At 31.5% G+C, this 72089-nt stretch overlaps 3 protein-coding genes across 3 annotated transcripts; all 3 read left to right on the plus strand.

The window, feature by feature from the left end:
• Window positions 1-15928: 15928 nt before the first annotated feature.
• On the plus strand, window positions 15929-16901 carry LOC143049717 (uncharacterized). The gene is made up of 2 exons (XM_076223395.1): window positions 15929-16205; window positions 16475-16901. The coding sequence occupies exons 1-2, from the start codon at window positions 15990-15992 to the stop codon at window positions 16748-16750; spliced, it is 492 nt and encodes a 163-aa protein (XP_076079510.1). The 5' UTR covers window positions 15929-15989; the 3' UTR covers window positions 16751-16901.
• A 16191-nt stretch (window positions 16902-33092) lies between these two features.
• On the plus strand, window positions 33093-34649 carry LOC143049722 (uncharacterized). Its single transcript, XM_076223411.1, has 3 exons — window positions 33093-33363; window positions 33633-34036; window positions 34426-34649. Exons 1-2 carry the CDS (start codon window positions 33145-33147, stop codon window positions 33906-33908), a joined length of 495 nt encoding a protein of 164 aa, XP_076079526.1. The 5' UTR covers window positions 33093-33144; the 3' UTR covers window positions 33909-34036; window positions 34426-34649.
• An 8624-nt stretch (window positions 34650-43273) lies between these two features.
• Window positions 43274-46080, plus strand: LOC143053778 (uncharacterized). Its single transcript, XM_076226590.1, has 2 exons — window positions 43274-43539; window positions 45077-46080. Exons 1-2 carry the CDS (start codon window positions 43306-43308, stop codon window positions 45425-45427), a joined length of 585 nt encoding a protein of 194 aa, XP_076082705.1. The 5' UTR covers window positions 43274-43305; the 3' UTR covers window positions 45428-46080.
• Window positions 46081-72089: the final 26009 nt, after the last annotated feature.

The raw sequence follows: 72089 nt of genomic DNA on the forward strand, positions 1-72089 counted from the left end.
AGGACGGCACAGACATTAAAGAGTATGATGCATGAAAACACTTTTGTCTCCCGGACACGGACGATTCTGATTATGTATGTATAAACACTGTGGGCTGAAATCAACCACTCAACATACAAGTTGGATGAAAAGCAAGGAAAAAATGCATTGAGTTTTAACCATGTGAAATGAGCGGCAACACATTTTCTGGTTCGATGTTTTTTGTTCTACATCTTAGTAAGTATAATCACTTGAAGAAACTTAATGTTTTGACATTATAAAATTCACATTATCAGGATTATAATTTGTACGCAAGATTCGCGTTTGGTCAAAAAAAGATTCATCAGATACCGAAAGACAAAACCTATATAAATTATTTGAATAAAACTTGTTCGACAAAGGAGATTGATTTATTGGTAAATATATTATAGATATGAACATACTTTATCTTATGACTTCACCGCAACTTAACATATGACGTATGAAATAAAATGCATGTAAGTTTTGTGTTGATTCCTTTTTAAACTGAAACAATGTACAGAGAAGTAAACGTTTTTCATTTATATTAAACATGATTATTTCTTTTTCAGAACATTGCAATACAAGAATTGATGCACAAGTCATGGATACAGAATGTGGGAAAACTTAGTATGGACTCGGTGATATGAATAAGAAGTGACAAAATGGCAACCGTTTTCTATGTGCAGTCCTAGATTGTATTGCTGTTATCATTGACAATCTAAGTTGTTACATGTACACACAATTATTGCTGTAGTACAAATAAAGTTGAATTTCAATCACTCATTTATCTTATTTAATGAATGCCACTTATTCTTATAGTTTGAGAAGAACATAATATCGGATAACAATCTGTTATTGAAAGACTTCCGGAAATATACAAAAGGGATATACAAACATAAAAAAAGAAGTATGACTGTCAACACCATGGTAAAAAACGAAAAACGAACAAAAGACATATAACGTATTATATGTTGCTTTATGATCAGTTTTACTTGAAAATTAAATATATTTCCTAGTAAATCTATAAATAAAGATATAAGTAGTATACCGCTATTCGAAAGCCATAAATCGTTTGAGAGAAAATAAATCCGGGTTTTAAACTAAAACCGAGGTAAACACATCAACTATAAGAGAAAAACAACAAAACAACAGAAACACTTAAGTGCAACTAAATACAAACGACAATGCAACAGACACAGAAACGAACTATAACATATCACTTGTACATTAAAAAAAGGCAAATAACTCTTACCACAAAAAATATCTCTCAAAATATACTTGTAAAACTGGCAAGGCGGGGTAAATAATAAATCTACCAGTAAACGTAAAACATAAGTGACATACTGTATACTTTCCTTGCTACGTCTGATCCTGTTATGGCATCGACGAATTGCATTAATTTCAGTTGTGCTGTCCCATACGTGTCGGGATATATAATGCAATTACTACAACTATGTAAACTATCTTTTACTTTGTATATAAAAGTTACGTCAACTCTTTATTCTAATTCCTATTAACAGAATGAAAGTAAAATAAACATTTTTTTTTATTCTTATGGTTATTACCTTATATTTGTACTTTACTACAATACGATAGGAAACATGAGTACCATTTTTGCAATACTATACTTGATTGATTATGATCATTACATCTAAGTTGTACTGATGTTTTATTTCTATAGACTCCTTGTTAAGTAAAGTGAAAACAAACACATACAGGACACGAAAACAAGGGGCGTTTATATATACCGATTACTCATGTGTTATGTACACAAGAAAGAAAGGTGTAAAATGTGTTAAAACATGCGTCTACAGGTTGATGAAATGAAGTTCAACAGTATCAATCATTAATAGTTTATGTTACTGCATTGACATTGGAGTAGTGTAAGTCGTAGAGTTTAATATTAGCAATGTATTCTATACAACAATACAAGCTCCGTCCCTTTGCTTTACTATTGTCACGTTTGTGTCTTTACTTGGTGCATCATATCTGAAATAAAATATAATGTCAGTCCTTATATCTATGACGTTGATACGAAGCTGCTTAACTCGTTAATAAATATTTACATATGTATATGAAATCATGTATGCAAATTCTTTGTTATATGTTATATCTATAGTGATGCAGAAAACAGATTATTCGGAAATTCGAGACTAAAGACAGAGATGTTTAAATAAAGCCGGAAGGGATTACAAACGAGACACTCATAAGACCGAATTGAAGCAGATCATTAATTTGTAATTATTTCTGTCATTGCATTGTCCTTTAAACAGTATTTATATTTTCAAGTCAATTACGGAGGTACGTTGTCTCTTTGAGGGAAAGCTTAATATCTGTTCCAAAATATTTAAATATTTCTAATCTAAAGTTCGTGTCGAAGAATAGCAAAACGTTGGGGAACACTATATTAAGGTGAATATTATAGGTGAATATCAGAAGGAGATATGATTTTGTTGCCAATCATACAATAATTTAAAACAAAAAGTAAAATCACAAACATAATATTTTTTTCTTTTTTAACATTTTGAAATAAAAATCAGTATTTTCATGTCAGCATCCAAGTTCTGGAATAATGAGCAGTTGATGTTAAATTTCAAGCAAACTGTGTGTCTAAATGTAACAATGAACTGTTGTCAATTTCAGAGAAGACAATGTAAAAGAACTATTGTTAATAATTAAAATCGTTCAAGTAAACTTTACGTTTAAAATGTTCATAGTTTGCTGCATTGAAAATACTTACCACACTCAATTCAAGTAAATTTATTTTGCAAAAAGTGGAAAAAAAAATCATGCCAAATGTCGATTTATAGATAAATAGATTTACCAACCACAAAAAATACTAGTAATCAATCTTTATAGGACATCTTATGATAACTAAGTTCGCTTAAGAAACAAAATGAAAGGTGTCAAAATGCTTTATTGAACTCTGGTAGAGTTTGGTCTCATTGGTAATCAAACCAAATTTCCCTATTTGCATATGTACTTATATATTTAATTTTGATAAACCAAATAAATTTTGGAGATATGATGCACAACTTATACAATACCATTTTCTAACAATATAACACAATTTTGAATAGTTATTACTTGACCACAAACAAATATACATATATCATAATCCAAAAATTGCAAGAGTCGTATGAGAACAACACTACAAGGAAAAGATATCAATTAATATAAAACAACCCACTTTACTTAAAGTGAGAAATACTACGAGATATTTAATAATTCATAGTTCTTTGCTCATGTATGCATATTAAGGACAAGAAAAATTAAAACTTATTTTTTTTTAGGTTTTTTAACTATTTCAGCTAAAATTAACCTTTGATGTATTTTGCTGTTTATTTTAGCTTTCATTTGGGCACAAAGCTCTTAATGCCTTTGTGTATTTATACATCATTGGCTTCCACATGTGTATACCTCCGCTCGTAAGCAGAAGTGTATATGTTTTACTCATGTCGTTCAATCTATCCGATCGTGTGTTGGAACGTATATATATCAGTGTGTCCCATACGTGAAATTGTTCATGAATGTAAGTTATACTGAAGTCAATGTACATACAATTTAGTTTATATTTCAAATTTGAAATGCCTTACTTTTCGCTTTTATGAATATAAACTGAATGTGAACTGAACATTTCGCTATTCAAAATAATATGTGATGATGAGGGTGGTTTTAACGACCTTGGCTTTCGATAAAGGTGGTGTACGGTCGGTTGTAACGAAACAATTTACGAAAATATTTAAACAAAGAACATAAAAAAACAGCAAACAATTGGTATTATGGTAAGAAGGCGTTGGCCCTCGTTAACCCAAAGGTGTCAAGTGAAATAATTGTTTCCTTATACATATACATCAAACGTTAAAGAATAATAAGCCTTAACGTATGAAGTAAATCACTTATCAAAATTATGGAAGCAAGGAAAACATTATGCCCGTATTATTCAAGGTAATATGGAATCCATTCATAACAGATGAAAATGCCTTTAGTAAATATATTTCACCTTATTGTAATTGTAAGCAAGTTATTGCGATGCTAATTATATTAAAACGCTAAAGCAGGGAAAGGCTAACGTATAAATTCAAAGATGGGAAATGTGAGTAAAGCCAGTTGAGATGAAATCCCTAAACATTAAAGACATAATTTCTTATAAAAATGACGGTTCCCTTAAATGACTATAACGGGTAATGTACAGACAAAACACTATAAGTTCATTAATCATAACTAAAATAACTAAAAATGTATGTATTTTTCAATTCATACTTTTATTCCTTAAGGTTCAAGAAATCAAGCCGTTAGTTTTCTTTTGCTTTTTCATATTGTTCATTTTTGTCATACCTCTTATAGCTTACTATACCCCAGTAGTTTTGCTGATTTTAAAAGGTCACACATTGCCTTATAATTGTTGAAAGTATCGTCTTATGTCTCTTTTGGACAGTAATTTCATTTGCAATCATACCTACAGGCTTACAAAAATGTTTACCAAAAGAAATGAATTAAAAAAGGTTAAGTCTTTTTCCATTTTATAATTCCAAAGAAATCAATGATACTTAAACCATTGATACACATAAGATGTACTTTATACTATAATTAGAAAGCAAACCAGAGTGTAAAATATTTTGAATTTTTTATAACAGTAGACTATTGTTTGTATCATTTGCATCTAACCTGTACCGATATTTTCTGTCAACTGATTTCCTTGTAGTATAAAGTACAGAGAAATAATCAATATCATATGTGACAAGGGCGTTTGGTATAGCACATTACTCATTCAGTAACTGATTGGAGGAATAATTGCTTCTTGCACTAAGATAAAACCTTTGTCCTTATGATTTTTTGCTTAACTCAACACTCAAAATTAATTTTTATTCGGGTAAAGGCAATAATACCAATGAGATTTTGATACATACCTAATTGCTAAAGAAATAAAGACAACAGTAGTTAACGATTAAGCAAAAACAAATCCGGGTAACAAACTAAAACTGAGGGAAACACAACTAGAAAAGGAAAATACCGAAACAACAGAAATATTGAACTGCAACAAAAGCAAACAACAACATACATAAGGAACGCTTACGATATTGTAATTAATGTGACTTTATGTATACATATGTAATGCCATAACCTAAGGATGACCTACCAAGGCAAAATAGTATTTCCAATGGGTCCTAAAATTTAGAATATTAAATCTATATACCTTATAAAAGAGGGGTGAACTATACCAGAGGGACAGTCAAACTCATAAACTGACAACGCCATGGTGAAAAAATAAACAAACAGACAAATAATAGTACACAAGACACAACATAGAAAACTAAAGACTAAGCAACACGAACCCCACCAAAAACTAAACGAAATGACAAATTTTGGATACCAGCATTTTATAATAAAACAGTAAAGCTCAACAGTAAAAAGCATAAATAATATTTTGAATCCCTGTCTTAACAAAACCAATATTAATTAAATGCATGCCTTGTGTTAGCGAAGGGTGGTATATTCTATGACAATAATTATATTATTGAACAAAAACACATTGCACAAAATCATAATATAGTTATGTCATTCTAATGAATTTTTGATATTTCTGAGGAAATGTAGTGGTTCTAATCCAAAGATCGTGGCTCGAATATAGACCACATGTTATTGTAACAATAATAATAAAATTAAACGATCTATGATATCCTTGATAGTAAACCATTCCTTCAAAACATAAAAAATAAGTCTATAAACCACATTTACACCTTCTACGGAAAGAATAAAACGAACAAATGTTGTCGTGTTAGGAACTTCTATCGCAGATAGTTACAAATCTGTTACAATGTTTAGATAATTTTTGCCCTAAAAACAGGACTAAGTCTTGTGTTCATTATTTTACACATGTAGCTCATTATTCTGGGGAATTCCGCGTTACAAGGACATATTTAATTAAACTGTCAGACATGTATAGATATTCAGCATATTCTGTAAGCGAACACTTTTTTTAGAATGTAGAAACGTCAAATTTTTTACTACAAATAAGAGGAAAGAGACATAGATTGAATGTACTCTATCAGATCTTTTTATTTTACTTTGTTGTATTCTGCAATGTCACGTTAATATGCTATATATCACATTTACTGGTTGTGTATAATTAGAAGCTACTTGAAAGATACTTGTAACTATATAACATGCTTAAGTGAATCTTGCGTGCGTTTTGCAGCCTAAATCTTTTAACAATAATTCAGATCAACTTACTAAAAGTGACATTGCATAAAATGTAGAATTATGAACAGAAAAACAAGTCTTATTTTCAGTGTGGAAGTTATGTAATAATTGTAAAAGAATTGTGACTTCCTGCGTGATGATTTCTGACATGACAACATATGCCTTCCTGTAGGAAGTAAGAATTTTGTTTATAGAATAATTTTATAGTATTACTTTTGTCATTCCTGTTCAGATGCACGTTCATGTTTTATGTGTTTTGTTTTTGGAACAAGTGCTGTGTGTAATGAAATAAATATAGCATATATAATAAAAAAAAAAGCAGAACTTGATACATATATATTTATGACCTTTACTTCATACAAATTAAGATAGATTATAGTTTTTTTTAGAAATAGCTGTTGTTGTTTGTAAACATGGTAAATACGTCAAATCATATATATAACCCAGTGCAATAAAAACATAACATGCTTTCTGGCTTTGTCAAATGAAAGAGAGCCTTAATGATGAGGGCGAGAATAAACAAAAGTTAGGTGTTATTATCATTATTTCCCAGGAAACAAATCTAGGTCAAAGGTCATTTTCAAAAACGCCTTATTTTCCAGGAAAAAAACTATTGAAAATCGATTTCAAATATTTTATGAAATTTATTTCATTGTTTGCACGATAAACCAAATCAGATTTTTCAACACTCCTAATATAGAAATACTAAGAACTAAATGATGACAGCTAGAACAAAAAAAGAGACTGAATACCATTATTCAGAGTTGATAGAATTTACAATAAATGGATTAAGAAATTGATAATGTGCATTTTTTTTTTGTTGACCAGATATAAATAATAAATGAGCTTAAATTTAGATTCGGCATAGTATACAAATAGTGACATAACATAACATCTAATGAGCTTTAAAAAAAGTAAAATCACAAAAATACTGAACTAAGAGGAAAATCAATTCGGAAAGTCCATAATCACATGGCAAAATCAAATAACAAAACGCATCAAAAACGAATGGACAAGAACTGTCATATTCCTGACTTGGTACAGGCATTTTCAAATGTAGAAAATGGTGGATTGAACCTGGTTTTATAGCTAGCTAAACCTCTCACTTGTATGACAGTTGCATCAAATTCCATTATATAGTCACCGATGCGTGAACAAAACAAACAGACATAATAGGTAAAAATGTCAAAAATAGGGGTACAGCAGTCAACATTGTGTTATCATCTTAATCACTATAAAAACAACAAATGTAACGAAGAAGCACAAAAAGGCATACATCAAATTAACATCCTCATTTTGATTATATTATACGATTATATTTGTCTATGTAAAATGCACCCATCAAGGAAGGAGGGTATGGGTACTGGTGTAAAATTGCGCGTTTGAAATTCGCACAGGTAGACATGAAATAATTTTGTCGTTCAAAGTATGTCGGGATGCATAAATACAGTCACGCAAAATAGATATAACAAACACTGACTTAGCAGTTAAAGTAATAATAATAGATAAAATAATAGTGTGGTTCAAAGTATGACGTGATACATAAGTACAGAGTCATGTAAAATGTATATCACAAAAAAAGTTGGTTAACAGTAAAAGTAATATTAATGAATAAAATAATTTTGTCATTCAAAGTATGACAAGATACATAGGTACAGAGTCACATCATAAAATAATTTTGTCATTTAAAGTATGACAAGATACATAGGTACAGAGTCACATCATAAAATAATTTTGTCGTTCAAAGTATGATGGGATACATAAGCACAGAGTTACGTCAAAAGGATATACGACATAGTTCTATCTCTTTCACACACATATACTGGTAGCTTCATTTTAACTGGCACTGAAATCAAAATTACTAATGAAATTCAACAAGGACGTCAGTCTAACAACTGAAAGTTTTGCCCTTATGTAAATAATTGGTATGAATCACATAATTTTGCCCAGAAAATAGGACTAAGTCTTGTGTTTCTTATTTTACACATGTGGCTCATTGGTCTTAGGGGATTGCGCGTTACAAGAACACATTTAATTTAAGTATCAGACATGTATATATGTGCAATGAATTTTGTAGACGAACACCTTTTTTATGATAAGAATTTGCATGTCTTAGTCTTAAAATGGACATATTCGTTATTGAAAATATTTATGATATAGCTGTAATAGGGAGGCGAAGGATACCAAAAGGATATTCAATCTCATAAGACGAAATCAAACTGACAAGTCCATGGCATAAAATGAAAAGACGAAAGACAAACAACAAAAAATAACCCAACAAAAGTCCCAGGTGCTCAGGAATAATCAGCAGATCCTGCTCATATTGTGGCACCGTCGCGTTGCTTATGTAAGTACAAACCCGGTAATAGTCTTTTTGGTATGTCACATTCGATGAGTAGTTGACTTGGGTTGTGATTACAACAATTGGAACGTATCCGTCGCCATTTGTGGAACAGACATTCAATGACAGTCAAGCAACTCGTCATGGAGTCGCAAAAATTTTCGAAAAATTATCTCAACTTTAATGGTCTTTAATCAAGCAGTTTGATATTGAAGATTTATATCACTTTAAAAAAATTAAGATTGATGTTTTATAAAGTACGATTTATCCCTCCCTAAGAACATATACTTGTATTTACATTTACCATTGTTATTTATGAAACAAAGCAGGACGAATTATTTCAATATGTCTTCAAGTTTGGAATAGGGAACATTACAGTAAAGGGTAGAGGAAAGTAACCTAGATTGAATGTACCCTTATCGATCTGTCGAATTTTCTTTGTTGTCTTCTGCAATTTCACTTTACATGTTGTGTATCATATGTTGCTGATTGTGTATAATTAGAAGCTACTTGTAAGATACTTGTATAGTAACTATATAACTTGCTTAATCTTTTAACAATAATTTAGATCATCTAACTAAAGTGACATTGCAAAATATGTAGAACGATAAAAACAAAAAGACTTATCCTACTTTCAGTGTGGAAATAATGTAATAATTGTAAAAGAATTGTGACTTCCTACGTGAGGTTCCTGACATGATAACATATATCTTCCTGTAAGAAGTAAGAATGTGGTTTACAGAATAATTTTGTAGTATTACTTTTGTCATTCCTGTTTAGATGCATTTTCATGTTTTATGTGTTTTGCTTTTAGAACATGTGCCATGTATAATGAAATAAGTATAACATGATATAAAAAACCGAAACTTGATACATATATACTAATGGCCTTAACATACAAAATAGAATGGTGTTGTTTGTAAATAGGTTATATCATATTTATAACCCAGTGCAATAAAATACAAAAAATATTTATGGTTTTTTTTTTCAAATGGAAGACAGTCTTAATGTAGAGAGCTAGAACAAACAATCATGATTTTATATTAGAAACTAAACAGCATTAATAAGAGGTGATAGAATTACAATACATAATAATGTGCATTCTTTCCATTGACTAATTATAAATAATAAATAAGCTTTATTTAAGACGGCATAGTATACAAATAAGTCAAAAAATAAGCTCTAATGAGCTTTTAATCAAAACAGTTCAACCCATCATTTTTCTTAAAATTTCCTGCACTAAATTGTTATAAAATAGCCTGTTTCTATGTATATTGTCGTTTGTTTTGGTTGCATTTTAGTGTTTAGGTTGTTACGTTGCTTTCCTCTTATAGTTGGTGTGTTCACTCAGTTTATAATCCGGATCTGTTTTTTTCTCTCAATCAATTTATGACTTTTGAAAAGTGGTATACAACTGTCGCCTTTATGTCTTTTTAAAAATACAGACTCGCAGTTTCATTTTGACAGGTATTAACAACAAGAATTGATTATGGAGTTCAACAAGGAGGTAAGTCTATCAGCTGAAAGTTTTGCCATAATGTAAACTATTGGTATCATATAATCACCTATATGCCTACTGTTTTGGTTTGTTTAATTGTCAATGTAATTGCCTATAATTAATAATAACAAATTATACATATATACAAGTTACTAATCACTTAATACATCACAATATAATCATATTCGGTATTCATGTTTCTGTCCCATAACTATGTTTAAGTCGTTTATTCATCTTCTTGGTTCGAAAATTATTACGCTACGATGAGAATAAATACCACGTTTTTTATTTTTTTATTTGTTTTTGCGAATGAACTTTCGTTTTTATTTGAATGTGTGAATTTGAACATTTATTTGAAATATAGCTCGAAGAAGCAAATTGTCAGAGCATGAATTATTTGACAATGGGCATCTGGAAAACCGCAACCAATCATGTTCCGCATCAAAAAGGTGTTATAAAATTGATTCCAGGATATTGAAGTCAGGTTTGCATGATTATCATTATTTGTAGGAAAACAAATTTAGGTCAAAAGTCATTTTCAAAAACGCCGAATTTTCCAGGAACAAAACTTCAGTACATCGACTTCATAAATTTTGCAAATATGTTTTAATTCCTTGTATAATAACCAAGCAAGATTTTTAAACACACCGAATTTAAAAATGCCAAATGAAAACGTTTGATTTTATTCTAATCTTTGCCAAAAATAAAATGCAATGCAATGCTAAATTGTGTATACATGCTAAAGGAGATAACCTCTTTCTAGCATCTTGAAATTGCATTAGCATAACCGAATGCTTAAGCTTTGGCATGATTTTGAGAGAACATTGGAGAGAACATTGGAGTTTAAAAAAAAAAGTTTAAGAATTCATTAAGCACATCAATCAGCATTTGTCTTCTTAGTCATATGCCTTGAACAATTTATGATAAGTATACAAGAAAAATAATATACCAAGCTTTTCAATACAATTAAATATTCTTTCAGTATGTACTGAATTCACCTTAAGGGTTTTTGGAATTGAAAACCCCGTATCATCCCTGAATGTATATAGTACAATTACTTAGGTATATTGTTGAGGTGTCAATAAAACTAAAGTAACAGATTTCTTTTAATAATAACGTACTTCGAACTTTGGGATACACCAAATCCAATAAAATAATATCCAAGTAAATCATATAAGCGAATTATATGAAGGACCTTAAGCAATGGACCTAACTGATACATAGAAGGCGTTAATGAATGTATCAAATGAAACAATTTATGATATATATTATTTACAAAATAAAAAAAAATTGACACTTGTATGTTATACCTATACATCCACGTGTCAAGAATAGAATGGACATTTGTTCAATACATATCATTTATTTATGAAATCAATTAAGAAAGAATCAATTATCAATAGCCCAATTAAAGCAAATGGAGGACCATTTAATTGGGTACAGGATCATAAGGTACAAATTCATTACTGGCAAAAGTCATGTGTAATAAAACGCTGTTCGTATTTCCCGGATGTTTTGGCATGAACGCCGTTGTTGCAACTCTGTAAATTAAAAAGAAAGTATAAAACTATACTTTAATTCTAAAAGTCAAGAAATGTGTCATTTGACATTCTCATCCTGCTACATGTAACTTTAAACATACATTTATCTCTAAGTGCTGCAGAATATACCCCAGTGCCCTAGGTGTATGATATTGAATTTGATTGTAGAAAATCCTTTTTTGAAATCGGGGGCAAGTCCAAGATTGATTTATCTTGTACAACACTTTAGTATAAATTATCTTTGTGGTTTTCAATATGAATAAATGGAGAAGTTGGGGTATACATCAATGACACAGTTACACAACAAAAAAACCTCAAAAACATCTAGAGGGCTTCATGAATAATCAGATGTATATACAACTGTCAAGTTCTAAATCGTCCCGCGAGTGTATAAAAGAGAATAAATCTAAGATGAAACAATATGAAACAATTAAAGATTTGCCATTAAGATCAATTTTCAAAATATCTAAAAACAAATATCTAAAAATCTTATATTTGAGGAATATGAATAGAAAAACATACAATGCCTCTCCAAAATGTTTAAAATCGAACTGGTGTTAATTTCGCAAAATTACATCCTCATAAGTTCTTAGTTTTTCTCCCTTAGCTAGCAACTTATCTTTATGTTTTTTTTCCTGCTGTGTTTCATATATAAGAATAGTACTTATTACCAGCGAAATGAATCCTTCAATACAACACGCACCTGACAATAATTAAATTTGATTGAGAATCATTATTCATTTTATTGCTAATGCATATTTCATGGATTGATTGTTGGCTGCTTTACATCCAGTGGCAAATAGTTCTTGCATGTTCAGGACTATATTTTTCGTGGATACATTTCTTCTATTAGAAATGCATGTATTTTTTATAAAGCACAATTAATTCATATGGCGTTATAGAACCTTTGAACAATACATGCTAACTATCAAGAAAGATCACATAATTTGTGAAATAATAAAATAAATCAGAAAACATATGTACTACACCGTACCTTTTAACCATTTTATCAAATCGTGTTGGAAATGAAGCGTATTCTGAATTCCAATTACGTTAACAAATGACCTGTCATGTGTTAATGAAATACAATAATAAGAAAAAAGATATGAAAATGCATAATTATTGCAAAGCTTTTAAGAATATCATCGTCCAAAAATTACGAAGTACTGGTCATACATGCATGGAATCAACAATCATTTGAAACGTCAGCAATTTGTACGTTGGGCATATCGTTTAAGTGGAAATAATTTCAAAATATCACCCAATAAATATATGTAATCACAATATTTACTGAAAGAAATTGGCCAGTATGAAAATATACACTTGACTTGAATAATAGGATTATGAAACACAAAAGTAGGCTTACCACCAAGTCTATAGTTGCAAACCGCTTCATACCAGTTTGGTCTGGTATATAAGACATATATAATTGGTGTCTATTTTATTTTGTACATAGGGTAGCAATGCCTTTTTTCTTTTCGAATCGAAAAATCAAGCGTTTCTGATTATGGTAAAAACAGAAAAGCGCAGCAGTATGTTCTATAAAAACTGGTAAAAAAAATCGAATCGCAGATTATTTTCAGTTCAGCTTCAAAATCGTATTACAAATGTTTATCAAGATTTTTTTGGGTATGGTATTTAGGTTTTAATTAGTTAACTGTCCAGTCCCTTTTTTGTTATGTTTGTTTATGTTTTGTTATTTGAAAACTGACTTTATGTTTGTTTTAATGCAAGTTGGAGTCTGTTTTCGATATTGTAACGTTTAAGAATGACGAAATCATATAAAAACTGATAAATGAACTATGCATTAGAACTTTAGCATTCATTGAAGCCATTGTTTGAAAGCAATTAAAAATCTTCAAAGGTTAAATAAAAACAAAATGCACAAAGCATCTAGTTTCATATGCGAATCTAGGATTTTTAAGATATAAGACTGAAGATCTAAGATTGTCATTTGTTTTTGTGAAAAGATGCCAAGGCCTGCTTTTTACAAAAAATCTTACGACAAAAATTGATTGCAAGTATATTGAATAGTTCATGACTTGCGAGCGAGTATATTTTGTATTAAAACATTTTGTGAAACGAAAAAAATGTTCTATAGTTGAGGATCTGTAGAACGATTATCGAATTTCGCAGAGTTAAGAATTACCATAAATGATAATAACATTTTTCGAAACAAATTCCTCAGGTGCCAGCTGTAACATCAATTCACAAACTTACAGTACGTTATAAAGCTGGTCTAGCTTAGATCATGAGGTAGAATAAAAATCAGGAGACGCATTCGCGTAAATCAACCTGTTATCGTAATGCATTTGAATTGCAATAAACTTGGCTGGAAATTATATATCCATGATTGCACCTATCAAAAATACAAAGTTAGTAGTTGTATGTTTTTAATGAAATACGTACGAAATCAAAATGTTGACGTAGATAGAAAAATACAAATTTCAAAAGTGCATTGAAGTTGAACTAATCTGTAACACTTCAAAGTTCAAGTAAGGGAAATTGTGTTGACAAGTACAGTTCAAATGGATTCTTCTTTTGGTCAAGTCAAACAATTACATTATGCCTTAAATCATTACACACGTCAGATCATTTCATGTATACAATATCATTTATTTTCGTTTTCAGTTTATGTGAAAAGATTTTTTTTTTTTATTATTGTCTATTTTTCTATGACAAAATATTATATATATACAATGTTCAAACATACTCATTAGAAGCTACTTCTACGACCATAGCAAGAGATGTGAAGAAGATGTGTTGGATAAGACAGCAACTCAACAACATCATTTTAACTAAAGAGCACCTCTTTTTGTACTGTTTTTGTTCTTATTGTTAAAAACGAATTGAATACTCAAAACACAAAATTAAAATTAAAATAAAAAGAATCGTACCGAAGTTTAAACTATTTTTGCAAATATTTATTTTCGTGTAAGTATAGTCATTTGATAGCAGTTTTTCTTGGGACACTTTTGATATATGCAAATATCACAGTGAATACAGACGATATGAGAGCGGGTGAGATAAGGTGTGTTGGAAGGGTCAGCATTGCTAATCCTGATTGCACTGACTATCAATTATGCCCATCCAAATTGATTTGGGGACAGGGAAAATGGAAAGGAAAGCAATGTGTGCATGAAAGAGAGAACAAATAGTCCCATAATGTATACAATCAGTAAGCTGATGCTTACATTTTTTCAACATGGTTTCAGTAGAGATCGTGTTACTCAGACTTTAGGTTTATATGTAATGTTTTGTTATTTTCGTCATCTTTGTTGTTTGTTTAGATATTGTCTTGTTTTCGACTTTTAAGTTCCGATTTTCAGTGTGGCATCTTCGCCGTTTTTCTTTGGTTCATATTTGATTTTTGTCATATAGAATCATATTCAAAACAGTGTGGCTGTGGCCATTGATTGACGACCTAAATTATCCCATTGACTGGGACATATTAGGTGAACGTTTGTCTGTAACGACCACTGCTCACTACTTACTTATTATAGAATTTAAACTGTGGGGTCACCAAAGGATCTTAACGCCTTTAATATTAAAATAATTCGAAAAATTAATCAGGAATAACATTATGTTTTGATTTATATTATTGATATAAATAATAACATCGTGTTATTCCTGATTATTTTTTCTACTTACTTTATTTAGGTGTTGAGAACCTTTTGTGACCCCACAGTTTAAGTGTCTTTTACAAGTACATAGTGAACAGTGGTCGTTACAGACAAACGTTCACATAATCTGTCCCAGTCAATGGGATAATTTAGGTCGTCAATCAATGACCACAGCCACACTGTTTTGAATATGATTCTATTTTCAGCCTCCACCATTGAGATTATCTGCTTCTTTGATGAATGCTTTAATAAAGTCCTTTTTTCTGCATATCTTCTGTTGTATATATAAACGAGCAAATCTTCTTATTACCTTGAAAGATCTTTTCTACAGCAGAACCTCGGCAAAAAATAGCAAATAATAATAATAATAAAAAAAAAAAAAACCCCAAAAAAAACGGTTTTTAAGTATAATAGCTGGTTATCAACTTCAACTGAAAATGAAATTGAAACCTTTGCTTTATATGGGTTTATTTCTATCAAAACTATGAGAAAATGATCTAAATTTACATTTATTTATAAACAAGATTTCATGCCATACTTAACATAATAATTTCAAAAAAATTAGTAATGTTTCATAATCAAACTCATTTGAATTTTAAATCGTAAAGTATTACTAAGCGTGTCTACTTTTAGCCTACATCATGCCTTTATTTTTACCTGTTCAGTTACAACCAATCACAGCTGTGGTCCTGTTTGGTATAAAATGTTCTTTAAAGCTACTATAACTTCAGTGATTATATTATTATCAAAAGTGTATCAAACATTTACTTGTGAATTTAAATATGGTTTTGGAGGCGAATTCTACAAACAAACAGACAACAACATCTGTTGATAAGTATGAAAAAGAGGTGGACCTTCAGAATAAATGCAGAACATTTTACCTTAATCGTGTAAAAGCAACTGAAACCCTGAAGCAAAAGTTGGAGAATAAAAACGGAGCATGTGAACCAAAGAAGACTACAATGTCTATGGCTATGGATAGATTACGACTTGAAATGGTAGGTAGTGGTTTAACTTACTCATCAGTTATATTACTCAATATCATGTACTTTTAAATATGTATACATATATTGCTACTTTAAAATTGATTAGGTTTAAGGCCATGTTTTCTTCTTTCGAAAATACATTAAATTGATATAGTCAAGAAAACCACATTAAATGAAAAAAAACAAAAAAAAAAACAATTATGTACTAGAACCTTAGGCATTAAATACATATTAATTATTTAACATATTATTATAATTATAAAACTTGTTTTCCTTTACAGACCTCACTTGTCGACCAAGATCTGTCCCTAATGAGACAGTTACTGACGCTGAATGAAACAATCGAGGAGATGAAAAACAAGAGGCTGTATGGTGTCAGTAAAGATTCTTTAGATGACAGTGAAGACTATCTAAAGGGCAGCACGTGTCATCTGAGTAAAAGCGTGTCCAGTATGTCACTTGGCAGTGACTATTCTTGTGAATGTAGTGGATCCGAAGATGACACCGACCTGACGAAAAAAGATCTAGATTCCGAAGACTCTGGCTATGGCAAATGATTCAATACTAAACAACTGTAACACTATATCTGAATATTCTAGTCATATTCTGTGAAGGCATGTGTTCCCTCGTTACAACAAGGGCAGCACGTTTCAGATGAGGAAGGGTATGTCAACAATGTCACTCAGCAGTTAAACAGTTAAACCTCTAATGAATGTAGCAGTTCATTTATGCCAGAGGACGACACAGACATTAAATAGTATGATGCATGAAAACACTTATGTCTCCAGGACTCGGAAGATTCTGGCTTTGAATGCATACACATTGTGGGCTTAAATCAACCACTCAACATATAAGTTCGATGAGAAGCAAGGAAAAAATGCACGGAGTTTAAACCCTGTAAAATGATGCAACACATTTTTTGGTTCGATGTTTTTGTTCTACATCCTAGTAAGTATAATTACTTGAACAAACTAAAGTGAGTGCAGTTTTGTCATTATAAAATGCACATTATGATCATACAAATTTGAGAAATAATCAATAAACTCACCATACATACCAGGTTTATATTTTGTACGCGTTTCGTCTACAAAAGATTTATCAGAAACAAAAAGAGAAAGCCTTACTTGATATCAATAACATTTAAATAATGTTTATTCAACCAAGGAGATAGATTTACAGGTTAAGATGTTGTAAATGTGTAAATACTTTATTTTATGACTTCACCGCAACCTATCTATATGACGGATGCTATCAAATGCATGTAATTTTTGTGTTGCTTCCTTTAAAATTAAAATGATATACGTTTTTCCTTTATTTTAAAACATACATTATTTCTTTTTCAGAATATAGTAATCCAAGAATTGATGTACAGGTAATGGATGCCAAATGCGGGAAAACACAGCATGGACTCGACATTATGAATAGCAAATCACAAAATGGCAACCGTGTTTTATGTGCAGTCTTAGATTCTTTTGCTGTTTCCATTGAAAATTTTAGATGTTACATGTACAAACAATTATTGATGTAGTTCAAATAAAGTTGTATTACTATCACTCATTCAACTTATTAACTGAATGCCATTCTATCCTTAAGTTTATAAAGCACACAGTATTTGATAACAATCTTTTAACAACCTTTAATTGAAAGACTAACAAAAAGATACCAAAGGGATATTCAAGCTATAAGCCTAACTTTCAACGCCATGCCCAAAAAATAAACAAACACAATCAACGTAGAATCTGTTGCTTAATGACCACAATTAAGAATATTATAATAGTGCCTCATATATATATATATATATAAATATATAACATACCACTAATACAATAAAAAAAGACAAATAACTACTACTACAAACAATGTATTACAACTACTTTACAATTTCATATACTTGCAATATCGCCAAGAAGAGGTAAATAAATAACAAATCTACCACTAAACTTAAAAGATTGATAAGTGATATACTACTGTATACTTTCCTTACTACGTCTGATCTTAAAAAAAACTGTCAAGGCATCGCCGAATTGTATCAATGTAAATTGTGCTGCTTCTTACGTGTCGGGATATATTATGCAATTACTTCATCTATATAAACTATCTTTTTCTTTGTATATTAAATTTACGTCAACTCTTTGTTCTAATTCCTATTAACAGAATGAAAGTACAATACACATTTTTTTACTATGATGGCTAATACCTTATATTTGTAATTTACTACAATACAATAGAAAACATAAGGGTACCTTTTTTGCAATAATTCACTTGATTGACTATGATCATTACATCTAAGTTGTACTGATGTTATATTTCTATAGACTCAATGTTAAGTAAAGTGAAAAACAAACACATACAGGACATGAAACAAGAGGTGTTTATAATATACCGATTACTCATGTGTTATATACACCAGATAGAAATGTGTAGTCTACAGGTTGATGAAATGAATTTCAACAGTATCAATCATTAGTTTATGTTTCTGTATTGAAGTATTGGAGTAGTATAAGTCATAGAGTTTAATACAAGCAATGTATTCCAAACATCATCAATCTACGTCCCTTTTCTTTAAGTATGTCATAACTTGATGCAAAAATACATGTATTTGGTTTAAAAAAAAAACAACCTGCTCAACTCAATTGTAGATACTTACTTATATGAAATCATATATACATATTCTTTGCAACAACACATGTTATCATCTATAGTGATGCAGAGAGGAAAATATTTGGCAACTCGAGACTAAAATCAAAAGTGATTAAAATTCGAAGTGATTTAAAAACGAGACATCCCCTAAGATGGAATTGAAGCGGATCCTCACTATATGAATATTTCTGTCATTGCATTATCCTTTAAATAGAATTTATATTTTCAAGTCAATAATTGAGGTACTTTGAGGAAAATCTTAATGTATATATCAAAAACTGTAAATATTTCTAATCTAAAGATTATGTCGAAGAAGACCAAATAGTTATCAAAGGTACCAGGATTATAATTTAGTACGCCAGACGCGCGTTTCGTCTACATTAGACTCATCAGTGACGCTCAGATCAAAATAAGTTATTAAGCTAAACAAGTACAAAGTTGAAGAGCATTGAGGACCAAAAATTCCTAACAGTTGTGTCGAATACGGCTAAGGTAATCTATTCCTAGGATAAGAAAATCCTCAGTTTTTTTCAAAAAGTACAAAGTTTTGTAACAGGAAATTTATAAAAATGACCATATAATTGATATTGATGTCAACATCGAAGTGCTGACTACTGGGCTGGTGATACCCTCTGGGACAAGACGTTCACCAGCAGTGGCATCGACTCAGTTGTGTAAAGATTTATCAAAGCTACCAGGACTATAATTTAGGACGCCAGACGCGCATTTCGTCTACATAAGACTCATCAGTGACACTCAGATCTAAATAGTTATAAAGCCGAACAAGTACAAATTTGAAGAGTATTGGGGACCCAAAATTTAAAAAAGTTGTGCCAAATACGGCTAAGACATTCTATTCCTGTTATAAAAAAATTCAAAGTTTTGTAATCGGATAAAATTTCCATATAATTGATATTCATGTCAACACCGAAGTGCTGACTACTAAGCTGGCGATACCCTTTGGGACGAAACGTCCCCACACGTTTGGGAACACTGGATTAAGAAATAAATCTAAAGGTGAACATGATAAGTAGGTATGACTTTGTTGTCAATAAGACATTTTAATTAATGACCTTTTTCTTTAAAAAAGCAAAACGTTTTTTTCATGTCAGCATCATTGTCCTGGGATAACGGGTTAGTGATGTCAAATTTAAAAACAAACTGTGTGTCTGTATGTAGCTATGATTCCATGTCATTAGCAGAGTATACAATGTAAAAGAACTATTGCCAAAAGAACCTTTATCAATAATTGAAAGCATCCAAAGTCAACCTTTCGTTTAAAATATTCATGGTTTGCTGCATTTAATGCACTAACTACATTAACACCCACCAAGTGAACTCCATATAAGTAAAATTAGTTTGCAAAGAGTTGTACAAAATAAATCATGCCATATGTCGAATCATTAATAACTAGATTTACCCAACACAAAAAACTAGTAATCAATCTTCATAGGACATCATATAATAACTTGAATTTCACGTAAGAAACAAAATGATAGGTGTCAAAATGACAATTTAGTTTAATCATAAACTTTAAAATAATGGTAAATAGTAAAAAAAACCCGATATTTATATACATGTATCATAATCCAATAATTGCAAGAAACGTATGAAAACAACACTAAAAAAGAAGAGCGAAAGTGACCAGAGGGAAATTCAAACTCATAAATCGAAAACAAACCGACAACGCCATGGCTAAAAAAGAAAATGATAAAGACAACCTACATTGCACAACACAACATAGAAAAATAAAGACTAAGCAACACATACTCCACCAAAAAACTAGGGTAATCTCCGGTGCTCCGGAAGAATAAGCAGATCCTGCTCCACATGTAGCACCCGTTGTATTTCTCATGTTCGTACAAACCCGGTAATAAGCCTAAATCGCTAGATCATATTTATCATCTGTGAAACCGATATTACATAACGGTCAACCAACTCGTGATGGCGACCTGTAAATTTACGAAGGAATAATTTCAACTTCACCATTTGGAACTCTTGGTTTAATAGTTGCCTTGTGAGTAGCAACCCTCTATCAAGAAAAAAAACATCATGATAAGAAATAAGATATATACTCCGTATGCAGACGCTGCTGGGTGTTGTTACATAGAAATGAAAAGTTTACAATTGGGAAGCCGAAATCATCTCTTTTGTCGTAAAGATTAGTTTTCACCCGACCCTCACAGTCAATTTCTAGATGTAAGTCAAGATGCACACTATACTGTTACATCATTTATTTTTAGTTCGTTGGGACAAATACGTTCAATACAGTCACCATATTTTGATTTTTTTGGTGAGACAACATCATCAATATAGCGGAAAGTAAAGATAAAGAATACTGCTAACTTCTTTTCTTTCTTTTTAAGAAGTTCCTGATTGAAGTCGGCCTCGTAAGAATAAGGGAACAAGTCGACAAGAAGAGAGGCACAGTTGTTTCCTACTGGAATGCCTATAGTTTGTTTCAAAAAGTTATCCAAACGTGACAAAAATGTTGTAAATAAAAAAATCAAACATTTTGATTATATAAAATTTTTTGTTTTAATCAGAGTGTATTTATACAAAGTAGGACTTCTCCCTTCCTAAGACAAGATACTTATATCAACCCTTGGTCATTCCTTTTTATGAAACAAAGCAATACCAACTCTTTGAATTTGTCTTTTAGTTTGGAATCGGGAATACTTGTGTAAAGTATAGAAAAGTCAAATGTTTTAATACAAAGCAGAAGTTATTAATCAATAAAATAAAACAACCACTAACTTTGAGTGAGATATATCACGAGAGATTTAATAAATATATATATAGCTGTTTGGTTAATGTCCAGTGGTAGATAATTGATGCATTTTAAGGACAAGAACATATTAACGTATTATGTAAGATTCCTCAAGCTTGTTCCTCAAGCAAGATTGACCCTGAATGTATAATGGTATTCATTTTAGCCTTCTTTTGACCGTAAAGCTTTTAACGCAAAGGCGTATTTAAGCATCAATGTAAACCCCCGCTACAAAGGAGAAGTGTATATATATTTGTAGGACTCGGTACCGCGATGGTACTCCGAAACGCGTTGGTCACTCTGAAGTGCGATGGTCTACGCTGAAGTGTGTTGGTTAACACGCTGGAGGGCGATGGTGACATTATGACGCTAACTTGTCGTTAAAAACGGCGAAATGCGTTGGTGGGTACGCTGAAGTGCTATGGTCAAATTTGGACGTTGTTTTATATATTAAATGCGACGGTCTGAAGGTGGAATCATATTCAATGTGGAGGTGTAGTGGTTAGCGTGCTAGCCTCGTTTTTGAGAGATCGGGTTTTTATTTCTTTTTAGGTCAAACCAAAGACTTTATTTTTTAATATGCTAATCATCCGCTTATATTAGCTTACAGCAGTAAGTGATCAGAAAATAGACTGGATTGTTCAGATTAAAGGGAAATCACACTATCTATATTTAGTCTACTAATAATAAATCATTGAAATTTTACAAAAAGATAGATCATACTTATTTCGAAATTTTAAGCGAAACAAAATTTGGAGTCACCGATGTGGTTTTCGAGATATGTCTTTATATTGCGTGTTCAACTGCGATAAAAAAACGGGTTCAGTGTGCCGTTTAACAGTACTCACTAAGCAGGATCAAACTTATTTTAACAAATATACTAGTAACTTGTTTTTGTCATACCATAGCTAAGAAATTGCTCACAACACCCAGCCATCCATTTAATTGATATCATAACTGTTTTATGATTGACTCATAGTGGGTAATAAGTTGCTTCTCTACTCATGACCAATCGGATTTAATCTTTAGCTATCCCGTTGCAGACGAGATAAACGCTGTAAGCACAATAGAATTGTTGAGATTGTATGTTTTCTTACAAAGCAGGATTCATCTCAAGCCGCTGAATAAAACAATATTATCGCTACTTGATATAACGAAAAAAAATGCTTATAATTAATTTGATCTTATTATTAAGTTTTCAACACAAAATCATTTGTACAAAACGTTTCCGGCATATATTTTGTACTTCCGAATACTAGTTAGCTCACCTGGAAACCAAGATCATCTAATCGTTTAGCCGCCTTGTTTCCATTGATTTACATATTTTGGTAACCTCCACACTCAATGTTCAAAACTGTTTGGGACTTGAATCGTTCGTTGCATTCTATTTCCGTTTCTTTGTACGCATGAAACTTTAAACTACAAATCATCTTATGATCCTGTCTGCATTTTCAGACGATTTGTAATAACGTTGTATCAGAAAACGTCATGACAAAGGATCGCACTTCAGCGATAGCATTATCGCACTGTGGCGTAGACCATCGCTCTTCAGCCTGACCATCGCACTTCCGCGTCCCCATCGCACCTCCGAGTCCTACATATTTATCCCTGTCTTTCAATCTATCCGACCGTATGTTGGTACGTTCGTGTATCAGTGTGTCTAATTATTAATGGAATGTATCCTGAATATAAGTTATACTGAAGTTAATATATAAGCATTTCAGTTCATTTTTTTAAGATTTAAAATGACCTACTTTTCACTTTTATAGATATAATTTTAAAGTGAACTGAAAATTTCGCTATTCGATGATGAGGGTGGTTTTAAACGACCTTGACTATCAATGAGAGTCTTGCACGGTCGGTTGTATCAAAACAATTTACAAAAATATTTAAATAAAGAACATAACAAAAAGCAAACAATTGGTATTATTTTTGGTCAGAAGGCGTTGGCCTTCGTAAACCCAAAAGTGTCAGGTGAAATAATTAAATTATAATACATATTGCTTTCAGAATACAAAATGACGCTTGTATTTAGCTGCTGAATACGCTGGCAACACGTGTCAATCAGAATGGGAGCTTGTTTCCTTATACATATACATCAAAAGTTAAAGAAAATAATAAACCTTAACGTATGAAGTAAATCACTTATCAAAATTATGGAAGCAAGAACAAAATTATGACCGTATTATTCAATGCTTTTAATAAACACATTTCACTTTATTGTAATCAAGTTATTGCGATGCTTCTTATATTCAAAACACAAAAGCAGGGTAAAGCTATCGTATCAACTCAAAGAAAGATGAGGTAGGTAAATTCAGTTGGCGATTCACTCCCTAAATGTTGAAGACATATTTTCTTGTTTCCTTGAACGGCTTTAATGGGTAATTAACAGACGAAAAAACGTTAAGTTCATTAATCAGGTTGAACTTTTAAACAATATATCTAAAAAAAGAGGGTATAGTCCGTTGGAGATGCAATCCCTAAATCTAACGACATATTTTTAAAAAATAAGTACAGTACCCTTGAACGGCTTTAATCTGTATTTTACAGACACATAGTTATCACATGTACCAGGCTTATAATTCAATACGCCACACGCTCGTTTCGTCTGCATTAGACTCATCAGTGACGATCAGATCAAAATAGTTAGGAAACCAAACAAGTACAAAGTTGAAGACCATTGATGACCCCAAATTCCCAAAAAGTCAAATACGGCTAAGGTTATCTATGCCTGGAATAAGAAAACCTTAGTATTTCGAATAATTCATACTTTTCAAGCAGCAAATTTATACAAATGGCCATATAATTGATATTCATGTCAACACCAAGGTGCTGACTACTGGGCTGGTGATACCCTAGATGTGTAAATAGTTATCAAAGGTACCAGGCTTATAAATTAATACGCCAGAAGTAAAACACTTTAAGTTCATTAATCTGTTTGATCTGTTTTACAATATATCTAAAAAGGTGGGAATAGTTAGTTGAAGATGTAATCCCTAAATGTTTAAAACATATTTCTTGGAATAAGGTAACAGTCCTCTTAATCGGCTATCATGGGTAATTCACAGACAAAAAAAGTTCATTTATCTGTATGAACTTTTACATTCTTCTATATTTGTGCTAAACATCCTCACTATGAAATATTTGGCGCAGGAAATTAAGTAATAAAAACTATTTAAATTCCGGGAATATGAAATTCTTTTGAATTTTTGTGCATCAAATGACAAACATTTGGCTGTCTGCAAAAAAAAATTTAAAATCCAAGCAGCGTTTAATATAGAAAATAGGTAAACAGGTCATATCAAAATATTAAAAACTAGACTTAAGCTCTTATAAATCACAAATGCTCTGTGATTGTTTGAATTTGTATTGGTAAATTCTACCATTGTGTGGGCTTTAACATGTAAAATAGATTTAGAATCGTCAGTGGGATTGTAACAACCTAAAAGTTTTCTTATGTAAAATATTAAGTAGAATAAACAGATTATAAAAAGACACTTAAAATTAAAAATATGTTTTAAATTTCTTTTCTAGTACACAGTTTAACGATTATAATTTCTTTCCAGGGTTTGCAGGTTTTGTACTGTTTAATCTATGCAAATAACAGCGACCAGAACATGTTATGATCAAACGAACAACACACTTGATATTCCCAATTGATCTTTAGCTAGTGTCTCTAAAGGTATATATATTTTAAGCTACCACCGACATTGTTTAGGCATGATCAAACATTGCATATTGTTACTAGCGGTGCAGATATTGATATAATTTTAAAATGTTTGGGGTATTTTGGCAGTTCATACGTGTGTTACTTCAGGTTCAATAAATCAAGTCGTTAGTTTTCTGTTAACAAATTGTTCACATTTGTCAAACCGTTTATAAATTTTGAAGGTCGTAAATTGCCCTATAATAGTTGACATCACGTCCTTATGTTCTTTTGGACAGTTATTTCATTGGCAATCATACCACATACCTTCAATGGTACATGCCATTTTTACAGGCTTACAAAAATATTTACCAAAAGAATTAATTAAAAAATTGTAAGTCCTTTCCATGTCATAATTTCGAAGAAAACAATGACACTTTTACCAATGTAACAGATTAAATGTACATTATCATTAGAAAATTAGAGTATTGTTTGTATCATTTGCATCTAAACTGTACCGATATTTTATGTCAACTGATTTCCTTGTAATATAAAGTACAGAGAAATAATCAATATCATATGTGACAAGGGCGTTTGGTATAGCACATTACTCATTCAGTAAATGATTGGAGGAATAATTGCTTCATGCACTAAGATGGAAACTTTGTCCTTATGATTTCACAATTAACTCAATTCACTTTAGGAATATAACGAAGTACTCTATATAGTAATATTAATTTTTTTTCGGCAATTAATACAAAGCAGATTTTTAACATATTGCTAAATGCTGAATAAATAAAGGCAACAGTTGTATACCGCTATTCAGTACTCATATTTCGATTAAGCAAACTTAAACCGCGGGAAACTCGTCAACTATAAGAGGAAAATACCAAAACAACAGAAATACTGAACAACAACATACATAGAAACGGACTGAAAAACCTTACGATATTGTAATAAATGTAATTTTTTTATGTAATGTTTTTACCTACGGATGACCCACCAAAGCAAAAAAGTATTTCAATGGGGTCCTAAAATTTAGGATATTGAATTAGCATGAACAAATTTTGAATTCCAGCTTCTTATAATAAACAGTAAAGCTCAACAGTAAAAAACATAAATAATATTTTGAATTTCTGTCTTAATAAATTCAAAATTAATTAAATGCATGTCTTGTGTTCGCAAAGTGTGGAATATTCTATGACAATAATTCTACAATAAAAAAAAATCGTACAAAATCTTAATATAATTATGTCATTCTAATTATTTCTGAGGAAATGTAGTGGTTCTAATCCAAAGAACGTGGCTCGAATATAGACCACATGTATTGTAACAATAATAATAAAATTAAATGATCTGTGATAGCCTTGATAGTAAAGCATTCCGTCAAAACATCAAAACTAAGTCTATAAACCACATTTACACCTTCTACGAAAAGAATAAAACGAACAAATGGTGTCGTGTCAGGAACTTCTGTTGCAGATAGTTAAAAATCTGTTACAATATTTACATAATATTTGCCCTGAAAATAGAAATAATTCAGTCTTGTTTTTATTATTTTACACATGTAGCTCATTGTTCTGGGGAACTGCGCGTTACAAGAACATATTTAACATGTATAGATATGCGGCAAATTCTGTAAACGAACACTTTTTTTCGAAGGTAGAAACGTCAAATAAGAGGACAGAGACCTAGATTGAATGTACTCCAACAGATCTTTCGATTTTTCTTTTTTGCATTCTGCAATGTCACTTTAATATATTATGTATCATATTTTGCTGGTTGTATATAAATAGAAGCTATTGGTAAGATACCTGCAAACTTATCACATGCTAAATTGAGTCTTTCGTCCTAAATCTTTCAACAATAATTCAGATCATCTTACTAAAAGTGACAATGCAAAATATGTAGAACGATAAACACAAAAAAAACTTGTCCCACTTACAGTGTGGAAATTATGTAATAATTCTACAATAATTGTGACTTCCTACATGAGGATTTCTGACATGACAACATATGGCTTCCTTGGGAAGTAAGAATGTGGTTTACAGAATAATTGTGAAGTATTACTTTTGTCATTCCTGTTTTAATGCACGTCCATGCTTTTGGAACTTGTGCCATGTGTAATGAAATAAATATAACATAAAATAATAAGCGAAACTTGATGCATATATATTGATGTCCTAATCTTCATACAAATTAGGATATATAATATTTTCCCTTAGAAATAGCCAATGTTGTTTTTGAATCGGCCAAATCATATTTATAACCTAGTGCAATTAAAGTACAATATATTCTTTATGGCGATATCAAATTAAAGACAGTCCAAATGTAGAAAACTATAGAATGAAGCTTTTTTTTCTACATTTGAAAATGCCTGTACCAAGTCAGGAATATGACAGTTCTTGTCCATTCGTTTTTGATGCGTTTTTTTATTTGTTGTTGCCATGTGATTATGGACTTTCCGAATTGATTTTCCTCTGAGTTCAGTATTTTTTGTGATTTTAATTTTTATTAGAGACTGAGGTGATAGAATTACAATGTAAAATAATGTGCATTCTTTTCATTGACTGACTAATTATAAATAATAAATAAGCTTTATTTAGAGACGGCATAATATGCAAATAAGGGCATACCATAAGCTATAATGAGCCTTTATTCACACTGTTCAATCAATATTTTTGTTGTGTGCTGTTGTTTGTTTGTCCTTTTCATTTTTAGCCATGGCGTTGTCAGTTTGTTTTAGATTTATGAGTTTGACTGTCCCTTTGGTATCTTTCGTCCCTCTTTTATAGTTGGTGTGTTACCTCAGTTTATAACCCGGATTTGTTTTCTCTCAATCGATTTATGACTTTTGAATAGTGATATACTACTGTTGCCTTTATAGTATATGTCTTTTACAAATACAGACTGGCAGCTTCATTTTGACAGGTGCTAAAATCAAGAATCAATTATAATGATTATGGAGTTAAACAAGGAAGTAAGTCTTACAACTGAAAGTTTTGCTACAATGTAAACAATTGGTATGAATCACCTATACCTACTGTATTGGTTTGTTTAATTGAATATACTTCCTTATAACTGTCAATGTAACTGACTATAATTAATAAAAAAAAATTATATATACAAGTTACTCATCACTTAATATATCATAATATAATCATATACGGTATTCATGTTTCTGTCCCATCACTATATTAAGTCGTTTAAACATCTTCTTGGTTCGAAAGTTATTACACTGCGGTAAGCATATATACCACGTTGTGTTTTATTTGTTTTTGTGAATAACTTTTCGTTGTCATTTAAATGTGTGAATTTGAACATTTTATTTCTGAGAAAACAAGTTTAGGGCAAAGTCATCTTCAATAACGCCGTATTTTCCAGGAAAAAAACTTTTCTAAATCGACCTCATAAATTTTGCAAGTATGTTTTCATTCCTTGTATAATAACCAAGCTACATTTTTAAACACACCGAATGTAGAAATGCCAAATGAAAACGTTTGATTTTTATTCTAATATTTGCCAAAAATAAAATGCAATGCTAAATTGTGCTAGAAATTGCATTAGCACCACCAAATGCTTAATCTTTGGCATGGTTTTAAGACCACATTGGAGTTTTTAAAAAAAAAAAACCGTTTACAGAATTCATGAGGCACAGTAATCCGCATGTGTCTTCTTAGTCAAATGCCCTTAATAATTTATGATAAATATACAAGAAAAATAATACACCAACTTTTTCAATACAATTAAATATTCTTTCAGTGTGTACTGAATTCACCTTAGGGTTTTGGGAATTGAAAAACCCGTACTATCACTGAATGTATATAGTACAATAACTTAGGTATATTGTTGAGGTGTCAATAAAACGTAAAGTAACAGATTTTTAAAATAATAACGTACTTCGAACTTTGGGATGCACCAAATCTGATAAAATAATATCCAAGTAAATCATATAAGTGAATTATATGAATGACCTTAAACAAAAGACCTAACTGATACATAGAAGGCGTTAACCCTCATGAATGTATCAAATGAAATAATTTATTATATATATTATTTTTTTTCAAAATAAAAAAGTGACACTTGTATTTTATATATACATCCACGTGTCAGGAAAGAATGGACATTTGTTCTTTACATATTATTTGTTTATGAAATCAATTAAGAAAGAATAAGTTATCAATAGCCCAATTAAAACAGATGAAGGACCGTTAATTTGAGTACAGGGTAAAAAGGTACAAATTCATATTCAGGCAAAAGTCATGTGTAACAAAACGCTGTTCATATTTCCTGGATGTTTTGGCATGAACGCCGTTGTTGTAACTCTGTAAATTAATAATTCAATATACAATACACTTTATAAACTATATTTCTATAAATTAAGAAATGTTTCAGTTGACTTTCTCATCCTGCTACATGCAACTTTATATATGAATTTGTCTGTGCTGCAGAATGTATCCCTGTGCCTTAGGTGTATACCATTGCATTTGATTAAACAAATCCTTTTCTGAAGTCGGGGCATGTCCAAGATTGATTTATCTTTAGTATAAATTATATTTGTAGGTTTCTATATGAATAAATGGAGATATTGGGATGTACATCAATGAGACAGTTACACAACAAAAAAACCTCAAAAACATCCAGAGGGCTTCATGTATATTCAGATGTGTATACAACAGTCAAGCTCTAAATCGTCCCGAGTGTATAAAAGTTGTGAATAAATTCAAATAGAATCAATCAAAGATCTGCCATTAAGACCAAAATTTCAAAATATCTAAAAATAAATTATATAGAAATCTAATATTTGTGGAATATGAATAAAAGAAACATACAATGCCGCTTCAAACTATTTAATAGCGAATTGGTGTTAATTTCGCAAAGTAACATTCTCATAATTCATGGATTGATTGATTGATTGATTAGATGTTGGTTGCTTAACATCCAGTGGCAGATATTTTATGCATGTTCAGGACGATATTATTCATGGATACATTTTTTCTATTGCATGCTTTTTTATGATTTACAATTTAATTCATATGGCGTTTTAAAACCTTTGATCACTTTATTTTTGAAATAAAAAATAAATTAGAAAACATATACTGCACCGTACCTTTTGAACATTTTATAAAATCGTGTTGGAAATGAAGCGTATTCTGAATTCAATTTACGTTGACACATAACCTGACATGTGTTAATGAAATACAATAAGAAGTTAAAATATGTGAAAATGCATAATTGTTTCAAAGTTTTTAAGAATACCATCATCCAAAAATTACGAAGTACTGGTCATACATGCATGGGAATCACAAATCATTTGAAACGTCAGCAATTCGTACGTTGGTCATATCGTTTAAGTAAATAAGTGAACAAGATTTCAAAATATCGCCCAATAAATATATGTAATCACAATATTTACTGAAAGAAGTTAACCAATATGAAAATACAAACTTGACTTGAATAACAGGATTATGAAACACAGAAGTAGGCTAGTAGTCTAGTTGCAAACTGCTTCACACCTGTTTGGTCTGGTTTATACGAAATATATAATGGTTATCTAATTTATTTCGTACAATTAACTTTATTTACATAAGTAACAGTTAATCACTGTGTAAACGTTACGAAAAAGAGCATCAATGTCTTATTTGCTTTTTGAATCAAAAAATTAAGCGTTTCTGGTTATGGTAAAAACAGAAAAGCGCAGCTTTACGAATCTTCAAAAGTTATTTAAATTTTGAACAAAATGCACGAAGCATATATATTCTGAGACGAATCTAGTACTTTTTTTAGATAAAAGACTGAACTAATCTAAGATTTTTTTTTTTTTTTTGTGTAAAGATGTCAAGGCCTGCTTTTCATAAAAAATCTTTTGACTAAAATTGATTGCAAGTATATCAAATTGTTCATGACTTGAGAGCAAATATATTTTGTATTAAAAATGTTGACGTAGAGAGAAATATACAAATTTCAAGAAAGCATTGAAGTTGAACTAATAAGTAACACTACAAAGTTCAAGTAAGGGAAACTATGTTTACAAGTACAGTTCAAATGGATTCTTCGTTTGGTCAAACAATAAACAAACAATTACAATTTACCTTGAATCATTTCAGTTTTACAATGTCATTTGTTTTCGTTTTAAGTTTTTTATTGGTATGAAAAGAAAAAAATCTTTTGATTAAAATCTAATTTATATATGACAAAATATAAGACAATGTTCAAACATACTCACTAGATGCTATTTCTACGACCATACCTAGAGATATGAAATATGCAAAAATGTGTTGGATAAAACAACAGCTAAACAACACCAGTCTAACCAAAGAGGTGTAAACAGTCATCATATGTATGGCCCTAAACATTGGATACACGCACAGCTCGTGTGGCAAAGTCTAAATGGCCACCAATTTTTATTCTTATTAAAAAGTATATGCTATATGTTCAAAATTTTCTAGCATTACTAGTATCTACTCATCATTCATGATCTTTAAACCTAATTTTATGTAAGATATAAAGCACTTATTTTTTAAGATATGAAGCACTTATTTTTATACCTTTTTTGTTGAAAACGAATTGAATACTAACTAAAACACAAAATTAAAATAAGAAGAATCATACTGAAGTTTAAACTACTTTTGCAGCTTTGTTTTCTGGTTAATTACTTGTGTCATTTATGAGTTCGACTGTCCCTCTGGTATCTTTCGTCCCTCTTTTGGAAGCAGTTTTTCTTAAAACACGATGATATCTGCCATTTTTTATTTCCGTACAATATTTAGCCTCGTTGACTCCGTGCACTTTTTTGTTATGGTAGAAGTTCATTTTTAAACAAACATCACAGTGAATACAGACGATCTTTATGAACTTCTGGAGTGAGAGTGAGATGTGTCGGAAGGGTAAGCATTTCTATAATTCTGATTTGCATTAGTGAAAATTGAGAATGGACATGGGATTACCGATCACTCCCTTCTTAATTGATGTGAGGACAAGGGAAATGAAAAGGAAAGAAATGTGTGCATGAGAAAGAGAGAGATAATAAATTATCCCATGAAGTATATAATCAGTGAGTTGAACGAATTATGATTCATTGATGTCGGAAATCCAACTCTCAAAAATATTGATAATTTGGATAATGATATTTAAATGACATAATGATGATATAGGAATTAATAGGGATGAAATACGAGACAAACTATATATATATATATATAATACTGAATTAGAAAAAAAGAAGAATTCAAACCGGATTGAATTTTGATGCTGACATTTTTACAGCTGTAAATCAGACAGAATATAAACAATAGGTATGAATCACCAATAACAACAGCCAAAGGCCACCTTTTGAAAATTGCCAATACCGAATCAACCGCCGGCCTTTTGTTCACTTTAGGTAAAACAGTCAACTAGCATCACTACCGACAAGGTAGAAGTAATATTACAAGTATCCACTAATAAACATTGACGCTGACAATGTTACTTCTTATGGGTCTTAGTGCGGAGTGGAATTTTTTCTTTACATGTGCTGGATTTCTCAGTAATTTGATTGAAACTGAAATTGAAACCTTTGCTATATATGGGTTTATTTCTATTTAAACTATGAGTAAATGATCTAAATTTATATTTATTTATAAACAAGATTTCATGCCATAATTAACATAATAATTTCAAATACATTAGTAATGTTTCATAATCAAACTCATTTAAATTTCTAATTTTAAATCGTAAAGTATTACTAAGCGTGTCTACTTTTAGCCTACATCATACCTGTATTTTTACCTGTTCAGTCTCAACCAATCATAACAACTCTTGTCCCGTAGGTATATAAAAGGTTCTTTAAAGCTACTTTAAATTCAGTTATACTATTGCTATCAAAGTGTTACAAACATTTACTTCTGAATTTAATTATGGTTTTGGAGGCTAATTCTACAAACAAACAGACAACAACTTCATCTGTTGATAAATATGAAAAAGAGGTGGACCTTCAGAATGATTGCAGATCATTTTACCTTAATCGTGTAAAAGCAACTGAAAATCTGAAGCAAAAGTTGGAGAATAAAAACGGAGCATGTGAACCAAACAAGACTTCCATGTCAATGGCTATGGATAGATTACGACTTGAAATGGTATGTAGTGATTTAACGTACTTTCAGTATCAATTAAATTACTCATTATGATGTACTTTTAAATATGTATACATATATTACTACCTTGAAACTGTGCTATCAAAATATTTCAGTTATTGCCGCATTTCTCCTTTCTTTCGAAAATATTTAATACATTAAATTGATAAAAGATCAATACAAAATGCCTTAAATGAAGAAAAAAATACATGACTTTGAGCCTAAGACACTGAGTAAATAAAAATTTATAATAAACATTTTTTTCATTACAGACCTCACTTGTCGACCAAGATCTTTCCCTAATGAGACAGCTACTGACACTGAATGAAACAATCGAGGAGCTGAAAAACAAGAGGCTGTATGGTGTCAGTAAAGATTCTTTAGATTACAGTGAAGACTATCTCAAGGGCAGCACAATTCAGCTGAGTAAAAGTGTGTCCACCATGTCACTAGGAAGTGACTATTCTTGTGAATTTAGTGGATCCGAAGATGACATCGAACAGAAGAAAAGAGATATAGATTCCGAAGACTGTGGCTATGGAGAATGATTCAATACCAAACAACTGTATATCTGAATTTTCTAACAATATTCTGTAATGGCTGGTGCACCCTCGTTACAACTAGAAGAGACAATCTGAGTGTCGACCCCTTAATGTCAACAAAATTGTTTTTGAAGGTGAGTTCAAATAAAAATTTTACGCAAAAGTAGTAATAGAATAGAAAACAGTAATAAAACCAATACTAAGCTTTACATCTGGATTATTGCAAGTTTCCGCGTCACATCTATCTGCAATTAAAGCGAAGACATCAAACCAATGCATTAGTGAAAGCAAGACAATTTTGGTATTTCGTAATTTACTATTTACAAATTTTAAACTTTATTTGCTGTCATTACATAAGAGATTACAAATCGTAATACGGAATGGTATATAAAATGGTACATTCTTGAAACTTTTTAGTTCATGTTTTTGTATTGCCTCTTACACCTTATAAGTGCATCCGTAATACTGTTTTGTATGTGCAAAAATGTAATTGTATTTCAAATTTTATGTTTTACATTTTCAGATCGCAGAAGGGACCTAGTTACGAGGAACAGACAAAACTGATATGAGGCTTACAATCTATAGAGACAATATCTATATATTATCTCAAAGAACACTGTGTTAAAAATATAGATTATTGAACAATCCAATTGACTACTTACGATGTGTATTAGGGACGACATCAAAAGTTCAATGTAGGATAAAAAACTTAATTCACATAGTTTTTCCACTGACCCCCCACCCCCCTCTTAACTTAATTTGGGAAAAATTGATTTACCAATAGGGATATATGTAAAAATCGATTTTAGATATACAAAACTTGCAGAATTTTAACCCCCCCCCCCCACCCCCAAACTATTTGATTTAAGTTTTTTTTATCCTACATCGATCTTTTGATGTCGTCCCTTACATTGTGAATGTAAAAATTATAGATTTATAATATGAATTAAAACATCATTATTTCTTATTTTAAAACTTATTTTATTACGCCGCTAATTTTGCACAGGACAATTTGATTTTAACAAATTGAAAAATAACAAAAATAAAAAATAACAAAAATAAAATAAACAACAAGTAAAAAAAAGGAAGCGAGGTAAAAAGGAACGAGTAACTTAATTGTTCCAGACTTAATATAGCAGATGAACAGAAATTTAAAATAGATAGAGAGCTGTTTCGGTATTTGTCTACACGAGTTCTAGCATTCTATATCAATTTATAAACAACCAAATTAGCAAGGAACGTTTCCGTTGTTTGTTTATTGAAGACAAAATGGTTTTACTCTGTGCTGGAAAAAAGGTTTTACAATCAACTTCAACAGCAATGGCTTAAACACTGTTTCAGAAGGATACATATACATGGCTGTGTGTGTGTTTCATGCTTCCAAGTTTCATTGTTAAATGTTTTAAATGTCTGTTGTAATATGTGCCGAAGCATCTGTCGTATTATGTAGTAAACTCCAGTATTTTTTGTATTTTTGACGTAGCTGTTTTCTTTGATTACATTCACATTCATTAAAACAGGGTCGAAAGATAGAAGAGGGACACTCAAACTCATGGATAGAAAAGCAAACTGACAAAGCCATGGCTAAAAAAGAAAAAGGACAAACAGACAAACAATAGAATACAAGACTCAACATATTATAGAAAACTAAAGACTAAGCAACACAAGCCCCACCAAAACTGGGTGTGATCTTAGGTGCCCGGAAGGGTACGCAGATCCTGCCCAACGTGTAGCACCCGTCGTGTTGCCCATTGACATGCACATAGGTTAAGAAAGCATTCGATAACTAATTAGATAAACAAGACAGGCTCTTCTTGGTTTCCTTCATAAACATTCGGACAGTAATAAAATATGGGAAAAAAATAAATCTTAATACTTATATCGGAAGGTATGTGCTTGAAAATAAACGAGCATGTGTTGAAAGTGGTAATGATACAGCCAAACACAAAAAAAAAAAAAAAAACAATAGTATACCGTAGAAAACTCTCAGTTGCCATAAAAGCTCAAAGTAAACAAACTTCTGATTTTCGTTTGGTCTTTGCCATTACATTGTCTACAGTTTTGATCTTAGTATTTATTATATGATATTAATTAAATGTCTGACTGTACTGTTTTTGAAACAAAAGAAAAACTAATACTTTAAAGAAAGATGTACAAGATCTCCGTGAAAAGCAAAACAATTCAAAACAGAAAACTGACGGCTAGTAAGCTTTGAATACATGTATTTTCAAAATGAAAAAAAAAAAAAAAAAACAATAACCAATCATGACACACATCAACCACCGACGACAACAACTAGTTTTTTCTTTTTATCGTAATAGTTCCAGAAAGATACTGAAATAAGAGGGTTGAAGTCTCAAAAACTACATCAACACCGCAGAATGTTCATGTGCCGATCCCAGTCAAGAGTGTATTTAGTGTTTTTCTTTTGTCATAAAAAATTATCTATGCTTTTTAATGTTTTTGTTTCTCATTTAGAGACATTGTCTCTTTATTAAGAGAATTTCGTGTTGAAAGCAAATCTTTGGAAGTTTCTTAACACTTGTGCTGTGTAAGAACGACTTATCGTATGGCTAAGTGTCTTTTGTTGTAAATAAAACCAAAAATATAACACTATATTAATGCTATGCGTCCGGAGCGCTTTTCTGGATTTTCCTGCATCAGGAACGGACAATGGCGAATATCTAGAAAGCCAAGAATGTATGAGAACCGGATCAGATTAAGAGCTTTATGACCAAATTAGGATTTTAAAAATAATATCAAAATCTATCTAAGATCAACTTTGTCTGAATGAGTTGGAACCTTAGTTTCTTGATACTGTTTTTTTAGATTTGAAATTATTTTATAAAGTTGCAAGTACTTCTATATGAAAGCAGATATTACAATATCGTTTTAAATATTTAAAAGTATTTGATTTATCTTTTGCATCTATAACAGTCATCGAAATTATGAATAAACTTTTGTTTCTTAACTAGTCTTAACTGGTCTTATAGTACAGGGTAAAACAAGTGAACAAAGAGTGCTTTATGTATTATGGCTCATTAAGGTTTTGCTTCGTAATAAGAACGACGTGTACTTCTGATTTAGAGTTTAACATATTGGAACAGTTGAGGGTCGTTCACTTTAGACATCTTCTTTGCTTTTATTTATCGTGTTAATAGACTACTCTATTATTCACTAACAGCCCACACCATGTTTTTCTTACTGCAATTGAAAACTCCTTATGTATTCAAAATCAAGGACCAAGGAGATTTGATATTAACAAAGTAATACTCTTCGTTAAACAATTGCAGGAAAACTTCGAGGATACGCATATAGCAGTCATCACTGTCAAGACTTTTTTTTTATACAAAATGATGTTAATTGAGTTTAATAATAGATCAAACTGGTGTGCTTACAGCGATTCGACTATAACGTAATTAAAACAATTGTAATTATAATAAGAAGCGCGTTTATGGAGTTAGCTTCTTACGCTACAACATGTTCCTTTGAAACAAAGATATCAACGCAACTAGAAACAAGAACTCATTATGTATTGACGGACATTTAGCGTAACGGCAAGACGCATATGTAAAAACGTTTAAACAAAAAAAAAAGCGTCCTTTTTATTTTAAATCAAGAATGGAACGAACAGTAAAAGTATGAAGAATTTGTGACATTTTCTGTGTGTTGTTTATATTCGGTAGGAAGGTATATACAAACAAACAGATTTACAACGGGAGGATTTGAAGAGATGTTATCATTAACTTCAAATGAGTGTAAATAATAATTTAAGGTGAAATAAAATATTTCGATTACTGTCTGACGTAAATTGATATAGAAAGAGTACATGTATGAATGAAGATTATGCAGGATTAACCATAACCTGTCAAATCCAACTCTTGTTTAATTTCAGATGTAACAGCAATAGAATGTCTATTACATTAAATCACAGCACTATTTTCAAAGAAGAACTAACTCTACTCTGAAAATGAATTTGATTTTTTTTTCTAAGCAGATAATAACTTTTTGTAAAGCAATCTGCATGAAGAAAATAGAAACTACTAAAGTTCTAAAACATTCAATTAAAAACCTGCAACGTCGTCTATCTTAGACGATTGAAATATCATAAAATAGGATGACGTAAAACAGACTTTTAAATTAGTTTAGAAAACTTATTTAAGGCGAACACTGATAAAAATTTAAGCAATAAAATAGACATGGTTTTACAATAAAGTATTAAAAACTATGTACCGAGCATACACATTTCCTGCATTAAACTTATTTAGATAAGTCCGAATTTGAATATTCTGATCTTTTTTATCTGTGATGTTGTGTCGGATATTTTTTAGCTTGCCTTCTTTCAAGATGAGATTTCTTATGTTGTCTCGTTTATAGAACGCGTTCCATCTTCTTTACAACATTTGTCTTTTTTCAAATTCAATGTTCAATTCAAATACAACGTATACATTACACCTTATTTCAAACAGCTATATGTAATCGATACCATCATGATCACAATATTATGAATATATAAAATTCTAATCGTCACTTGAAGTCGTATGTAAACTAAACATGGTAAAGGTCAAGAAGGCAACCACCAACAGAGTTAAACATAGATATCAATTCTAAAGTTAATGATAACGTTATTTAGTATAACAAATAAGGGTCACCACTGACGTAGAGAACACTCATCACATGGAATAAGTTAAATTGATCCCATCAAACGAATGTAAGGAGATGTTATCAAAATGTCTTTATGCAATATCACATAAATATCAGCATTACTTCAAATTTTAAAGATATAGTTAAACCTGTCACGAAATCCACCTTATGTCGTAGTTAAAATGTATTGTGTAATTTATATTTTTAAATTTTATGAAGATACTGAAATAAATACAATATTTTGTACAAAAAAATGAAAGATAATACATTTATTAGGCGCCAGTATTCTGCTCTTTCTCTTTTTACAAATGCATTCCAATTGTTTTATATGCTCTAATTTTTTACTTGAGAAATGTGACCGATATTTTAAACGAAAAAATGTAAATATAGTGATATGAAGACTCTCATTGCTGTTATTTTCATCTTGCATTATGAAACTACAGGTATTGAAAGGATTCTTTTTATTGGTTCCTGCTTGGCTTAAATTGTGTGACAGCAAATGTACACATGACTAAGTCGATAACTAATTTGTATGTGAATAGTTTGTCCCCTAAAAGCTGGATTCGGTGAAGCTAAAAGCATACCAAATGAACACAGATACTACATACATAAATTATTGTATTTTCTCAAAACAAATTGTTTATTGTTTTACACATCAATCAGGAAGTGTTTTTTTTTAAATAAATGTTATCACATTTATATGCATTCCTCGCATTTATGACTTTTACCCATTTTAAATGCCGTACGGTGGAAGTTGCTGCAGCCATTTAACATAAATGAAAAATACATAGATATAGGAAGATGTGGTGTGAGTGCCAATGAGACAACTATCCATCCAAATAACAATTTTAGGTCAATGTACGGCCTTCAACACGGAGCCTTGGCTCACACCGAACAACAAGCTATAAAGGGCCCCAAAATTACTAGTGTAAAACCATTCAAACGGGAAAGCCAACGGTCTAATCTATATTAAAAAAAACGAGAAACGTGAAACACGTATAAATTACATAAACAAACGACAACTACTATACATCAGATTCCTGACTTAGGACAGGTGCAAACATTTGCAGCGGGATTAAACGTTTTAATGGTACCCAACCTTCTCCTTTTTTTCTGAAACAATAGCATAACATCACAACATAGAAAAACACACGATAAAATATCAATCAAAAAACGTAAATTACATGTATTTAAAAAAGACGCGAAAAATACTAAAAGTAACTAAAACTCATATGTCCAAAACAAATTAGTCCCTGTCATTTCAGGCCTTTAAAAGCAATCTGGGCTTTCCTCATGGGAAAGCCGTACGGTGACCTTTATCTGTAAATTTTCGGCTTTGTCATTTTGTCTCTTGTGGAGAGTTGTCTCATTGGCAATCCTACCACATCTTCTTTTTTATATTGACAACACCATGACAGAAAAAGGAAAGGACCAAACCACCAACAACAATATACAAAACTGAAGACTCCAGTTTGTGTTCATTTGGCATTTTGAAAAGCTCTGTTACGAACTAGTCGAATACCTTATTTCAAAAGTTGCTTTCAGTTAGGTAAAAGACAGTTTTCTAAGAATTGTTTTGCAACAAGTGTAACCGTTAAGAATATACTTCTTATTTTGGAAGGTTTTGTAGTTGTCATTTAATTGCATCCAATTGGTCATTTGTTAATAGTTAGTAATCTTATCCGTATCTTTATGTAAGACGACCAGATTTGTACTATTAATAGCAGTAGAAAGTAAATAGTGAAAGTAATCCCTTTCGTAGTGCAAAGAGCATTTGGTATATTTTCAAGTAAATGCATGACTGTATTGTATGATTTGGCAAAATATAAAAGTATTCAGAGCAGTTAAGAGATTAAAATAAAGGATACGGCATTTAAGCAATAAATATAAGTATTATCCATATGACAAGCACTTTTACTGACATATTTCTCGACATGGGGTTAGATTAAGTACAATTATATCCAATTGGACATGTCTCAAATGCTTTTAAATCGTATGGTAAGTTGATTACACTAGTTTGACCAGATTTGTTTAACGTCCCCCAAGAACTTTACATGTGTCAACAGAAAAATATTAACACAGTCCTATACAAAAGTAATGTTTATTTACATAGTGACTCTGATAGAACATTTGTACACGGAGAAATCTGGAAACAGTCCAAAGGTCACTTGGGACAAATGAGAATTAGCAGGTAAGAATATTGGTAATCCTACTCAATTGACATAAGAGTCCTGTGCACCTGCCCCCGGGATTCGAACTCACAACCTCAGTGTTGACTAACTAGGGATACAATAGTTTGACTACTTAGACCACTCGGCCACCGAGACCCCTTGATGGAAGCTAGAGATTTTGCTGTTACCGAAGTATGTAGGCTACATGTTATAAGAAAAGAAGAAGATGTGGTACGATCACCAATGAAACAACTCGACGACAGATCAAAAACGTAGAAATTAGTAATCATATGTCACCATAACGGCCTTCAACAATGAGCAAAACCCATACCACACCACATGCATTAAAAAACCTCAAAATGACAAATGTAAAACAATTCAAACGAGAAGACTACAGCCTGTTTTTTTCAGTTCTCAAAGATATTATGCAACAGGATTTGTCGCCTTTTCGTCGAAATGATAAGAAATATGATATAGAAAAATTACAAATTGTATTGATATATTACAATACTATAGCAGGTATATTTTTTGGGACACTAGTGGGAACAAGACTTACACAAAACACACTGTTTGTATTCCAAGATATGAGCATTTCCCAGTTGATCATATGTTAACGTTCTTTTGAAATGTAAGGCATTCCTTTTCTTGAATTTGATTCAACTCTAATGAGAAATGTAGGGCAAGAGTTGCGACAATTTTGATTATCATCATTACTTGAATTTTTAAGGTTCATAACTTAATTTATCATATACTTAGACTAAATAACATATCATTTTTACCGTATGATAATAGCATTAAATTAAAGTATTTTCCATATTTTTCGAATTGGTGTTTAGCGGGAGCTGATATGAAAAGTTTATCACATGCTTCGATTGTTATCACATGGCATTCCGGTGATACTCGGCAAATGCCGGAAAATACACCTCAATGCTACGTTTTCATTGAAAAACATTACAAAGTAGTGCACAAAACAATTATTTGAATAGTGGAAAGTATATTGTGTAAAATGATTACATTAAATTGAAAAAAAAAAAAAATATTAAATAAATGCAGTTTTTAAGTTTTTCTGAAACATAATTTAGAAAGTTACTTTAAAAAAGTTGACTTTTCCAAACAATGTTTATTATGTATATTGTTGAATTATTTTTAGTCAATTCGTAAATATTAAAAAGTGTTTTTTTTTCTCTGTTGAGGCATATGATAGAAAGATTTCATATTGAATGTATCAAATTTTGGGTCCGACGTCCGTGAACTTTTTACTCTTTCAACTTCTTTTCGGGAACCACGTAGAAGGATCAATATATGAATCTGTTATTTTTCTCTACTGTTGAAGCATATGATAAAAAGATCATAACATGTCATTTTTCACATCGCATGTATTATCAGCCCTCGGTCAATATCAGCCCTCGAGCCATGCGGCTCTTGGGCTGATATTGAACCTAGGGCTGATAATACATGCGATATGAAAAATGCCATGTAATAATCTGATAATATCAAACTGAATCACGCTCGGCTGCCTTTTCAATGTGTATTGTTTGAGATATTGCTGATGTAAACCTGGTACATAATTGTGGCTTTCGAAAATGAATACCCTGAATTGTTAGACAGGATGAAAATACATAATGTGCAACACAAAAAGCTGGAATAAATGGTCTGGAACTGTGAAAATCAAGAAAAATAATAAGGCATGGTACCAATAGATGATAACAAATAGTTAGTCCGCAAAACGTAACCATGCCCACCAAATGATAAAAAAAGAAAAGGAAGATGGACGATCGCATTTAAAAAAAAAAAGAAATTTAATAAGATTGAAATAAGGTAGATATATTTCATTTGCACATTTAGTGAAAATTGGATAGTTTACGTTTACATAGAATATATAAAATATCTGCAGATATCGTTACCGAATTTTTTTTATCAAGTGGTGTTTTTAGGATATACGTGAATATTTACGCGTGGCACTTGTAAGATGGATAGTTTAAACGACCCCATTCGAACAAGACGTGGCTGAGTATTTATACATCAAGCGGATATAAACAAACTCATCTCTTGACCAGGTAGTTGTATTTCTATATCCCTGATCGACCTTTGGTTATGAATTCTTATTTGATTCATACTTCTTAAACAAGTCCATAAGATAATGTAAAACCATAATGTTTTGATACACTGAAAAGGTTTTTTTTTTTTAATTTAGTTTCTTAACCTGTTAGTCTCCGACATACCGTGTCGTGTTTACTGACACTGTCATCATTGTAAATATGACATTCATATTGGATGAAAAGTGAAAAGAACAGAAATGGCATAGTTATTTTTTCTTGCTGTCCTAAATTTACAAAATAATAATGTCATAAGCTAAGCAGGACACTTGAAATCAAATCATCCATTTACAAGCGTGCTTTAATTTTAATCGTTTTTATTTAAGGGGTATCATATTGCTTTTTCTTTCAATTAATTATGTTTGATTGTTTTGACGATAATGTTAATCATAAGATACAATAATAAATGATAAAGAAGATAACCATCTGACCCATTTAAATCGGAGGAATATGTTACGACATTGGTCCTTGGTATTTATATCCTGCAATAGAATGTGGTCGTTAGACGTTAGAACATTTTTGGCAATGGAAGAAATAACAGCTTTGGATAAATATGAACAACAAGTAGACCTGATGAACGAATGTCGATCATTTTACTACAGTCGACTTCAGAAAACAGAACATTATAAGAAAATATTTGGGATTGAACCTACTAAAGAGACGACCGGAATTGCAAAGAAAGAGAAACCTCTGGTTTCTTCTATGCAGCGCCTTCAAAGAGAAATAGTGAGTATAAAATACATTAGCATAATTTATAGATATTTTAATAAACAGCTGCGCAATGAGCGCATGATACGCCCGACGTCTTGTGTGGAGGTTTTATGCAATAATCATAAATAGTTTCTGAGAAAGTTTAAAACAATAACCATATATTGTTTTTGAGACACGTCGGGACATGTGAAACCCCCCACCCTGTTTTTATTTACAAAAAACTAAATATTACCAAAATATATAAAATTTTGAATAAAAACCAAAAAGTATACAGATCTTTAGATTAATATAACAAAGAAGTGTGTTAAGTTTTAAGCAATAATCATAAATTATTTTTGAGATACGGCGCAACATGTAAAAAAAACCCTCCCCTGTTTTACAAAATACTCAATAACTCAAAAAAATTTTTTTGAATCATCACCAAAAAGTATACAGATCTTTAGATTAATATAACAAAGAAGTGTATAAAGTTTTAAGCAATAATCATAAATCGTTTTTGAGATACGGCACAACATGTAAAAAAAACCTCCCCCTTTTTTACAAAATACTAATAACTCAAAAATAAAATTTTGAATCATCACCAATAAGTATACAGATCTTTAGATTAATATAACAAAGACATGTGTAAAGTTTTATGCAATAATCATAAATCGTTTTTGATATATGGCGCGACATGTAAAAATCCCCTCCCCCTTTTTTACAAAATACTCAATAACTCAAAAATGAAATTTTGAATCATCACCAAAAAGTATACAGATATTGAGATTAATATAACTAAGAAGTGTTTAAAGTTTTAAGCCATAATCAAGAATCGTTTTTGAGATACAGTGCGACATGTGAAAAAAACACACACCTGTTTTAGTTAAAAAGTGCCGTAACTCAAAAAGTTTAAATCTTATTTTCACCAAAAAGTATACAGATCATTTGACCATCATAAGAAACAACTATATTAAGTTTCATGAAATTTGGATAAGTCGTTCTCAAGTTACGGTGCGACATGTTTACGCCGGACAGACAGACGGACAGACAGACAGACGGACGGACAGACGGACGGACACCGGACATTTGTATAACATAATACGTCCCGTCAAAATTTTGACGGGCGTATAAAAACTAGATTAAATTCTTTTTATAAAATGACAAACTAATTTACTACCTTGTCTTGCCTTATCTCTCCTTGGTTTAGTGAAATGTGTAAGGCGGAAGATACCAAAGGGATCACCAAACGCAGAAGTCGAAGATACCAAAGGGATCACCAAACGCAGAAAGTCAAAGACAAGCTAACAAGATCATAGCAACACGAAAAATGTCGAAAAAAATCCCGTCTACAAAACACAGCATAGATGCATCATACCTTTAACCGGGATTTCATGCGTCTGGTTGAGTGACACACACATTCTTTGAAAAAGTATGTGATAAGGGCTTCATCTTGTATAATTTTCAGTGCATTTTATCTACAAACATTGCCTAACTGAAACACTGGTTAGAAGGAGCTTGTTATATTATAAATTCCTCAACAGCTGACTGTGTTAATATAATATGCTTTTTTTAGGTATCATTACTTGATCAAGATTTGGTACTTATGAGACAATTATTAACACTTAACGAGAACATAGAGGAAATGAAATCTAGAACTTTTCACGGATATAGCAAAGAGTCGTTCGGAAGCAGTACTAGTATGTTTTATCTTCAAGGACGATACCTTTCGGAAAGTGATAGTCATGATCCCCTATCAACTGTTGCATCTCAAAGTGAAATGGAACATATGTGTCAAGAATCTGAAACTGTTTTTGAAGACATTCAGAACCTAGTCGACGGCCATCAATCAGATGATTTCAAAGACGATACTGTAACACTGAAACATATAGTGTCGACAGATTCTGGATTCGATGAATGCAAATGAACCACTAATATGTAAATCCATTAGCTACGTTCATATATTTGGGATACTACATCACGCACCTATCATGTGAACTGTTTCGTGGACGGTTTGGTGACAGTTGACATGGTGCATGATGTGTAGGTTAATATCATTTTGTAAAACAATATCTAAAGCCGATGAATGCATATCTGGCTGTCTGGCTGAAATTAAGTGATTGTACGGCCTGAAAGTTGAAATGTTTTCATCCAATATCTCGCTACAGCTAGAAAATGTTATGCGTCCATTGCTCTTGATTTAAAAGAAATATCAACTATTCAAATGCAATGTTGATATCTAAATTATCCATTTTATTAAGATCGTGAGAATGATGGAAACGAGTTCTATCAACAATGATAGTTTGTTTACAATAACATTGAGGATGTTTCGTATACGATAACATTAATGAAGCACATCAGTATACACAAGCCAGTTATTCAGTCTCGCCGAATACTCTCGTATCTAAGAAAATGTGAACAAACTGACACACAGTTCAAACTTACTATCGATTACAACGTTAATTTTAAAGTCCACAATGTATTATAATTTCAATGCATATTTTGATTTCATGTTAATTACTGTAATTTTATATGCATCTGAAAACTCTGAATAAAAGTTGATTAACTGTTGGGCTTCTATGTCCAGTCGCAAATACTACATGCACATCGAAGGCATGATAATTTAATCATTTGATACGGTTTGAAAAATAGGAAGATCAATTCGAACTCGGGTATAAATTAAAAAAATAATGGCCTTACAACACAAAAAGAGTTGTTGCATAGCTGACATTTGTTGTTGAAACTTCGGAAGGAATGCTTCTAGATAAGCAAAAGCCTGTACCAAGTCAAAAACTTGACAGTTGTTATCCATTCGTTTGATGTGTTTGAGCTTTTGATTTTGCCATTTGAATAGGGACTTTCCTTTTGAATTTTCCTCGAGTTCAGTATTTTTGTGATTTTTTTTCATTTTGCACGCCTTACACTTTTCGGTTTAAAAAGACTTATGTGTATAGTTTTGCAGTCTCTGGATTCAAAAATATTAAGAATATGAAATAATTATGATTATGAATCCTTCTTTGTATTTAAACAAATCGTTGATTCGAATGTCTGATCTTGCAAGTTCACAAGATAATGCATAACATATGACTAACCGGCAAACATATTACCCTTTACCCAAATACCGCATGATAAGTAAAGAAGCCAACAGTTCTAATTGTCAAGTTTGACCGGACTGGAGATCAAACCGGCATCCTCTCGCACTCAAGGTAAGCACGCTATCATAATACCATAAAGACGATACATTATTGAAATTAACTTAATGGTTATATAATCATGGACATTCCTGAAGCATCAATTTTAATGGGCAATAGAGTTACATTATATTATAAATATTTAGCGAATAGACGACGATTGAACTGCTACATAGATGTTTATTGAGATTTATGAGTTAAATAACATTTTTAATAAGAAATAAATGTCAACATTAAAAAACGTATCGTATTTTGATCGTAGTTGAAAAGGTGAATTTTTCCAAATACAGAAAATATTCTATAAAAATAACTTGAACCCCTAAGCCAAGGTCGGTGAATGACTGTTTATATTAATATGAGGAAGGCGCTACCTTAAATGCCAGCTTTATAATGTCCTAGATATTGATTGGTTGTTGGTTGTTTAACGTTCAGTGGCAAATATTTCATGCATGTTCAGAACGAATGTCCAAGGCTACAGTAACGTTTTGTTTATGTCTAAAATAAAATTATAAGTTCAGATGGAAAATGCTATTTTTCTTGAAAAAAAATATTCTGATTCCCAAATTGATGAATAAAAAAGCATAGGACAAAAAAATATTTTGAATCCAGATCTTTGCCAAAAATGATTTTATCTTTCAGATATGCAAATTAAATTTAACTTTTATATTATCTAAAAACATAAAAACTTCCCAAACCGCACATGTCAGTCTGTACACAGTATTTTTTAGGTGATAATAAGACTGTATTTGCCAATTTGTTATGATAAACCTTAATACTAGTGTTAAATTTTGACTAAAAAATTTTAAATGATAGTGCTGAATGGCTTCGGTAAAAAAAAATCTGACTCGAATAAAAACATTTGTATTTCTGATCATCTTCAGTTTGTGAGTTCTACATCAATATCTGACATGTACTATTAAATTCAGAGTCAGTTTTATGTCATTTCTTGCATATATTTTTTTTGTTACATGTATATAATGTAGCTTACTTTTCAAGTTCTTATATGATAGCAAAAATAAATTGAGAATGGAAATGGGAAATACAAGCATGTTAAAAAAAAACACATTTGGTTTCAGACAATAACTTGAGTTAAGTAAATGGATTTCCATGAAATTTTACCAGGAGGTTCATACACAAAACTCAAAAGGAAGATAAGAATTGATTTTGGGGTTATAGTACATTATTGGGGGTATTTTTATTTTTTTATTTTGGGTTTTTCTTCCAAAAATTACCTTATTGACATCAATTATACTCATCTAGTACAGATTTGGCAGGAGATGCACTCAAAATATGGTGTTTTAAACATTTTATCTGTAGTCTGTGCATTTTTCCTATGATGTACATGATCGTACATGTACTTCTTGATAATGTTGATGTGAGTATCATGATAAAGAAAATAATTTAGTAACCGTATTATATTCACAATTGACATGCACCAGAGCGAGAAAAGGATCTTCTTTCCCTTTAATTCCAAAAATTGCACATGATTTTTTTTCTCTCACAGAAACACATGAGTTATTTGGTAAATAAAACATTTGTCAATGTTTGAAACTTTCAGTAATAAAAATTCAGTTTAGCTTGTTTGAATGTTTCACTGATTGTGTGAAAATTTTAATAGCAATGTACAAAACACTTGAATAAATTGCATTATCTGCAGAATTATTGATAACTTTCCTCACAATAAATTCACAAGGACATAGAACTAACACATTGTCCATGCTATTCTGATCTGAGTTTTATACATACATATACTGGCATGGCTGTGCTGTTTCAAGTTGTCTTCTTTTTCTGTTTCCTAAGAAGTATTTGTTTAACCTGTTCAGTCACTATAAAGTGTTACAATTCTTATTTAGATGCAATACATAAATGGTGACCAAAAAGGTTCTGCTTTCACACGAGAGGAGCTAGAAAAAAATTAAATGTACACATTTTCAATAGTTAGTAGGACTTACTATCAAATGGAATTAAGGAGATATGTACATGTAGTTTGAGACTTCTGCTGAATAGAAATATGTGGGTCTACCTGTGCCTGTTTTCAAATTAGTCCATATTGAAGTTTAAAGGATCCAAAATTAAAAATATGTTTGATTTCAACTGACATAAAAAAATTTGGTGTTATTTATATGCTCATTATACATCTGCGGTTGTATCAGGCTGTGCATGGCAAAGCATTTTATTGCCTTTAGGTTTGTACTTTTTTTTTTTGGGTCATGAAAATAAATTTGCTAACATGAGAAAACCCTAATTTTACCTAAATTGTCAGTTTTTTTTACCAAACTTTTTTTTATGTACCAGACAAAAGTTTATTCTGTGCTTATTTTGTAGACTTCCCTTTTTACAATAGAGTAATACCAATTTAATTTTGAGTCCATGTAGAGTCATTGAAAAATTAGTTTGAAATAACATCCAAACAATCCATGATCCTGTAATGAGACCAGTACCCAAATTCCAAACATCTTTACATGTATGGTTAATTTCAAATCCTTTAAACTGGGATATAAAAAGAGATTTTGTTTCATTTCATGCTGTAACTATTATTTTTGAAAGAAAAGGATGTTCATGGTAACACATTTAATTTGCTCATTTTATTGGAACCCAATTGAACCTTTCCATAGATTCACCTGATAGTCACGGCTGGTAATCTACACACGCAGAACATTTGGTTCTGCAATGAAAACCGTGAGAGGATTTTCCGGTTGTGCTTGAGTGGAGTAATTGTCACCGCTTCAAAAGGTATGTACATTTCTAAATCTCAATTTTCTTATTCAACTGATCAAAATATTGAAAATCAGAGAATGCTATGCTGTGGTGAATACTTTAACGAAGAAATACATGTATCATTTACTGTTGTACGTAGAGTTGAACTCTTACAAAATCAGTTGCCCCACGAGAAATCGCCTAAAAAAGTGACATTTTAATTTTAAAATGGTTCTATTTACAGACCTACAAGTTCAAATTTAGTTTTTTTTTAGGGCAATGGGTATGAATGTTGTTTTTGGCGGCGTGTACGCTGTCCGGTGTTGATAGACGTCTTAATAATTCCAAAAACTACATTTTTTCATTAAGTCATGCGTGAGGGGATCGGTTCTGATTGAGGACATCGTGAATGCGTGAGGGGAAGTACAGAATTTTTTTTTAATCTTTGGCTTTGTGACTTTTGTTGACTCAATAAATGTGATCAATGCTGATTAAAAATCATCACAGATTTGTCCTTATACTTTAACAGATGTAAACTGATCACTGATTCAATAAAATCAAACTATTTAAAATTGTTTGCTCAAATTCAGAAAATGCCATTATTCAAAGGTAAAAGGAAAAGAGGACTAAAATTGACTCTCTACAAAAAGCCATGGAAGTTATCCCAGCCCTCGAAGCGAATTAAACCCTGTGGGAGTAGTCCTGTCGTCAAATATACGTCACAGAGATCACCACATATATTAAAGAAAAGTATATCGCCGATCAAAACTTCAACACTTATATATATTAGACGTAATCTGTTCACCCAAAATCACGAAATTTCCGAAACAAAAAGGGCAGATATACAGAATTTATTATTCACGAACATCGATGTAAGCCAAGATAATCTCGAGGAAGACCATAAGGAAGAGCATGTATTAGACAACGAAGAAGACATAGAAGAAGTCACAAAAGAAGACCACGTAGTAGACCACGAGAAAGACCACACGGAAGACATTGAGGAAGAACATAAAGTTTTTCAAAGTGCTTTAGATAAACTCTCAGACGAAGGGAAAAGGGAAAGATTTTTTTTTTTTCATTAGTGGACGTTTTCCTTTAAAACAACATTGCATTCGACCTGTTTTTGGACATTGTTGAGTGGTTTGAAAAGGACGAATCAAGACGAATAAGATACTCCCCAACATCTCTGCAGTATTTTTGGTTTACCGTTGACAACATTTTTTGTTTTTATTCTTCGTGAAACATATTATTAAACCCTAGGTTCCAACAATTTATTTCAATATCAATCTCAGTGATTTTTTCAGCACACATTATGTGTTTTTTCATGAACAATGTAGCCTTATTTAGGTAAGTTTCAACGACTCATAGCTTGAATATAAAGATATGATTTGTACTTCCCCTCACGCATTCACGATGTACTCAATCAGAACCGATCCCCTCACGCATGACTTAATGACAAAATGTAGTTTTTTGAATTATTGAGACGTCTATCAACACCGGACAGCGTACGCGCCGCCAAAAACAACATTCATACCCATTGCCCTAAAAAAACTAAATTTGAACTTGTAGGTCTGTAAATAGAACCATTTTAAAATTAAAATGTCACTTTTTTAGGCGATTTCTCGTGGGGCAACTGATTATGTAAGAGTTCAACTCTACGTACAACAGTAAATGATACATGTATTTCTTCGTTAAAGTATTCACCACAGCATAGCATTCTCTGATTTTCAATATTTTGATCAGTTGAATAAGAAAATTGAGATTTAGAAATGTACATACCTTTTGAAGCGGTGACAATTACTCCACTCAAGCACAACCGGAAAATCCTCTCACGGTTTTCATTGCAGAACCAAATGTTCTGCGTGTGTAGATTACCAGCCGTGATAGTTACCTGTCCATTTAAACTGTTTGCAGTTCTATTGTCCCATTGAACAAATACAACAGGTATTGTTCTCTGTATAGTTTATAGTCACTCAGACCTTTAAATTTCTTCTAAGAGAAATCTATCACTTATTAATTAATGTACCAGAGTAAAAAGATGATAATAAGATAATTTCACATGGTGAAACAAAACTTGTAAGTTTTTTGCAGGTATGTTTTGTTGAATAGGTGCAATTTGGTTACTGAGTACAATTTTTGTACTGTGATGTTATATCATAAGTGTGTATTGCTAAATAGGTTGAAATGTGAACCTGATAGTGATATAGTGATAAAATACTTGGTAGAGTGAAAATGTTTTGATCAGGGATAAACTGATGCATAAAATATGCAGGCGACTGCTGCAGCTTGAATTTTAAAGGATGTAGCCCACATGCTTCCAAGTAACATGCCCTATAAACGCATCATGGTTTATTCTCATGGGTTATCATAATAACTCCATCTTCCCATAAAATCCAATTTTGGACAATATTGAAGCATACAATATATACAGTAGTCAGTTCTAAATGTACTACTTAGACTCAAGTCTCCTTTTATGATTCAACTTAGAGAGAGAAAACAAAACAGTTTCCATTTCCTGGGACTGTATAAGGTGTGACATAATCAATGAAAAGATGTCTTGAGAGTTTGCCATTTTAATAGAAAGTACAGAATAAGAAGATTGTGAATTATTTGAATGTTTTAACTTTTGTTAAGTTTTGAATTAGTCTGTGGTCTACCAAAGGATCCAGAGGGAGACCCTTTTCTTGGGGGGAAAAATGATGATTATATAGGGAATAACTGAATCATGACTGGAGCGCCGCGTCAGCCCCCACCCCCCCCCCCCTTTTATGAAAAATGCTGGATTCGCCATTGACTACATGAATAACCGTGATCACATTCAACTGTATAATTATGACTGTTCCTTGGTGTGGGGAATAATGATATGTGGCAGATGAACATAAGGAGTCATGGTCAACCAGTGCACCGGAGTTTACCCCGCATGTCCGACATGGTCAATTTGTAAAAAGAAATGCGAAATATATTGCTTGCAGAGTTTTTTTTCTGTGTTCCCATGGCTGGACGGAACTTTTACGCTAAATATGTTATCGTTAACTATGATTTTGTGACTTTTGAATGAAGTACCTGTGATTATTTAGGACATTTGCTTTGACCTCAATGATAATGGAATGTTGAAGCAGACGAAACATGGCGTCGGATGTTGTTGTCATAACTTCGGTAATTTCCGTGGTACAATAAAATTTAAATAAGCTACACAAGTAGCCAACATTTCTGAATTCTTGTTTTTGCAAACAAATAAAAATTCATGTCGTATTTAACATCGAATTTGTTCCGTTCTGCCTGTTTTTACAAGATCGCGATTGAACGAGAATTTTGGCAGCCATTAATAAAAAATAATCGTACGAGATTTAACGAGAGTGACGAAACTTTTCAGATGGGTCGTCTAGCAAGAGTTATCGTTCTTTGTCCCAAAACGATGCTTCTACCATAAGTGCCAGCATAGCTGGCATATTACTTACATAATAGGACAAAACTTTTAAGAGTTGATAATTTCTCCCAAAACTGACAATAGAAACAATGTACAGAGACGTATGTCTGTGGGATTTCATGTCACCTTTTTAATCGTTTGTTTTTGCTTTTGGTTATATAGCTTATACAGTCATTCATGGTTTTTAAATATTCGGCATTGAGCGTTACCAATGAATGTAAATCCAGAAAAGCGATTCGGACGCATGATGTTTATATAGTGTTTTCTTTTATTTGTTGAAGTCGAAACGACTTTGCGCAAAAAGGGCAAGTCTTAGGTGTGGTGTATTGCAATAAGAAGGCCTTTTATCTTCCTGGTATATGACTGTGTGTTTATCTTCCTGGTATATGACTGTGTGTTTCCATATGTAGTCATTGGAATCAATACGAAGGCCGTTTATCTTCCTGGTATATGACTGTGTGTTTCCATATGTAGTCATTGGAATCAATAAGAAGGCCTTTTTTCTTCCTGGTATATGACTGTGTGTTTCCATATGTAGTCATTGGAATCAATACGAAGGCCGTTTATCTTCCTGGTATATGACTGTGTGTTTCCATATGTAGTCAATGGAATCAATAAGAAGGCCGTTTATCTTCCTGGTATATGACTGTGTGTTTCCATATGTAGTCATTGGAATCAATAAAAGCAACTTTAAACAAATGCATATAAATTTGTGGAATTTTGATAATTGGGATTTTCTTTTTTTTTTGCATTTTGCATTTACTGATAATAAGACAAATATTTCTTTTTGTTTTTTGGTGGTGCCAGGTAATCAACATATTTTCTGTTGCGACGATGGGAGATGAAGAAAATAAAAGAAGATAAAATGATCCAACTCTACAGGCATTCAATGGCATATCAAAGGTCAGGTTTATACATTGGTTTTCAACGGTAGGATCACTGGTTTCGACACACTAAAATCCAAACTGTATTTAGATTCACAACGTATGGATTGTGTAGCTTTTTCACAAATCTGACACACACAAAACAAAAAACTCTCCGTTAAAAAACCACACATAAACATCCCATGTTCAATAATACTGAAGTGTCTTTTTTTCAGATTGACCGAAATTCAATAATATCATCAAAGCGTAATGTTTCGGTATTCTGGATATACCATGTTTCAATGTAGTGTCAATATACCGTCTCGAAATAAAAATTACTAATCAATCAAACAAAATAAATGATCAAGTACGTACTCAGAGTACGTAATACATTAAACTTATTTCTTTTTCTTTTTAAGGGCGTCCTTGTTGTTAACTGATCTTGTGATGAACATATTTTGTACTTGTAAAACCCTAACGATGAATGACAAACTTCTAATCTCTCATCTTGGGTATGTCTCAGTCTATACAAGTATTGTATGATTACGTGTATATAGAGAGGTATTACAATACTAAGTAAGTGTAATTAGTGCATTTACAAAAATGTGCACAACATCTCTCATCTTGGGTATTTACAAGTATTGTATGATTACGCGTACATATTGGGGTATCACATACTTAGTAAGTGCAATAAGTGCATTCACTTGATCAAAACAAAAATGGTCAAGCCTTTCCATCATCTTTTATCTTGAATGTTATATTAAACGATCGAATAAAAAAAACCCAACAAATTACATCATCAATAGTTATGAAAAAGAACTATGTTTTCAATTCATTTCAACAGTATTATTAAAAGATAATAATAAAAAGAATAGCTCTCAGACAAACATTAATATCTTAAACAATCATTCTTAAAACAGAAAAAAAGCCTATCACGTTGATATCGCCGTTTCTTTAATATCAATGTACCAAGTGAAGGTTTGACAAACGGTAATATAACAACTGATATGTTTACCCTACATATGTGATGTCTGATTTAAACATTAGTTTTGTAGTGAATACGACCTTTTGTGATCTGATTTGGATATTTTCATTTTTTTCGTATGCTTTAAATTGCTGAGCTTACAGATAAGGAGGACCTTGTTGACTATCTAAAATTCTACCTGGAGTGCACACAGTGGACAGTCACTGCACTACAGAAAGAACGTATATTTAAATATGCATATGTGCAAAAACGGTATTAAGATCATCGAGGATACTATATTTTAAACATTTTGTTCAGTTTGAACTGTAAGGGTCTGTATATTCTTGAAGTAAGGCTACAATTCTGACCCCAAACACTAAGACAAATATTTAAATTATTCTAGTGACATACAAATGTTTTCGAGGTATAACCTTGTTTAACATCCGTGATGAAATGTTTGCTCCCTTGCTTCAATATCGACGATGCACATTTAAAATAACCTATAAGGTAATTTGGTATAATCGGGGATCAACTGTTTTGGCATGTCTTTTTATTATACTCTTTAAAGTGGGCCAAATTGACTTTTGAATTGGATTGATACTTTTTATGAGCAACATGGTAGTTTTTTACTAAGGAAACACGAACGTCTTCCGAAGCCAGAGTACATCACCGAGGTAACATATAGCCAATAAACTATGTTTAATATGTGTTCTACAGACATATGCAAATGGTTCATATAAATATTCTCATGTAAATGTAAATAAAAATAGAATCGTAATAATGATTAATTTATAGTTGCCTAACGCCAAGTGACAATCACAAATTAATGTAGTTCGTACACATTGAAGATGAGAACGAGATGAAACAATAAGGTTCTGTAAATCAAATTGATCTCAATAAGGGTGGTTAAATTTGGACTGGTAGAACTGTTGCCCTGCATTGTGTCAACTACGTATACATTTACTATTGTCCCGCCATTGTGTTATAATTGTTCTATTATAATTTTTAAAATTGAGAATGGAAATGGGGAATGTGCCAAAGAGACAACAACCCGACCATAGAAAAATACAACAGCAGAAGGTCACCAACAGGTCTTCAATGTAGCGAGAAATTCCCGCACCCGGAGGCGTCCTTCAGCTTTGCATACTTTGAACGACAAAATTATATTATATCTCTACCGTTATAACGTTGACATTTTGACGCCAAACACGCGATTCTACGCCAGAATTAATGTTGAAATTACGATTCGGTCAGAGTGCTTAAAATCTCCCGATCCTCAACGGGTAGATTTGGCTTACAGAAATAGCATACAAAAAAAAAAAAGAGTTAAGCAATGCACGAGGTTGTTAAATGTGATATATGTTTTTTGTGCTTCTTTGTTAAATATTTTTTTTGTATGTTTTTGTTGTGATAAAGATTGTGACACGGTGTTGACTGCTGTACCCCTATTTTGACATTTTTACCTATTATATAAAAAAGAAGATGTGGTATGATTGCCAATGAGCCAACTATCCACAAGAGACAAAACTAACACAAAAATTAACAACTACAGGTAATCGTACGGCCTTCAACAATGAGCTAGCCAACACTGCATAGTCAGCTATATAAACTTTGTCTGTTTATTTTATTCACTCATCTCATCGTTTTCAATATAATGGAATTTGATGCGAATGTCATACATTTTGCACAAGCGAGATGTTAGCGCTATAAAGCCAGGTTCAACCCACAACTTCCTACATAAGAAAATGCCTGTACCAGGTCAGGAATATGACAGTTGTTGTCCATTTGTTTGATGAGTTTGTGCTCTTGATTTTGCCATTTGATAAGGGACTTTCCGTTTTGGAATTTCTTCGAAGTTCAGTATTTTTGTGATTTTACTTTTTATACATTAGTAAATTACAACAAGGGTTTTGTGAGCTCTATATGTACGGGACATACAATATAACAGCCCATTTATACTACTGGTAGTTGATGTGAATTTATGCATCCTGTTCTTAAAATTGATACGTTAGCACACACAAGAAAGCATTATAACAAAAGACAAAATACCAATTATATTGATCACTACATAGATGAGGTCCAATAACTAATTTTTCTATACCTATACTCCAGTCAAGCCTTCGTTGGTGACCTACACATATTCAAAGTAATGATATTTTTAGCTGATATTAATAAAAGCGGTCTCGCTCATCAAAATTGATTAATCAGCAGGTAGAAACGCTTCATTTAGGTTTTTAAATAGGTTTAGAAGTAAACATATTCTGTCCTCCGAACACAAGATAGCTAAAAAAACAACACCAAGTTTGTAGACCTCTTTTTCTATATCATACACGACTCACGACATATTGACGATAATTGAAAAGAAATTCGTCGTATGATATATGGTATCATCTCATGAAATAGAAAGCCTCATTTTAAAAACATTTTTTCTTAAATGTTAGCTTTTTCTGCTTACTATCTTATTTTCTAACCCGAATATTACTGAATAACACCCTTTTTACATTCATTTCTGTTTATGATGTCACCTGAAAGTTTTTATTTACATGTTACATTTTGTACATGTTAAACACTTTTTTTGTGAATGATGCACACAACAAAAAACTAAATAACACAATTAAACCTACTTAAACTATTTAATGTAAATTGAATTTAGTAGTCAATTTTCACGCCTTGTGATTCATGTTGTTATTAACCCACAACAAATATCATTGCGTCGGTGGTATGTCATTTAACGAGTTTTATGTTTGTTATGAAATTTTAATTACCTGAATTACATATGCATTTTCGAGACTGCATTTCTATTATAAAGTAGATCGTGTGTCGCCTACATTAGTTATTCAAGATATACATATGCATCAATGAATGCCATCCATATTTAGGACGACAACATGCATGATGTATGGGTATGTATGACTAGTATGACGATCATTAAACACGCGCAACGTCAAATCATGTATCTAATGTATAGTGCATGTACTATGGTACTTATACCTTGAATTAATGCACAAATAGATGATTGTTGTTAGCTTAACATCCAGTGGCAATAATGATATTAGATATGTAGATGCCTACGATCATATATTTAAAAGTTGAAAACCAAGATCTTAAAAGGAAAGAAATAATGTTATACTATGAATAAATAAATAGAAAAAAAAAATATCGAACTCCGAAGAAAATTCAAAACGGAAATTCCCTAATCAAATGGAAAACGAACGGATAACAAGTGTCACAGTCCTGATTTTATTGGTTGTATAGCTAGCTAAACCTCATAATTGTATGACAGTCGCATAACATATATTAATTCGAATAGGCCATTACAATGTGGTGTTTATGATTAGTTGAAAATAAGGTGATATTAAACGACAATATAATTCTATCGAATCTAAGGTATAAAGTGTTATATTACATGGTAGCAAAATATCTTACGAACAAAGACAACAGTAATATACCACTGTTCAAAAGTCATAAATCGATTGAGAGAAAACAAATCCGGGTCACAAACTAAAACCGAGGAAACACATCAACTATAAAAGGAAAACAACGAAACAACAGAAACACTAAAGTGCACAAAAAAACCCACGACAATGCAACACACACAGAAACAAACTATAAGATAACAACTGTCATTTTCCTGACTTGGTACAGCACATTTTAAGAAAAAAAAATGGTGGGTTGAACTAGATTTTGGGGCTAGCCAAACCTTGCGCTTTTATGGCGATATTAAATATACCACTAAAATGACAACATTACATGACAGGAATACAGTACAGGAATACAGTACAAATAAATGCAAGAACACTCAAGTTTGAGAGATACACAAATAAACAATACATACGTACGTGAATGATGAATACTGTATTAATACTGGAGGCAGAATTTTTTTTAGGAAACTCGCTTCTGTTTTAGACCAAAAACGCTCCATATATATTTTGTAATTGTAAGTTTCCTTTATCTATAAAAAAGGGAAAATATAATGAAAAGTGTATTGCTATCTTATAGTTTACATGTATTCGATATTGTTAACAAAAAACTATTTTATATAAGGATCTTAAATTAAGAAAGCCAGATACATAGAGACATCGACCGTTCATTACAAAAGCAAAGGAAAACAACAAACGGTCGAGTCAAGGTCTTATACTTTTTTCTCTCAAAATTCTAATTTTCAATGCAGTAATGCTATTCATTGCATAGCATATAACTGATTGTTATTCGCTAACTGGCCAATGGTAAATTCAAGCCCATTACTAACTTAGTCCTTGATGTGCCTTATGACACACAGGGCAAGGAAAATTCAAGCACATTCATAAAGAAAATAATTATAAAAGAAAAGCCTTAATGAGTGTATTTCTCTAATTGGGACGATCATAATAAAGGGAGGGAAATTCTTGACAGTCAGTTCATTGACGGTGTGTTAGCTATAGATGTGCATTTAGCCTTGTAATACTATTCACCGAAGATAGGTTGCCATAGTTTGTGTAGACCACTTACATTTTTACATGTATTGTAGATTTTCGATTTATCATCCTTTGGTTATCGTTGTCTATGAATATATTCCCTAGTGTAAACAGTGTATAACGCATTTTTATTGGATACACTTTCCCAACTTATTTCATGATATTTATTGCATGAAATTTTAAGTAGGGGGATGAAATGACACGTTAAAATAATATGGGTGCTGAATATTTATGTTAAGTAGTGATTTGGTCCAGTTAAAATAGGTCAAATTTGATTACGTCTGAAGCTGTCAAACTGAATTTTAGACCCTCTTAACACAGTATTGTCATTTTTTTTAGTTATAGCTGGTAGAAGTTTCTATAATTTTGATATTATTTGTCCTACTAGTAGAACACTACACTGTAAAAAAAATTTTGAGGTAGAGCAGGTGCATTTTTTTTAATTTGAATTTACTGTCTAAAAAAACACTACGAAATAAGTGTGTTCTCGGAACTTCTAACTAAAAGGTAGCCAAGACACCGTGGAAAAATATTAAGCTTCCCTAAATTTAGATTATATAGCTATACCGTTTCCATTTTTGTCTACAATGCTGGTGTACAAAGAAAAATACCAAAAAAAAAAAACCAAAAAAACACCAGCTTTTAAATTTTTAAAAAATAGACCCATGAACAAGGTGTTATTTATTTTGAAAAAGGCCTATTTTTGTGGAATTATCCTGAACTTAATAATAAGAATAAGAATAAATAAGAATTTAACTTAGGTTCAAAGGGAGATAAGCGAGAAGAAAAAAGTTGACATTTCTTTCATTACATAAATACATAATTTTAAATTTGTTTATTAAATTTATATGTTATAGTAAAAGTGATATAACATTTGAGGCAAGTTGTATATATTGACAGTTATGATTGCTATACTCTGTTAACTAGAATACCACATTATCCCGTGTTTGCAAAAAAAGATATATTGGGTTGGGAACTTGTTCCGTTTATTAATAGCGTTTGATTTTGTCAGTTTTTGTTAGACTTACCATTTTTAATTTTTTTTTTAGCTTGGATCAATGGTAGTTTAGTTATACTTTTTACAACATTAAATATAAAGCAAGTATAACAAACTGCAACCTCTCATATTATTTGTATACTAGTACAATGTATATGTTAAAATATTGTGTAATTGATTCATCTTGTAACACGTATGTAATAAGATGTGATCAAAAAAGTTATTAGAATGAAATTCAAAACCGTGAGTGTGGCTGTGGCCAATGATTGACACATTAAATTCATCCATTGACTGGGACAATTTACGTGAACGTTTGTCTGTAACGACCACTGTTCACGACGTACCTACGATAGATATTTAAACTGTGGGGTCACCAAAGGTTTCTTAACGCCTTTAATTATAAAATAATTCGAAAAATTAATCAGGAATAACCTTTATGTTTTGATTTATATAATTGATATAAATCAAAACATCGTGTAATTTCTGATTAATTTTTCGAATTACTTTATTGAGGTGTTGAGAACCTTTGGTGACCCCATAGTTTAAGTGTCTTTAAAAAGTACATAGTGAGCAGTGGTCGTTACATACAAACGTTCACCTAAATTGTCCCAGTCAATGGATGAATTTAATGTGTCAATCAATGGCCACAGCCACAGTGTTTTGAATTTCATTCTAAGTAATTATGGACTAAAAAAATGACTTGCAATATGTGCACTTGATTTTTATATGACGAAGACATGTCAGTAACTGCTTATAAGGGACTTTTAGCAGCTTTTCCCTCTTTTTTGTAATAATCATGTAAAGTAGCCAATTTCCAAGTTCCAGTTTCAAAACAACATTCATAAATGCTGAACTTGTAGAGATAATGCAAAATTTATACTACAGCCCATACTGCGGCCAATACATATTGTATTATTCGAGTGTTAAAATACTTGGAAAGTGCTTATTAACAACTTTTTCTACAACTTAACATTGTGAAACACAGCTTTAAAAAAGGTAATTCTGATTTTCCATATGATTATACACATTATGAGGAGAAATATGTGCAAAATGTGATGTAAAATGGGGATGATATCATAACTCTCAAGTGTAATTCCTATTGTTTCTTTCAATCTGGATACAAACACGGTTTTTTACAATACTAGTATACCCCATGCTTCCTCTCACAGTACACTCAGTGTATCCTGGATAGCTGAGTTTAATATAGAAATTGGTGTAATAAACAACTTCAAATGGTTCTAAAATGCTTCCATTACATTAATATACACAGGATGAGTTTTGTGAGTATTGTGTGGCCTTGTACAAGTACAGTGACAGAATGCATATTTTCCTATAGGTGTAAATTCAGTAAAAAAATCTCCCTTGACCTTAATGCTAATCCATGTCTTGAATTGAATTTATACCTGATATACCTTCAGAAATTAGAAAATTTCATATATCATTCTTGAAAGTACAAATGTACCCCTATCTTTTGCAACAATAAAAACATAGGGTCATGCGGCATTTTGGGGCATTCACATGGCCTTGTTTACAAACACTGTAGATTCGCACTTAATTCCTTCACTGACCCCATTACTTTTCAACCCTGTAGTAATTTTTTTAAGTACATTCAGCATTTATTTTGTTATTTTTTTCAAATCTAGTTTTGATCCATTTATCAAAAAATATTTATTACAAACATTATCTACCAATCAGAAGAGCACATGACTTCGGTTTTATACAGAAAGCTCTCCCCTAATTGGGCGGTCCCTGATGACGTATATTTATTAACTGAATTTACCTTAGGAGTCCTTTATTATTTATGTACTATTGTCTTTTTGTGTAGGTTCATTTATTACCTATTCTTTGTACTTGTTTGACTACATAAATATTTTGATATGAGCGTCATTGATGAGTCTTATGTAGACGAAACGCGCGTCTGGCGCACTAAATTATAATCCTGGTATCTTTGATAACTATCTGACATCGTACTCGGACTTCTATTAAACTGAGTTTATTGTGCGTTTTGCTATGTGTTTCTTTATTCTGCATTGGCTATAGGTATAGTTGGGGGGGGGGGGGGGGGGGTTCGAGATCTCATAAAACATGTTTAACTCCGTAGTATTTCTGCACATGTCACAAGTCAGGAGCCTCTGGCTTTTGTTAATCTTGTATGTTTTAAATTTAGTTCATTTATAAGTTTTGGAGTTTAGTGTGTCGTCCATTTTCTCTGAACTAGTATACATTTTTATTTATAGTCGCCGTCAGCTGAAATTCGTAGCGGTTATCGGTAAAAATAATCTAAACTATCAATCGCGTTCACTCGAGATATAGTTTTTCACATTCCATTCATAAATCGCAAAAAGAAAAACCACTACTGACCTACCTTTTAAGTGATCGCACTGTAATAATCCTGACCATCACTTTTTCATAGACGATTTTGAATGGTGGAATCGGCCATTGTTTTTACCGGAAGTGTTTCCGTGGAGTTCAATTTCATAAAATTTGCATAAAGCGCGGGAAACCTTATCACATCAATGAAAGGAACATTTCAGGAAACTGCATACAGTGACGAATGTCATATGTAAACAAATGATCCTCATAGGAACGAAGATGGCGGAATTACAATGGAAAATATTCTGGATTTAATCTTTAATTTCTTTTTCTTGCTTATTTTTTTTCTAGTTTCGTTTTCAGAGGTTTAAACCTTAAAGTTTCAAAGTAGTTTAAATGTTTGAGTTAAGGTTTTGGCCATTCTACAAGTTTTTCAATTTCTCTTTCGTCTATTGCTTCAAGCAACTTCAATAGTTTGTTAACATTGAGAATAAATCATGTGTCATTTGATATTCGTGTTGCATATCAAATTCTTTTCGAGATATCCTAAAAATCATTTAGGAATTTGGTTGTGTGCTTTCATGGATCTACAGTTTCCTATGATATTTTCGCCTTATTCTAAATTGATGCTACTAAGAAGAAGATCATTTATCTTTTTTGTGGGAAGTTAAGCAACAAATGACTCATCAACATTAATAATTCCAGAGTTTGGACACCGCTTTCTTATTTTTCACCAAATTCTGTCACCAAACCTTTTTTATAACAATCTGTTGAAAAGAACCCCTGCCCTTGGTTTTTTGTTTTTCAGAATTCAATTTTAGACGCTACTTTTGTAAAATATCTACTAGATTTTGTAATGGTGAATACTCGTGTCAAGTATGTTTTTTTCCTGCTCCAGAATGTCCATGTATAGCGGGGTTGTAATAATCTTGTTTAATATTCCAATTGCCTGCATCCTGTACGGTGTTCCTTCAATTCACATCTCTGAAGATAATTGCACAACAAACCTTGCAGATTCAAATTATGATATGATACATAGATAATATGATATCTTAAGTTGTAAATCGAACTTGCATTATGAAATATAATGTTCAAGCAAACGGTTCTATAAAGAGTTTTGATTGGACAACAAAGTATTGCATTTTGTATGAAATATGATCTGAATTCCAAGCCAGCTTCATTTTTTTTTGTCCACAACAGCTCCAAATACCTTGCCATCTTCTTGTACACAATTTATTTTTGATGATTAATCAATTGACTTAAACCAAACTTATTTGTGCTGAGTTCTGAAAAACTAAAAACTGTAGACATTCTACAAATACGAACTGAAAGTATCTATTTTTAGTGAACTTATTCGATTCATATTTTTTTCTTGCCTTAAAAGCATATTTTGTAAAATGTTGATGTACTTTTCCAAGTTTTTATACAACCATCAAGGAATGTAGTAACCTCACCAGCTAAGTTGTACATTTCACTAATTCCATACCTTCTACTATCTTGGCTTTGGCTGTTTGTACGGAATCAACACTCAATTCGTGTCCTTCTAAATTAACGTCTGCTTCTTTCAGCTTAGATAGTACCGTAGATTCGTGTTTAAACTGGTTCTCGTTGCGTTTTCTCCTGAATAAGTAATTATCAGTAAAGGTCTTCTCGATTTTGAACATCTGTGACTGTGAAATGTCCTGTTGAGATTGTCTGATGTTAGATAGGAAAAACGATAACCTTGAATCCATTAAAAAGGAATTGCTATTTGAATGTTCGAGACTGTATAATTACTTCCAAAGATATGACGTGTCAATTTTGAATGTTGCCCAGTCTGCGGCGCGCTAGAAACTGATATTCTCAGGGAAACATTTCCCACTGTATAATTAATCACGTGTCATATAACTGGTGACGTAAACTTATAAAACTATACGCTAGTACCGTACATCCAATAATTTCACCCTAAACTAACAAAACGTGAGAAATTATACTTATTTGTGCTCAGTTACTTAAAAGATTTTCTTTATCCCTTTCTTAAAATTGTGAATATTCTACAAATACGAAATGAAAACATTTTGAAAGTATCTTTGAACACATGAACTGCTTATTTCATATTTCTGTAGTAAACTCTTTCGATTAATATTTTTGTCTTGCCTAAAAAAGCATATTTTGTAAACTTTTGTTGTACTTTGCTGTTTTCAAACAAGGATTTAGCCAAAGGGAGACAAATGATAATAAAAAATAACCCATAAAACAGACTAATGTTATAATTACTAGCGTTGTCTCCCTTTGACTGTACTAGGTGTTACATATATTACAGACAGGTGGGAATATTTAATTTTCATTATATAATCAAAAATGGAGCTTATTATACTGCAACTGATGCTTATTCGAAAATAGATGTTTATTCAGTGATTCTCGAGGCTAACATATTCTATACTGGCACATTCTTTTAATACTGAAATTATATAAAAAGAAGGGGGGGGGGAGGAAACCTGCTGTATTCACAAATATCTATATACCATGCAGACCTTCAACAAACAAAATGTGTAAACAATGAATCATAAGAGGTATAAGTTTTGAATCAAATGTGAAACAATAAAGAAAACATTTCTTACTTGTCCTATTAGGCGTAGAGTTTCCTTCATTCATTATCGGAATCTTTCGACGTATTGAATTGTTATCCCAAATGCTAATAATTGCTGCCGAATATTTAAGTTGACTCTCACTAAGACAAAACAGTAGCTAGTAGTGAAGGGTTTCCAGACCATTTCCTGAATCCGTATCGACAAAAAAAAACTCACAGAAAACTATGGGAAGGATGAGTATCAATAGACAACAACTACGAAAGAATAGAAGAGAAAAGATGAAGGAAATTGAATGCAAAACAAGTTGAAACAAAATCAACACACGAAGACATCAACCCCTGTAAATAATAATTTCTATAGACAAGTATGCAGTAACATAGAAATAATTTCAAAAATCTATAAAATACACCATGGAAAAAAGAGGCAAAAAACTTCTTGGAGAGTTTTTTTTTTTTAAATCTACAACAGATCAACTGGATATGTCAACTATAACATAATATAGTAAAACATTAAATGAAAAGCGTATGGAAATCACAATTGTAACGACCCAACCAAAACGTAAATGAACCAACTAGATGTCAAAAAACATAGATCTGATCCTGAAAACACTTGATGTAACACAGGGCTAATCAAAAGTAGATGCGCACCTTGGGATTAGTGACCGCCAAGTACACTGAAGTAGTTAAAACAGACGTGAATCTAAGAGCCAAAGCATCAAAAGAGATGTATAGACTTGTTAACATCATCAAAAAGGGATATATAAAAAAAACTTCACAAGAAAGCATCAATGCAAATTCAGAGTACAGATTAAACAACACTAAGACAACACAATAGAAAAAAATTAGGCGTACATCAAAAACATATTTAGTGCAACTTAAAGATGCATCACTCAGAAAACTATAAGAAGTAAACAACATGTACCATGGGTCTATAAAAATATCAATAGACTGATTCCACGTAGAGAGCGGAGATAGAATGCTGCTCGGGAATATGTCAGCTGTTTTCCATTTGTTTGATGTGTTTGAGCATTTGATTTTGCCATTTGATGAGAGACTTTCTGTTCCGAACTTTTCTTGGAGATCGGTATTTAAGTTATTTTACTTTATTAAAAACATCAAGAAAAAGAAGAGAAAGATAGGACATACAAACTAATTCGTCGAAATCAAACTGAAAATTTCATGGCAATACACAACCGACCAAACGACATAAAAACAACAGTAAACAATACAATATAAAACATGGAACACTGAAGACTGAGCAACAAACCTGTAGTGTTGCTTGTATACTAACACACCTAGACCAGAGGTGTTATGAAAATAATTTTAAGATGAATTAGCAACTAGAACATCTTGAAAGAAGCAAATAGCGAAATTGAACATCCACCAAAGTTACCAACAGTACTACTGCAGCGTAGATGTTCCTGAAGACCACTTCCAAGATTATAGACGTCTACAAAAAGAGAGAGAGAGACCGAAGCCAAGCAGTCAACAAATGACTAACGTCCCATATTTCTAACTACCTATTGTTAAGTTGTGGAAAACACTATGGAATATCTTTGAGATCATCACGTGCTATCCTACTTCAATAAGTACAATTGAAAAGGAAAAATGTCTCAAAAGAGTTCGATACTGTTTCTCACCCATGATTTCTCCCTCAAATGCCAAATTAAGCGACAGCAGAATACATAGATTGAGATATCAGTAATAAAAACCGTCAGATAAGGAGTTCCACGAGGCACAGTAATACGACTGCAGTGTTTCCTTATTTACCTCAATGATATGAGAAACACAATTTCATCAACATTAACCTCACCTTTACAGGTTATTGCTGATGACCTACTACTAAACATACCAAATAAGAGCAGTGAGGGTAACAAATAACAACAAGATTTAACTGGGTTGATTTACCGGGAAGGGAAGTTGAAAATGGCTTTCACACTGAATAACAAGAAAGAAGAACCGAGCAATAATGGCATATGACAAAAAAGGACAGACGGTCAATCTGGTTCACCAGTATTCCTACATAGGAGCTGAAATTTTATATCAGAATCAAGGCGTTAAAACTTATAATGACAATGATCTACAAAGCAACACATAAAAAGGCACCAGTCAATATACATAAACATGTATGTGAATAAACCACAAACCTCAACAAATCAATACCACCCAGAGAAATCCACCAAGATTAGTGCCGACAAGTACATCAATATATCACGTACCATCAATGACTAGAAGAGATCTGCGTTCAATAGAAAGTCGCCTAAGCTTAATCAGGACTAGAATAAATTTTACAACAATACCGTTCTGCTAGTTTTGTAAGTTTTAGTTTAAAAAGTTTTAACATATTTATTTAAAGTGGATTTTCGAAATCTAGAAGGCTATCTTTTACGTGCAAGAGATATGTCTCTCTCTTAACACGTGTTAGCCATTTATTATCCCCTTCCGATGGACTCACATCGTTTCTTAAGACCATACTCGCAACTGGTGTCAAGAAAAAGCCGAAAATTAAGTCCCTGAAATTTTCTCCCCTGAACTGGGATCGAACCAGGAACCTTTGTGTTAGTAGTCCGATGCGATAACCACTACACCACGGCTCTAGTTTTGTAGACTTGTAAGGATGATGAATTATTTGATTGTCATATGATTAGAAAATTTGACTTGGAAGTGTAAGAATTTGTACTATATATATATTATAGAGATGAGGAATTCGACTTGTATGACACCTACTGACAACTGCTTATATTAGAGTTATAGCAAAATTTGTCTTATACAGGGACAGTAATCATGGAAACTTTTGGAAACACATCCCACACAACCGTCCCCTCCTGACAGTCTGGGAAATCGAGGTTATAAGATTTCTGTACCACTGTCAACCGATTGGGTTTGAATAAATCTTGATGTTAAAATTCGGCACCCTTGCATGATAACTTAAAAAATCGACAACTATTTTCTTTTTCACGTCTTGTACTTGCTAAATCGCTGGAGGAATCCGAAATACAAAATTAGAAGGAAGTTTATCAATGGGAACAATCAAAAGCAATTGGACAAATATACAAACAAAAAACTAATGTAGTATGCTGTTCTCAGGTTACATACCTAACACAATTACCTCTTAATTACCCAAAATATTAGTATCATACCATTCCTATGGTCGTTTTTTTTTTAAATTTTTTGACACATTCCCCATTTCCATTTTCAATTTTACTCCATAAAATGTTAAGCATTTTTTTCTGAGAGGGTTTAAGATCAATCAGAGGATATTTTATATATTGGATCTACCATTATGGTGTTTGATTTCAAGTTTTTTCTAAATGCTTACGCGAATGTCACCTGAAATGATTAAAACACCAATGAGACAACCCAAACATATTATAGGTGATCCTATGTACAACACAGAACAACAATCCATATACACTGGTTATCTAATAAGTCTTAGTACGCCCAAATAAATGATCCACAAGTTCCTAGTATCTTCAAATTCATAAATTGTTTGAAACAGCGACATTTAGTGCAATGATCTTTTGAATTGTTATAATACATACAAGTTAACAGAAATTAAATGGTATTTTCCCATGAAGAAGTTCTTACTTACCTATTTTTTGGTATAATGATAAGTTATAATATAAATCGCTTGTGCGTTACAAGCGGGTGATTCTCAAATAATTATTTACATAAATACTTGAAAGAAGAATAAGTTATTAATAAATTACATATTTCTATAAGAACTTAAATGCATTTTAAAAAATCATTTTGATACACCATAGAGTTGTAGAGTTTAAAAACACGTAAAAACACAATCTTAACCATTTCTTTTTCGTCGTCAGTTTGTGGTCTAGGATAAACTTTTACGAATCACACCTAATGAAAAGTTAGAAGCATACGAGTAAAAGTTACCAAAGAAAATTATGACATCAATCATCTATCATACAGCTGTAAAAATCTGGTAAAATGTAACATACGTTATCCCCTCAAAGATTATGGTCGATTACCAAAACCGTAACGAAACATGAATGCAACCGTTATTAAAATGGCAATGTGGATAAACACATTCCGTTTGAGTATCTTAACAATCTGGATAATAACAAATAGCAACTAAATATTAGGTATAGTGATAAACTTTTGGTCTTCTAAAGGATTCTAAAGGACTTCAAAAAAAAAAGTGGACTCGTTTTTTTTATAGATATAATCACGTAGAAATTACATCACTTTTAAATTAAAAATTTAAAACATTTTGCTGTATTCAAATGTATTTAATACGACATTTGATAGCGTGTTTGCCTCATAAGATTTATTTATATACTGAACTAAACATCTATATGATACTAATCGCACTATCCGCGACATAAGTTTGTGCGAATTGAATAACTGTTTGCCCTTATAATACATATCCTTTTTTGAATCATCTCACAGTATTACCAAAATAATCATGCAATTATTCCACTGTGTATGCCGCCACAACCGTGCCGGTATCAATCATAGCTGAAAGTACCTTTTTCGTGTTTGGTTTCTGGCACGGAATAATTTACCTCAGTATCACTATGACCTACACGTTTTAAAATGATAACAGCAGCTGACTACACAGTCAGGATTCTACTTCGTCAAAATTATCTCCCCATTACGCCAATTTATTTTCACAATCGTAGAAATGGAAGCCATTGTAGGGATGACGCGCTGCCAATTTTGCTCTCGGAAACCGATAAATTTATCCACATTGCACCATCACGATCCTTATATGTCAGTTGTATTTTAAAAGACAAATGTATCAAGTAGCTAAATAGCATCAGTTAATGATCTTGTCTGCATTGATTCAACTTAAAACTATTGTCTGATCGGTTGTCAGGTGGAATTCTCGAAAATTCATAAACATTTAAAAAAAATTATAATTAAATATTTCGTGGAAGGGCAGACTAGATTTTTTTAGTGGTTGAAGACTATAAACCCTAGTTTTCACACACAAAAAATTATAATTTTTCGAAGATATGCATTTTCATCATCCAACTTGAAAGACTGTCGTCAAGTACTTTCAGTAAAAAAATAGCTATTCGAACACACCTACTCTGTTTTTATGATTCATTAGATAGGTATTTCACTTGACCCATATATTTCATCTTTTAGTACTGTGATTTTTTTAGGTTATAAAGTCAACCTGTAGTTTTGATATATAAAAATGATAGAATCTGAGGCGAGACGATGTACGATGTACTTTGTACGATATCAAGACAAAATATTCAACTCAAACACGCCCTAACATAAAAAGATGCACTCGATTTTCTCTTTTCGATACAATTGTTACCATTTTTTGGAATTTTTTCTTGAGTCACATAATGGAAGGGCAGACACGAAAATTACTGAACTAATAGAGTGATATGTTTTCCGTCCATAAATAAAAAAAAAATCAAAAAAATCGGAGGTTATGCATTTTCTACATCCAACCTGAAAGATGCCCATATCTAATTGTTCTGCTAACTATGTACTAGATAAATTGAAAACTTATGCAAATGGTGTTTTTAAAATAAAACACATCGTAATTGAGAAGAAAATTGTAATTTTGTTTGTTTCTATAAACGTTTAAAATGTTTGTCACTATAGTAAACATTACAGTACACATTTATCGCCTTCTGTAACAAAGAGCTTCGATTCTTTTGTTCTATTTCAACCGGGTTTCCGACTGTACAGGCCTATCAAAACAGACAATTTTATTGTTTGACAAATAACATAGTTATCTGATACACTATAACCACTAAAGTTGAACCACTTTTATAGTTTAACTTTGAGTAAACGTTTACTTAATTGTGTAAAAATTATCAAATATTTTGATACCCGTTTATAATCCCTGGGCAACGTACGAAAAGTCGATTCTAGAAACGAAAGGGTCAACATCTAAATGAAATTAAGTGCAATCACATTATAACGCTTTAAAAAATACACACAGATTTACTTAGTAGTTTAATATTTAACAATATGTCTGAAAAGTTCAATATTTATTATTTGATTTTAATATATGTTCAACAATGACCAATTTCAATAACCTAAAGTAAACTGGTAGTGTTCTTAGGCCTTTGTATAGATTAGATTACGGTTTTGTTAGTCCTACTTTGATGAACACCTGATAAAAGTTCTTTTTCAGTACAAAAACCTTGGGTCTGAGATCCTAAACTCAGGTTAAAAAAATACTTTATTTGATGTTATTGAGATTAAACTAAATTAATAAGTATAAATTTAGAAATTAAAATAAATGAAACATAGGTGCAAGTTCAAAATAGCAATTAAATTTTAACATAGATGGTGGGAATGTCGAACAATTCAATGTACTACGTATTATGACGGCATCAAAAATAAAAGGTTAAAGATAAGATTCACCATTTCCTAACGGAAGATTTAAAGTTTTGGTATATAATATACTAGTCAACAAAAGAAACGATACACGACTTTGAAATAAAATTTATCAAAAAGTGTTACATATAAAACAAAATGATATACACTATTTTAAAAAGCTTTCATTTGCAATGTATGCACATGTGATAATGACAATCAAAACTTTTCGGAAAGTATCTAAATTCCGTGTAAACGACCATAGGGTGTAAATTAGTTTTGCGGAAAGTTGAATAAAAAATCGACACATAATTTTCTAAGTACTAAATAAAATTTCAAATTTGTTTAAAAATATTCAATATTCTAATCAAGTTATGTTCATGTTGCAACTAATGGTTGAAATATTGTTTTTTTTTAAATTTTGGGAAAAAAAGTGTTTTTTGAAATCTCAAAAATTGCAAAAAATTTTTTTTTTATTTTCGTCTCAAATCAATGCTTTAGATATGAAAACAATACACAGTAAATTTGGAACTTTTCGGATTAGTTTTAAGATTGTTACCGCTTTTTGAATATCACTTTACACATACTGTCTATGGTAAATCAGTTGATAATGTATACATTTTAACGATTTCTCGTGGGGCCGAACTTTGCTTAACTAATAAACGAAGAAACTGTATGATTTTTAAAAACAAATTGATGGCAAACACTGTCTTTAGCTTTAAATGAGAGGTTGGCATCATTAGTTGGAACTTCTGTTTTTAAAATTGTCGTTTTATGTAAATTTTGTAAAACTAGTATAGTT

Source organism: Mytilus galloprovincialis, chromosome 1 (genome assembly GCF_965363235.1).
Source record: "Mytilus galloprovincialis chromosome 1, xbMytGall1.hap1.1, whole genome shotgun sequence".
Lineage (NCBI taxonomy): Eukaryota > Metazoa > Mollusca > Bivalvia > Mytilida > Mytilidae > Mytilus > Mytilus galloprovincialis.

Coding starts and splice junctions, on each gene's coding strand:
- LOC143053778 (XM_076226590.1), top strand. CDS start 43,306: ATGTGGTCGTTAGACGTTAGAACATTTTTGGCAATGGAAGAAATAACA. Junction 43,540..45,076: donor AGCGCCTTCAAAGAGAAATA/GTGAGTATAAAA, acceptor TGCTTTTTTTAG/GTATCATTACTTGATCAAGA.
- LOC143049717 (XM_076223395.1), top strand. CDS start 15,990: ATGGTTTTGGAGGCGAATTCTACAAACAAACAGACAACAACATCTGTT. Junction 16,206..16,474: donor ATAGATTACGACTTGAAATG/GTAGGTAGTGGT, acceptor TTTCCTTTACAG/ACCTCACTTGTCGACCAAGA.
- LOC143049722 (XM_076223411.1), top strand. CDS start 33,145: ATGGTTTTGGAGGCTAATTCTACAAACAAACAGACAACAACTTCATCT. Junction 33,364..33,632: donor ATAGATTACGACTTGAAATG/GTATGTAGTGAT, acceptor TTTTCATTACAG/ACCTCACTTGTCGACCAAGA.